Here is a 70,026-nt window from a genome sequence, read left to right on the forward strand (position 1 = left end):
GACCGTTGAAGACTCGCACACTGCTCGTCTTACGTGGATAGCAAGGAAGACATTTGTTATTTTTATTTCGGTTTTGTTTTATTAAAGATAAGGATAGTTATTTCAGTTACGATTGGGAGTTATCTGTATCTATTTAGTTGGTGTATATATTACCCTAGGGATCTATTGTAATCATCACGTTGAATTAATCTATTGCTTTTGCAACCTGAGCTTCTTTGAGCTTGAAGAGGAGAACTCTTAAACCCCTTTGTTTTGTCGACTGTTTCGTCAAGAACAAGATCCGGCTTTGAATTCGAATTCTCCTGGAGAGTTTGAGTTTGATTTCGTTATTAAGCTTCCGCATCTCTATCAGTTGGTATCAGATACAATACGTTCTGGGAATCCAATTCATCTCGTGACAATGCCTCCGAAGAAGACAAACGATGCTGCAATCCCTAACCGTGAAATTGCAGACTGGACGGAGCTTCGCCAAACCCTCGTGGCGATGCAAGAAAGCATTCACGCCACCATTCATGCGTCTATGATGGAGATGGGTGATATGCTCGCACAGAGACTTACGGGTCAACTTCCTCGCCTTCGAGAAGGTGATGCTGAAGAGGAGGATAGGGTCAACCCGTTTGCTGGGTTTGGACCTGTTGATAATCAGCGACGACACAGGCCCGATGAGGCTTTTGATCGTGGGCGTCAACGATGGGAGTCGGGCTTCAAAGTAGAGATTCCGGAGTTTCATGGTGGCACTCGCGGGGACGCACTGTTGGATTGGATGGTCTCTGTTGAGGAAATCCTTGACTTTAAGCAAGTACCAGAAGATCGCAGAGTTCCATTGGTAGCTATGCGTTTCCGTGGTCATGCGGCATCGTGGTGGAAGCAACTGAAGGTTACTCGCCTGCGCAACGGTCGCAATCCCATTCAGACTTGGGAAAAACTGAAGAAACACCTCCGCTCTGCGTTCCTTCCCCACAATTACGATCGGCTTACTTACAACAGACTGCAAAATTTGAAGCAAGGATCGCGATCAGTAGAGGAGTACGCTGAGGAGTTTGCTCTGTTATTGACTCGGACAGAGATATTTGATACTGAGGAACAACTGGTGTCACGGTTCATTGGTGGTCTTAGGACCCAATTGCAGAATGCCATGGCTCAATTCGACCCAACAACGATTGCTGAGGCTCAGCGACGAGCTATGTCTTTTGAACAACAGGCGAAGTCTTCGACTTCCAATTGGTCTTCTTCTGCGGCACGCAATCGGACGTCTGAAGTGGGGTCATCCTCTGCTCCTGCGCAGAATAAGGAACTTGAGCAAGGAGCTGCTGCAAATCCTAAGCAACCTCAACAGGAGGATCAACTGCGACGATCGGCTCGTCTTCCAGCAATCAAGTGCTTCGGTTGCGGTGAACAGGGTCATCGCCATGCTGTTTGCCCTCATCAAAACCGCCGTGGTTTGGTTACCGATGAGAAACCAGACGACAATGGTGTTGTGTATGATTCTTACGGAGAAGATGACAGACGCAGAGGACACAGCCTTACCTGTCAAAGGTGACACTGGGAAGCTGCTTGTTGTTAGGCGCTCTTGTACGGCTCCTCGTCGTCAAGATAACCTATGGCTTCGAACGAATATATTTCGTTCCACTTGCACTATTAATGGTCGTGTTTGCACATTTGTCATCGATTCAGGAAGTTGCCGCAATGTTATGTCTGAAGATGCAGTGGACAAACTCGGTTTAGTTCGCGAGCCACATCCAGCACCGTACACGCTAGGATGGCTTGACGAGAGAGTGAACATTCGTATCACTCACCGCGTCTTGGTTTCCTTCTCGATTGGAGACTTCTACAAGGATCGTACGTATTGTGACATAGCGCCTATGGATGTGAGCCACCTTCTGTTGGGACGTCCTTGGGAGTTCGACAGAAAGATCATTCATGATGGTGCTTTGAACACATATAGCTTCTACTGGGAAACTCACAAGATCGTTCTGTTACCATCTCGTGATGATGCTCTGCCAGCACCTCCGTCACCACCTCCACAAGTGCAGCACCATCACCAGCCTCGCAACACGACGATGCTTTGTTCTTATGGAGCGTTTGTTTCAGAACTTAAACAGGAAGGCATTGCTTTCGCCATTTTTCCTGCATCATCTTCACGCTCCCTTGCGTCTGTCACCGCCTCACCGTTGGATCAGGTTCTCTCAGAGTTTACCGATGTCTTTCCTGCGGATCTGCCTACGGGATTGCCTCCACTTCGTGACATACAGCATCAGATCGATCTTGCCCCCGGGGCATCATTGCCTAATCGTCCTCATTATCGAATGAGCCCGACAGAACATGAGGAATTGCGACGACAGGTAGAGGATCTGTTACAAAAGGGATATGTTCGCGAAAGTCTCAGTCCCTGTGCTGTTCCGGCTCTTCTCATCCCTAAGAAAGATGGTACGTGGAGGATGTGTGTTGACAGCCGCGCGATCAACAAGATAACTGTCAGATACCGCTTCCCGATTCCTCGTCTTGATGATCTACTTGATCAAATCGGTTCTGCTACAATTTTCTCGAAGATTGATTTGAAAAGCGGCTACCACCAGATTCGTATCAGACCTGGAGATGAGTGGAAGACAGCTTTCAAAACCAGGGAAGGGCTATTCGAGTGGCTTGTCATGCCTTTTGGATTGTCCAACGCCCCTAGCACATTTATGAGAATCATGAATCAGGCTCTACGTCCTTTTATAGGAAAGTTTGTCGTCGTTTACTTTGATGACATTTTGATTTTCAGTGCTTCTGCTTCGGACCATGAAGAGCATCTACGCCAGGTACTTTTGGTCTTACGCAAAGAGAAATTTTTTGCAGCTCGTCACAAGTGTGAGTTTGGCGTCGAGAAAGTCCTTTTCTTAGGATATGTGGTGTCTTCGCAAGGACTGTCGGTTGACGAGTCCAAGATAGAGGCCGTACGGTCTTGGCCGATCCCAAAAACAGTGTCTGAGGTACGCAGTTTCCACGGATTAGCTTCCTTCTACCGCCGCTTCGTGAGCCATTTCAGTACGATCATGTCTCCTATTACTAGTTGTATGCGCGATGGCAAGTTCGAGTGGACTCAGGAGGCTTCAGACGCCTTTGAGTTAATAAAGGAGAAGCTCACGACTGCTCCTATCTTGATTCTTCCTGACTTTGAGACGACCTTCGAGTTGCACTGCGATGCATCAAAACTAGGCATCGGTGCCGTGTTGAGCCAGAAAGGGAGACCGATCGCGTATTACAGTGAAAAGCTCGCTGGGGCTCGTGGTCGCTATTCTACTTATGATGTAGAATTCTATGCTATTGTGCAAGCCGTGAAGCACTGGCGTCACTATTTGGTGCATCGCGAGTTTATTCTGTTCACCGATCATGATGCTCTGCGCCATCTTGATAGCCAAGCCAAGGTTTCATCTCGACATGCTTCTTGGATTGCTTATTTGCAGCAGTTTACGTTCTCTATTTGTCACCAGCCAGGGAAGTTCAATAGAGTTGCAGATGCATTAAGTCGGCGTCACACATTGTTGTCTACAATGCATGCTTCTGTTGTCGGCTTTGCTTCTTTTGCTGAGTTATATCCGACTGATCCATTCTTCTCTCGGATCTTAGCGGATGTTACTGCTGGGATTACTTCTGACTATACATTGGACGATGGCTTTTTGTTTAAGGATTTGCGTATTTGCGTTCCTGACTGCAGTCTGAGGCTTCAGATTGTGAGCGAGCTTCATAATGAGGGCCATGTGGGGCGAGATCGCACACTTCAGTTGGTTTCGCACTCTTATTTCTGGCCATCCTTGCGTAGGGACGTCGAGCGTTTTGTGTCCCGTTGTCGTGTGTGTCAGCAGGGTAAGGGTAAAGCAACTAATGCAGGTCTTTACTTACCATTACCCATTCCTACTCAGCCTTGGACTGACGTGAGTATGGATTTTGTCCTTGGCTTACCTCGTACTCAGCGAGGTTTTGATTCGATCTTTGTCGTGGTGGATCGTTTTTCGAAAATGGCTCATTTTATACCTTGTAAAACGACCACTGATGCAGTCAATGTTGCTACGTTGTTCTTCCGTGAGATTTACAGGCTCCATGGTCTTCCCCTTTCTATAGTCTCGGACAGGGATACTAGATTTCTCAGTCATTTTTGGAGATCTCTATGGAAGCAACTTGGCACAAGTTTGGATATGAGCACTGCGTATCACCCGCAGACGGATGGGCAGACTGAGGTTACTAATCGTGCGTTGGGTGATCTCTTACGTTGCCTTGTGGGCGATAACATCAAGTCGTGGGACTCTCATCTTGGCAAGGCTGAGTTTGCTCACAACCATGCTGTGAATAGGACGTTGGGCTATAGTCCTTTTCAGGTGATTTATGGAACAGTACCTCGCTGTCCTTTAGACTTGTCAGTCCTGCCAGATAAGTCTCGACATCATGGTACAGCGGTTGATTTCATTTCTGAGCTCGAGTCCATACATCGTCGTGCTAAGGAGAATTTGGAGCAGGCGACTGTGAAGTACAAGGAAGCTGCAGATGTCAAGAGACGTGAAGTACTTTTTCAGGTGGGAGATTTGGTTTGGGTGTATTTGACCAAGGACAGGTTGCCTATTCGTGAGTATAACAAACTTCGTTCCCGCAAGATTGGTCCAGTGGAGATTTTGGAACGCATCAACCCCAATGCCTATCGTGTTCGTCTTCCTCCTCACCTGCGCACACATAACGTCTTTAATGTGAAACATTTGTCCCGTTTCCATGGTGATAATGACCCTGTAGCTTCTGGGACGAAGCTTTCCTCACCGGGGGCGACCTGATGCAGCGCATCTTATGACCGTTGAAGACTCGCACACTGCTCGTCTTACGTGGATAGCAAGGAAGACATTTGTTATTTTTATTTCGGTTTTGTTTTATTAAAGATAAGGATAGTTATTTCAGTTACGATTGGGAGTTATCTGTATCTATTTAGTTGGTGTATATATTACCCTAGGGATCTATTGTAATCATCACGTTGAATTAATCTATTGCTTTTGCAACCTGAGCTTCTTTGAGCTTGAAGAGGAGAACTCTTAAACCCCTTTGTTTTGTCGACTGTTTCGTCAAGAACAAGATCCGGCTTTGAATTCGAATTCTCCTGGAGAGTTTGAGTTTGATTTCGTTATTAAGCTTCCGCATCTCTATCATACCTTCTATTTCTAAGAACAATCTTTCTACATATAAATATATTTTTAGTTTTTCACGTGCTTTAACTTTTATGCAAAGTTCTGTATTGCTCATGTCCTATTGAATAATCTGCATATACTACCATAATAGATTTTTACAGAACACATGAGCAAAAATATTCCAACATAGATATACGTGTATATTCGGAGCTATCTGTATCTATAATATACATCAATTATATTGCCTCCGGTTCATCTCTTAGACTGTTCTTCTTTGTAATAGAAGTTGCATTTCTTTTTAGGTGCTCTATTTAGTTTCAATTTCTGCAATTCCGTTTCTTGTCCTCTTCGTAATTCTGTAAAAAATGAAAATTTGGTAATAATAATTTAACATTTTACCAAAAAATATACATCAATTATAAAAATATTTTTTTTGGATGCGTAGTTTCGAGTTTCAGATTAGTATAAGGACTAATAAAGCATGTAATAACAGCGAAATCAATATTTGATTATTGTTGGTAAGTTAAGGCATTTTAAAGACAGAATCAGTTGACAATGAATATATTGAGTGATGATTTATATAGTATTATATACTTATGTCATATATATTCTGGCATATAACATAGTATTTGACATGTCTTTTCTAAATGTAGGTTTTTTCCCACCAATCTCGAACCAAATATTATTATTTGATATTTATTAGTTTATATTTATTAATTAAAATGCTTTGAAATTTTTTAAATCAAACATAAAATTATTTATATATAAGAAAAAAAAATTCATCAATATATATGTGTGTTTATTATTGAGTCAAAAAGTCTAAAGCATTCACATATTGAAATATTTTAGAAATATTTGTATACAATTTTATGTCTAATTAGTATTTAATTATAAATTATATTTATCTTACTTTTTAACCTTTATAATACATATTTTCTAAATAATGACACAACATATGTAAGATTTATTTTAACATAATTTACAATAAACAAATAAATATACCAATGTTTTGAAAAATTTAGGAGATCTCTTATGTTTTAAAATATTCATCTTTTTCTTTGCAAGTTTTTTTTGTATGTTTTTCATACGACATGTAACCGGATACTATATTGGTATCAGTAAAACATAAACATGAACTTTTGTGGTAATACATATAAGCAAAATTTATAAGTATTAAGTATTTATTTAAACTAAACACTGATAAATAAAAATAATAAACTATATACGCTATCAATGCATTTATACTAGTAAAATCCAAAATTATATAACCTTTAAACACCAAAAATATAAATATAATCTTTTCATGACATATAAGACCAGAAGAATATTTTTTATATAATATTAATAAGATAGTTTAAAATATTTGTGTAGATGATAATTATCATATTTTTCTTTAAATAGTTTATTATCTAATATTTAAATATTATTAAAATTATTTATTAAAATCATTGAATCACTTAAAATCATGAAAATTCCCTTTTATATAATAATAAATAAGATAATATCAAATATTTGTAAAAATGAAATATTGCAATTATCATGTTTCCAAAACTATTTATTATTAAAATATTTATAAAAATTATTGACTAAGCGTAAAATTATGGAGAAGATGACAACTCAGTATATATATACTAGCTGTTTTGTTCGTACATGTAGTCATAATCGTTTTACGAATATTTATTAGTTAATATCTTATTAGTTCAAATGTTTTCAAAAATTTTAAATTAAACATCAAAGTATTTATACATATCAAAAACAATTCATCAAAATATCCTAGAGTCGAAATTAAAAGTATTCACATATTAAAAATATTTTAGAAATTATTTTTATACAATTTTTTTGTTTAATTAGTATTTAACTATAAATTATTTTTATCTTATTTTTAAAATTTTATAATGAAATTATTATTTCTAAATAAAAACAACATATATAGGAATTATCATTTTTAAAAAAAAATATGATTTACAATAAACAAATAAATCTACTCAGTTTTTGAAAATGTTTAGGATGTCTCTTCTGTTTTAAAATATTTATCTTTTCCTTGCAAATTTGTTTTCGTATGTTTGTCATACAACACGTAATTGAATACTGTTTTGGTATCCATAGAACCTAAACATGAATTTTTATGGTAATACATATTAGCAAAATTTACAAGTTTTAGTGAAAAATTTTAAACTAAACACTAATAAATAAAAATAATAAACTGTATATGCTATCAGTGAGCTTTATATTAACAAACTCCAAAACTGTTTATTATTAAAACTGCAGATGATAATTATCATATTTTTCTTAAAACTATTTATTATCTAATAGCTAAATATTATTAAAATTATTTATTAAAGTAATTGACTCATTTAAAATCATGGAAAAAAACTATTTATATAACAATAAATAAGATAATCTATACTATTATTTGCGAAGTAATTTTTTTGCAACCGAACTCTCACATTAAAAGTTAGAGTGGTTAACATCGATGATATCCTTAATGAATTAATATTTTATTCATTATATAATTGATCATAAAATATAAATGAAATAGTTATAATAAAAATTGTCAAAATAAAAATAGAAATGTGCAATGTTCTTAAAGTTTTGTTTGAAATACAGATTTAATTACCTAATGATAATCATTATTATTTTATAGAAAAATAAAATTTATGAATTAGTAAGATAAGTCTTTGTATACATCTGTCGAGTAAACATGTATGCTGATTTTGTAAATTAGTAATGAATTTTATGATATTCACTTTGATCTTTCATGTGTTCAAAGATAAATGAATTTTTGTACCAAAAATAATGGGTGTGTGTTTTTACAGAGAAAACACATAATTTTCGTGAATAAATAGATTCTTAGACATTGAAATATTTATATTGATGGAACAAAATCATAGATTTAGTTATCTAATTATATAAAGATATAAACATCCACATATAATATCAATAATTTAGTAGTTACAATTTATGCTGGTTTTTAAATTAGTAAAACATAAACTAATAAATGTTCGTAAGATAATTATGCATGCATGTGTGGGAAAAACACCAAGTAATATCAAACACCACAAAAATATCAAATAAACATTATTATCATACATATTTCCATTTTTCGTTTGAATTTTTTTTAATTTTACTATTAATTTATTGTTAAAATATAATAATTCATTAAGGGTATTAAAAACATTAACAGTTCTAACTTTTAAGGTTTTGATATATTATAACTTGTTAATATTAGATAATAAAATATAATTACAAAATGTATGTTAGATATATCCAAATATTGGCTAAATATATAGTGTAACAAAGTCATTACTTAATATAATTTTTGGCCAATCTACAAACAATTAAAACATCACTTGTAAATATAAAGAGGAATATCAGTTAAGATTAAAGTATTAGTTTACAGTTTATTAGTGTTATAAACGTTTCTAATCTATTAACAAGTTTATTATCGTTAATCAACAATGAATAAATTTTAATAAACAATAAAAATTAAATATGAACTATTCATTAAGAATAACATAGACTTTAACCACTTCAATTTTTAACATAAGTACTCGAATACGAAAAAATCAACTCGTAAATAGTAGCATAGATTAAATAATTTATTATTAATCTTCATATATATTCAAATCTAATGTACACAAGTTTATAGTTATAAAATTGTTTTAAAAATAGTTTGAAAGCATTTTATTAATTTGAAAATGCCTTTTCAAACTATTTAAAAACAATTATTTTCAAATTTTTAATATTTATAAATATAATTATATATTCAAAATTGATAAAGGTATATAAAATGTAATAAATTATAGTTTTGGATATATAATTTGGATTCACGGTGGAATAGATATTTGGTAGGAATTATCACATGGATTTTGAAAATCACATGGTTACATATGATATTTTGAAAGTTGAGTATTATGAATAAAAAATGAAAGAATCCATCTACTAGTAACACTAGATTTGGTTAGAATTAAAGAATCAATAATAATAAAAAAGGATTTGAATGGATTTTGAAAATTCTTAAATCAATGACAATGGATTCTATTAAGATTTTGGAAATCTAACAACCAATAACAATGACAATGGATTCACTTACCAATAACCTCTCCTTAATCTATTGAATGTTTAATGTGTAGCTTTTTCACAATCTTACAGATTTAATGATATTTTAAAAATGAAGATAAAATACAAAAATAATTTCAGAGAAAATTAAATTGACTAAAAACATAAAAAATTATTAATATAATGATCTTTAAATTTTAGAATTAATACACTAATAAATAATTATAAATTATTAAGCCTGCATTGCGGGCAAAACAACTAGTACCGGATATTTTAAAAATATGAAAATATTGTAATTATCATGTTTCCAAGACTATTTATTATTAAATATATAATTAAAATTCTAAGATACTCGTAGTTGAAGCTAAATATATGATTTTTTTTGGAAAACAGCTATATATATCTGGTATGAATGTTAAATTTTATATCATTTTAATATTTGACAGAAGTTACAATATTTATATATCTGGTAACTGATGTTAAATTTTACACCATTTTAATTTTTGACAGAAGTTACAATGGAAACAAGTAGCAGAAAGAAAAACAACTTAAGATAAATATTTTTATAAGCAATATCCTACGTACTATATAAATTAATCAATATATTTAAACACATATGAATATCTGAATTTCCAAATAAATATTTGTATTATCAAATTTCATTTATGATGTCGAACCAATATTCTATTCTAATGGACAATGACTACAAACTCACAGTAATGTAAAATCTTGAAGACACATGTCTTCAGAACGTCGTGCTTTATGACGAATGATTTGCAAAAACATTTGGATGTTATTGTCGTGCTTTATGACGAATGATTTGCAAAAACATTTGGACGTCAATAACATGTTCATACAGTATAACCTTTTTAAATTAATAATCTATAAATTAATATTTCTATAAATTAATATAATTTCATAATTCTAAATTGAGTTTTTAGTTCAATTAGTATTTCGATAAATTAATAATTTCTATAAATTAATAAAAATTTATAGTTTTGGTGTAGTCCCAACATTATTAATTTATAAAGGTTCACTGTGTTACAGATTTTGGATTGAAGAACTTAATTAGACACTAACACTTAATAGCAGATATATAATGGACCATATTGTTCAAATCTTAAAGATGCTTATGATTTTTTTTTAAAGAGATCCTTTTATTTGTTATTGAGTAAGGCTTCTTATATTTTTTTTTTTGTTCAAACGGGCCTTCATATTAATTAAAGAGTGTTAAGGGCCCAAAGGGCTTCTTATGCTTCTTATGTATTTACTGAAATTCTTCCCTTCATGTTTATTGAAAATATATCAAGTTAGTAAATGAACAGAGTTTAAGACAAAGAATGCCAAACGAATGAAATATTTATATAATGATATAAAGTTCCATCAAACATATTAAGCAGTTGGGGATGTAGCTCAAATGGTAGAGCGCTCGCTTTGCATGCGAGAGGCACGGGGTTCGATCCCCCGCATCTCCATAAACATATTTTTCATTTTTATACATTTTTGAATACATTCATTACCATCTTATCTCACTTCTAAATTTGCTTTTTCACACAGATACAAATACAAAAACATTCCCCTGGGAGAAGTTTAAGGGGTTAACAGATTCAAACTTCTTAATAATCTGTAAACAACTCATTTACTTTCATCTTAGGCCTTACAAAACAATACAATTTCGAAAATAAATTTAAACAAAAAGAGGTGTATCTTGTTTTCAAAATTAAAGCAAACAAAAATTGGGGTGAATAAAAACATATATATAGCTACAGTAATGTTTCAGATCAAAAATTACAAAGATAAATGAAAGAATATTGAATCTTTTAACTCTTTTCTTCTACTCATACCTACAGCTTCCATAAACATATTTTTCATTTTTATACATTTTTGAATACATTCATTACCATCTTATCTCACTTCTAAATTTGCTTTTTCACACAGATACAAATACAAAAACATTCCCCTGGGAGAAGTTTAAGGGTTAACAGATTCAAACTTCTTAATAATCTGTAAACAACTCATTTACTTTCATCTTAGGCCTTACAAAACAATACAATTTCGAAAATAAATTTAAACAAAAAGAGGTGTATCTTGTTTTCAAAATTAAAGCAAACAAAAATTGGGGTGAATAAAAACATATATATAGCTACAGTAATGTTTCAGATCAAAAATTACAAAGATAAATGAAAGAATATTGAATCTTTTAACTCTTTTCTTCTACTCATACCTACAGCTTCCACTCTTACAAAACCTTCTCCAACTGTTCTTCTTCTGTCCCAGAAAAACAAATAATTTCTCCCAGAATTTGGCATAACTTGGATCTGTTATCGACAAATAAATCTATACAAACATCAGATTGATTTACATTTTTACTGAAGCTCAGGATTTGATTTTAGAGTAGACACACAAGTAAAGAATAGAGAACTTACAAGTGAAAAAACTTGTGTAGTAGTGACTAGTGATGAGTGCTGTTTATGGTGTGTGTGTGAAAGAAGAATATACTCGGCAGCAAGTTATCTTTTGAGAATTGGTTTTTGACAGACAAGAAGTCTTTGGTCGCTACCGTCTTGAAGATCAATGACACGTGCTTCCCAACGCACTCTAAATGCTAGTCCACGTGCCATCTCTATTACTCCCAACTTGTCACTTATAACAACCCATCCCTAATCACAAAAAGGTCAAGTTTATTACTATTATACTATTACTATATATGTAAGATTAAAACAAAAACAAGAATATTGAATCTTTTAACTCTTTTCTTCTACTCATACCTACAGCTTCCACTCTTACAAAACCTTCTCCAACTGTTCTTCTTCTGTCCCAGAAAAACAAATAATTTCTCTCCAGACTTTGCAGGAGGCATAACTTGGATCTGTTAAGAGCAGACAAATAAATCTATACAAACATCAGATTGATTTACATTTTTACTGAAGCTCAGGATTTGATTTTAGAGTAGACACACAAGTAAAAGAGGAGAGAACTTACACGTGAAAAAACTTGTGTAGTAGTGACTAGTGAGTGTTGTTTACTTGTTTATGCTGTGTGTGAAAGAAGAATATACTCGGCAGCAAGTTATCTTTTGAGAAATGGTTTTTGACAGACAAGAAGTCTTTGGTCACTACCGTCTTGAAGATCAGTGACACGTGCTTCCCAACGCACTCTAGTTGCTAGTCCACGTGCCATCTCTATTACTCCCAACTTGTCACTTATAACAACCCATCCCTAATCACACAAAGGTCAAGTTTTGTTACTACTATTATAAATGTAAGATTAAAACAAAAACAAGAATGATGTTTCACTAAAATGAACCTCAGGGCGAAGAATCCGATCCATATCCAAGAACAAGTCCATCAAGCTGCACCGTTCTGAGCTAAGATGAGTGAGTAGTTCATTAGCATGAAGCATGTCATATGTTCTTGGATATGTTGGGAATGGTTCACACCTGCGCAGTCAACAAAGAAGATAATTCAAGAAGGGCTTTTCATAAGGTTCTGCTTTAACCAATCTACACACTCACCAGTCATGTAGAACACCAGCAAAGCCACGGTCAAGTATGAGAGGGAGAGTGTTACGTTCATTCACCGGGACAACGTTCATCACCCAAGCAGACTTTCCTTGGTCGAGTAAGGCAGAGTTCAAGCGTCACAATTTTGAGTTATGTGCTGATGTGATGAAACTCAGTGACACTGAGTTTGCTCAAGCTGACAACGTTCATCACCCAAGCTGAGTAAGGCAGAGTTATCTATCTACATCATTCTCTCCGGGTTGGAGAAGATTCGTCTTGTTCGTAGTCTTTGAATCCATCTTGTTTTCCAAGAAAAACTCTTCCTCGAATCTTCAATAGCATGTTTTGCACGACTTTTGCACGGATCTGTTTATAACATGAATATTCACAAATCCGTTTTTGCACAAACTTTGCACGCAGTAGATCATGCACGAAATCTTCATCAACACAATTTCGCCCTATTTTTGCACGGCTCTGATTTTCAAAAGATCCCTCTTTGAAGACAAACTCAATAACTTGAACATCATCTTCATACACGTCGTAGATCGGATCACCATAAATCTCTCTATACATCTCATGTTCTCTTTTCTCTCAACAAAAGGACTTTCGCCCCGGATATGATAGATGCTAATACTCACCATGACATCCGGAATCGTTCTTCGATTGAGAAACCAAAGAAACGCGGCTCTGATACCACCTGATGTAGCGGAAGCTTTATAAGATAGAACTAGAGATCCGTTGATTCTGAGAATATCCAGAAAACTAGGATAATCACAAAGATCTTATTTAGTCTAAGAATGCCTAAGATCAATGTCTTCTTAAATTCGTTGAGATCACCAATGATCTACCGAAAACAAGGAACAACAAAGAGAAAACTCTTAACTTTTATTAATCAAATCATAACTCATAAACTGAATACAACCATAAGCCAAGACGCCTATATATATAAAACCATAAACCCTAAAATATTAAAAATAATTATCTAAAATAATTAATAAAAACGATAATAAGATATTTGGAATATTTCCAAATATCTATCTACATCAATAAGGAAGCTTTTTTGAGAAGAAACTGCCAATCATTGCTGGAAGACCTCTCTCTAAAGCTAACTGGACTTGGCTCCCAGTTGCCTCATACTCAGCTATACATATAGGCATCATCTTCAAAGACACTAGATGTGCTCCAAAGCTTCCAAATCCGCAACCAATGTCTAGCACAGTTCGTATCTGCAAGCATCACCAAAAACCCTCCGTTTCATATTAAGTATCGTTTTACATTTTCGTTTCATATTAAGTATCGTTTTACATTTTCAATGCATATAACTAGACAAATTTTCTAGTTTTGTGTCCTTATTTTCAGCTCATTAATTAATAAGATAATGTATTAAAATAAGATTAACAATTTTCTTAATTTGTAATGAAACAGAGGACTTACACCAGCTTGAGCAAACTCAGTGTCACTTTCTAGGCCAATCATCTCAGCAATCTGACGAGCGTAGTCTTTGACTCCATCAAAGATCAGCCCATCTTCCGAGTGAAAGGTGATTTGATTCTCTTCAAGCAACATTAACCTCGTTGTGACCGTTCCTGAAGAAAGAAACTGGTCTTTGGTTATCTTGACGTTCCCATTCCATATGATATCTCTACCAAGTGGCCACCTAAGCGGTATCTTATAGTCTCTCGGAGGACGAACTAAACATCTCTCCTTCTCTCTCTCAAACTCGCAGTGTCGGTCCAACACGTCACCCTCTTGATTCCCTGTTGAGTTATAACAAGGCACATAGCTCTCTCTTTCTTTACTACACAGAGGAAACTCTTGTAGAGTAGTTCCTAAGGAGAGAGACCTCAGATCGAGGTAATCAACAGCAGCTTGCTCCTTGATCCTCCTGTAGTTGCTGTAAACGTTGGGAACAAGTGTTGAAGAAGTAGAATCATCGTAGGAAGTGGATGAGAACGGTGATAAGATGGTGACTAGAGTCACACCACCGAGTATAAAGAAAAGCAAGGCTTTGATCCGTGGTCTGAGACCAAACACAGAGGAAAGACTCTTGAACCAAGGACTTGTCATGTCGGAAACAAAAACTTTCCTCTTGCTGTCCTAAGAATCTTTGTCCCAATCTTGAAGTAGTACATAGTCTCATCACCACCTGATCAAGCCCATTTTTGGAAAGCTTTCTAAGAGCAACAAGACTAAGTCGTTTCCACTCTTATGATCCAAATGAGGAAATGGGCACTAGTAGAGAGATGTAATATAGACAAATTGAAGATACACAACTCAAGGATGATGCCAATTTAAACCCACCTGCAAACAAATATTTTGCAGATATAAATCTCCCAAAGCAGAAACATTACTTAAAAGTAGTAGTTAGTGAGGAAACATAAGCCAATTTTGAATTTTTTTGTCATTAGAAAATTTACGTAACAAACTCAATCTTGAAACTTTAGATCTCGAGAATGACTAAGAAGGTTATAGATCAGATCAGAGAACATTAAATGTAGGAAACAAAAAATCCACTACAAGTACTGTAATGAATTTTAGGGTTTATGAGATGCGTACCTCTGTAATAGATTAGATTTAGCAAAAGTTAAGAGACAAAGAGACCAGAGACAAGAGTCAGAGAATGAGAGAGAGAGAGAGAGAGAGAGAGAGAGAGAGAGAGAGAGAGAGAGAGAGAGACTCCAATTATACTGGCTTTAGCTCTGTAACCTTTTCTTTTCTGCTGTGCTTTGAGTTCGTTTATGGTTTTTTTTTCTGAATAAAGTACTGTTAAATGAGATGATTAAGAGAATTAATTAAAGGGGTTAAATTCTAATTAGATCTTGAAAAGTGTGTGTAAGTGACTTTTTGAAAAAACAAGGAAAATCATTTTGTTAACTTTATTCCAGCAATGACAATAGTCATGAAAGAAACCAGCGGAGGCGAATAATTGCAGTTTACTTTTTTTTTTGCAGGCATTTAATAAAGAGTGATTTAGTTGAATATACATGGAAAACATGGTAATTAAGTGTATGACCAAAATGTTTCTGTATTTAGGTGATATGGAATGCGTGCCAACTAGAGAGACATTTATACCCCTACGTGTAGTCGACATTCGCGCAAAAAATAGATTTTTGTTGGTCCTCGGAAGTGCGTTTTGGCAAATACATATCCAAACAATTGTTGTTTATTCGGTTAACAATTGTTTTGGCTTCTTCTTCTTTATGAATCTTTTTTTTTATCTTTATTTCTTCAGACTGCTTCTTCTTCTACCTGAATCTTCTTCACAGATCTTCTTTTTCTTTAACAGTTAAAGCTTCCGTTTCTCAATTAAAATCAGAGAAGGAATATTTTTTTAATTAAAAAAAAGAACTAGGGCTTTGCTGGTAAGTGTTACTCTTAAAAGCCCCACCCAAAACACACAGAGACATTCTCCCTTCTTCTATCGTCTTCTTCGTCACTTTGCTTTTGATCCTACAATCATTTGTTCTGTTACTGATCCAATTGAATTTGATTAAACGCTATCTGATCATGGCGGAGACTGAGAGATCATTGGCTGATGATCGAGAAGTGATCAGCCACGTCGGTAATGGCGAGACCAAGTCTCCTGGAAAACATCGGCTTCTCCTGCCGAGACACCGGTAATGGGTGCTCACTCGTGTCCTGCGCTCGCCGACGCGCAACAACCGCGTCCTAAGAATCCTCCGGCGGCGCCGCCGTCGTCTAAAGCCATCCCAACTCCCGCTCAGGTTAGCCAATGTTAATGTCAACTGGATTATTAATACGTTTTGTGAATCGGAAACAGGGCAAAGTTCTAGGCTTCGAAACTTGATTGGTTGAATTAGGTTTTATTGAATTTGGTGTTTATGAACCCAGAAGGACGTTTTGTTGTTAAAGTGATTTTACATGTAATTGGATTGAAAAGTTCAAACTCTTTATCAATACACTCGACAACTATCAGCTATCTATTAATAGATGTAGCTATAGGGTCTGATTTGGAATATTGAATTGTGAACAGTATGTATAGTTAGTTTTCTAAATAGTTAAAACAATGTGTATATGAGACGCAAATACTCTTTAATAAATTGGTCTCTTTGTCCCTCTCATTTTTTTATTTTCTTGAAATTCATTCACCCGGGAAAAAGGTTTTAAAAAATAATAATTTCATGCTGGTGTTGGTGAGCAATAACAATCCACTATAAGAACATTCCTGTTTTTGATTTTAACTATCTTTTATTGGTGTTAGGTTAAAGTTCTTATATGTTCCGAGTGAACATAAATATATGTTGCAAGAGAGAATAATGACATAACAGACTTCGATCATCAATTTAAACTTTGATTAAAAAAATATTTGCTTAACTCACTTAAAATAGCTTTCTATCCTTTAATAAACCAATATATTATTTTCTTTTATTTATTACTTCTATGAATTACATTTTTATTAAATTTTCAGAAATAAAATGTTACTTGTCCCTTGTCAACAAAAAGGCTACATGGCATATGCTCTATGTTTTAGTTCAACTAATACAAATTTGGGTTGTCTAAATTTAATTTTAATTTTTTTTTTGCAAAACGATAAGTCAAAATTCTATATATTAACACACAATTGTGTTTTTACTCTTAAAATGACTAAATGTTTCATATTAAAATTATGACAGTTATTATATCATAGTGACCAATGAAATAAAAGATAATTCAAAAACAAAACTTCAAAGCAATCCTTTTCATATGTCCCAAGGATAAAGACAAAATTATGTGTATTCACTTTCTCATTAAAAATATTATTACAAACAACAACTATTTGATTTTAATTGAAAAATAATAAACATATGTATAAACAATACACTATCACATTATCATACATTTAGATAAAAAATAATGTGTGTCGACAAATAAAAAAGATAAAAATAATGTGTTGAAACCCTTACAATCTATATGAATTAAAATATATATATTTAAATTAATATGTTTTATGTTGTTAACACCACAAATAAAAGTTTGATATTAGAAAACATAGTGTTGAAATCGACTTCTCTAAGAGTTTTGTCGATGTCAAATTCTAAACATCTTGGATAGAAAGAAGAATTTCACAATTTTTCTCATGCAAAAAAAATCCGCTTCATCGATTTCACTCTTCCCCAATGAAGCAATTAGGGTTAGCTTTTATGGTATTATTGAGATGTTATTTTTAAATTCTAAGAGCACTTACATCAATGAGTTTTCAAAGGTGTTCTCAACTTAAAAGAAAAAAAAAAAGTAGGAGAGAGAAAGAGTTCTCATATAGATGAGAACATTTGGCCGTCTCCACAGCGCTTACCTTGATAGCCTCTTCTATCTCTCTTTCGGATTACTTTCCTATTTTCTCCTACGACTCTTCGATCTCTCTGATTCTATTCTAGTCTATCTTCTTTCTTTTTTTTATGGCGAGGCTAAATAAACTTTACGAAGTCGATTGCTTTCTCGATGGTTAGAATTGTCGGATTCGTGAAGCAACCGATCCAGCAGATTTGGTAAGTTACTTGAACAGCGCTGTGCAAGAAATTGATAAGATGTTTAGTATTTCTAGTACGAGGATCATATGTGGTAGAGATGGGATTGTCAGCCGAAGACATGAACAAAAGCTGGAGGAGTATGGAAGCTTCACGTTTGAGAAGAATCCTTCTAGGTTCCAGTTCTGCTATCTGTGCTCGGAAGGAGAAATAAGTCTTTTTCACCTGCCAGCGACGTCCGTTTTAGACATCATGAGCGACAACTAGATTTGGCTGATTCTATTTCAATCACGCACTTGCTGGGTAGGGCAGTAGAAGGAGAGTTGAGTAAAAATGTTTTAATCATCTCAAGCGACCATGACTTCACCTTGGCTTACAATTATCTAGTGGATGGAGGCCACAATGTTCTTTTAGCCAAAGAAGCACCACCGAAGTTGGCATCACAACGCAATCTGTCGGATCCCATTTGCTCTTACCCTAGAAATACAGGGATATGGGACTGGCCTACACTTGAGGATGGTACATGCTTCAGACCCATATGGAAAGCACATAGAAGTTATCAGGAAAGACTGAAGAAGTTTGTGTAGAGGTGTTACTTTTTTTTATTGTCTGAATAAATGGTTCTAGAGGTGTTAGTCTTTTTATTGTCTTTACGATGTCTGAGTTGAGTTTTTTTATGTATCTGGTCTTTGAAGTAAAGATTTTCTTGAGTTAAAAAAAAGATGAGAACACTTCATTATATTTTGAGAACACCATGAGATACATGTCTAATTACTAAGTGATCTTTTGTTATAAAAAAATTAAAATAGAATTTAAATATATATTAATATTTTGATTTTGTTGAAAACACTTTGTGGAGCTTGTTGATGTTGATGCTTTAAGTATTACATTATTATTAAAATTTCACAAATAAATATGTTGCTTGTCTCTTGCCGACAAAAATGCTATGGTGTATTCAACTAGGAGTTTAAGATAATTTGTATTAAAATAAAAAATCCACTGTTAATCAAATAGATTTTAAAAAAACAAGTCATGCTTTTACTCTTAAAATGACTAAATGTTTGTTATTAAGATTAGACCAGTTATTATATCACGGTGACCAAAAGAAAATAAAAACAATTCAGCAAACAAAACGTCAAAGCAAATCTTTATCATATGTCCCACTGATAAAAACAAAATTTGTGCATTCACTTTCTCATTAAGCAAATATTATTACAAAAAAATTATTGGAAAAATGATAAAGCATCTGTACAAACAATACACAGCCACATTATCATACATCTAGATTAAAAATAATGTATTGAAAACCATACAAACTAGATGTATTACAAGCACCTTTGAACTAATATGTTTTATGTTGTTGACACTACAAATATAATTCTGATATTAGAAAATTTTGATATTAGAAGAATTTGATCATAACTCAAATTCTGTACAAACAATACACAGCCACATTATCATACATCTAGATTAAAAATAATGTATTGAAAACCATACAAACTAGATGTATTACAAGCACCTTTGAACTAATATGTTTTATGTTGTTGACACTACAAATATAATTCTGATATTAGAAAATTTTGATATTAGAAGAATTTGATCATAACTCAGCCAAAGTTTAATAAATCATAACACATATCGAAATGATCAAAAATAAAATAAACACACATAGATCAAACAGTCAAAATATATTGTTATAACAAATGTTGTCCCACATACAACTTCTAAAAGATCAAAACAAAAGCTACACCGAAGAATCCAGGTTCTTTATGGGGAAGCACAAAACATGCAATATATGTCGATCTTGTCTTGTTTCTAAGTTTCAGAGTCAAACATTTTATTGGCAAGGAACATCTCAACATCCAATCATCTATTAAGAAGAAGTCTTTAATTTTTAAAATTATTTTTAAACTAATAAATTCACATTTTCTCAATACATAAAACTTGACATAATAAAGATAACAAAAAAACAACCGCACTAAAATACTTTGCATTCCCATGATACATTTTCATTCCTTTCCATACCGGTTAGAGTGATGAACCTTCTTTGATGTGCTGCTGATTCCATATCAATGTATTTTCAGCAAAACTACAACCGATGAGTTCTTAATCCATGAGTTTTTGTCCATAAGCATTTATCTTTTGTTTTTGGTTCTCGAACTAGAAAGACTTTATGGCCTGGTTTATATAATCTCAGTCGGTGGTAATGTTCAGCACATTTTTCTCAGAGTGCTTTCCTCTGCCCTACCGAGCATATTACTCACTAGAATCGAATTGGCGAAATCTAATTCTCACTCGTGATGTATTTTACTGGAACATGTAAAGCTAGAACTACTTTCCGATATACTGAGCAAAATTGATATCTAAGAGGTTCTTTTCAAACTTGAATTTTACAAGACTCAAGAGCTAGTTCTTGTGTTATAGTAAAAACCTTATCTCTACCACATGTAATTCTTGTATCAGACAGTGTATACCTGCGATTGACTTCTTTAAGAGCTTTGTCGATGTTAAATTCTAAACATTTTGGATCCATTGAAAGAAGAATCCCACAATCTTCTCCATCCCAAAAGCAATTCAATTCATCAATTTCACCCACAACTTTCTCCATCCCAAAAGCAATTCAATTCATCAATTTCACCCATCGCTGCCGAAAAAGAGTCTGGTATGGAACAACTAGGTTAGCTTTCATGGTGTTGTGGAATTGTTATTTTAAAAATCTAAGTATTACATTATTATTAAATTTTCAGAAAAAATATGTTACTTGTAGCTTTATTAACTTTACACGGTTATTGTAGCTTTATTAGTTTAAGGTCATTAGGGAGAGAGTGATGATAACTCGAAGGTTATTGTAGTTTTATTACTTTACACGGTCGTCTATGTTTACTGCAAATAAAAATTACATAGCCTCTCTCGTAAACCAACCCTTCAATACCTTGAAGAGGCTAATAAGTACCTTTCTATAATAAGAATGCTACACACATAACTTGTGTGACAAGTAAACAAAAACAAGTTGAGTTGAATCATGTTTCCTCCTGGTTCTTCACTTGGATCCAACGGCCAGGATTAGATGATCCAGTTCCTTCTTTCTTTCGACGACTAAAGAAACCGATAAGATACCCCAAAACCACTCCCAAAACCATCATACTTGCTCCTTCAACATACCACAACACAGTAAACTCAGATTTAGATTCAAACCTAGAGTCTTCACCATCATCACTACTACTACCGCTAATAACTTCCCCTGAAGCCAAAATCTCAACCACATCATAAACTTCTCCGTCGTGGTTCCCCACATAAGAAATCGTAAGTCTTTCCTTATCAGCAACCAAACGAGTGTACCCAAACTCCCCTCCACGGTACATAGACCTAGCAGGCTGAGGAAATATCGGTACATCAGGATGATTAGCCCTCGGTTCCCAAATCGGTTGCGTCTCTTTCCCAGCCATACCGATCACAAGATGAACAGGGCTCCCACGCCAACTCTCACCACAAGTGTTATTACTAATCGGACAAAACCTCTCGTATCTATGAACATGTCCCCACAAAGCAACCGTCACGTTGTTCTTCACAAACAACGGTTCCAAATGCTCAACCATCTTGGCTCGTACCGCAACGTCGCTGCCTTTCGTACTCGTGGTGTACATCGGTCTATGCCCTTGCACAACAACAAACGGCGTCTTGCTCCTATTCACAGACTCTAAATCACTCTTGATAAAACCATACTGCTTCCCTCCTTCGAGAAAATCCGTCTCGGTCGAAATATAAACGAAATGGACCGAACCCATGTCGTAAGAATAGTAAAGGTTCCGAACCTCAGCTTCGGACGAGTTCCCAGGCATGTTGAACTTAACACTATACGGCACACCACACTCACCACCACTATCTTTACCGTAAACATAAGCAGCCCAATCCGGCTTCCACGGCTGCATAGGCCAATCGTACTCGTGGTTACCGATGCAAACATGGTACGGGACTTCCGAAGCTATAGGCTCGATCTGAGCGAAGAACTCGTCCCATATCCACGAGTAGCCTTTAGCATAGCTTATATCACCAATGTGTGACACTATCGCAGCTTTATCTCCACCCAAAGATTCAATGTCGCGTAAGATCCACTTCACGGTCGATAAACTCTCGTCTTCTCCGCGGATGAATGTTCTGTAAGGCGTGGAGCATCCCATGTCTCCGAACATGAACGCTAAGGTTCGGTCTGAGTCCTCGTCTCGAGAAACGAAGCTGTGGATCTCGCTCCATCCTCTTGTATCGCTCCCGACCTGGTAATAGTACTTAACTCCTGGTTTCAAGCTTTTCATGACGGCGTCGAATGTCCAGCCTGGATCTCTCCACCCGATCGTTGTATTCGCGGGCGCGTGGCACATACGCTCCCTCTCGTAACTAACCCCACGCGCTATAACCGTGCTGTTCAGTTTCTCTTTGACCTCACCGTAACGAGCTAACCGCTCTTCGCTGTCTCCCGTAACGAACATAACTCGCATTTCGTTAACCGTATCGGTGTAGCTTAAATGAATCTGTTCCGGTTGGTTAGCGGATAACCGAAATTTTAACCGGTTTGATTCGGTTAAGAGATGGCGAGTTCCGGGTAAAGGGTTGTGGTCGTGGTCCTTGTGTTTGGGGTTGATTTCGGATTGGGTCCAGCGGAAGATCCGGAAGGAGTAATCGGATCGGAGGTTGGTTAAAGGAAGGGAGATGGAGCCCGACCCGGATTGATAGTCGGGCGAATTGGAGAGGAACTTGTAGCCTATGAAGTGGTCGTGGGGAGATTCGGGTGGAGAGTAGATTCCAAGCCAGTCGAGATCGGTGGGTGATTCGACGCCGGTCCATTGGATCGTCACGGTGTCGCCGGATCGGTTTAGGGTTTGTGGGGTGAATGAGATCGTTGGTGTGGAGTGAACGGTGGAGATCAAGAGGAAGAAGGAGAAGAAGGAAGAGTAAACGGCGATCATCGTGACGGTGGAGAGGGTGGTTAGTCAAAAAGTCAACGTTTTTTAGTTTGTTGGTTTTGTGTTTGGGGTTTTGGTGATAAATACTTTTAGCTTTTAAGGAGTGATTATGAAGTCATTTTTGGAACCAAACTTGATTTGTGACTTGGCACCTTCTAAAGACTTTGATATTGTTGACAGGAAAAAAAAGAGCGATATTTTTATTTTATTTTCTACTACCTTATTAGACCAAACTTCTTTTGTCGCAGGATTTTAATAAAGCAAACTAGTCATGAACTTGGCATTGGATTGTCTCTGTTTCAGACACAAAACAGAGGATACCCGCGTACATACACATTTATATATATATAAAATTAAAGATTGGGATTGGGGTATGAATAAAAGATTTAAAACATTTAGTAAGGTGAAATGATGGAACAGGGGAGATTCAAAGGGGTGACCTGAGAACACAAAACTCAATGGTTTCAGTGGAAATCTTAAAGAAACAAGAGGATCTGTGTTCTCATGACACTCCTTTGAGATTTCATCTGTTGTTCTTCGCTTCTCCATGCATTACGTAAAGGGAAGTTTTTCCTTTTATATTATTTACATAGTTTCATCTTCTTGGTATCCGTTTTTGTCATAGTTTCATCTTCTTGGTATCCGTTTTTGTTCACTTCTGTTTATGTCATGATAATGTCGTCATCTTGTTGACACCAACAAATTTTGTAGAATTAGTGTGGTCATCTTCACAACATCTTAACGTTCATGAAATGACATAACCAAAGTTGGGCTCGGACATATATCAACACTTGGGTTTACACGAGCCCACCTGAAACCCATTGAAAGCCTTCTACTATTTCAAAGTTTACTTTACTCTACCGACAAAGTCAATGGTCAGAGTTGGATAGCCACTATCGTGGCCACCGGTTATATTTTCCCGTGCCACCCATCAAATCTTCAACCAACTAATCTATACATATTGAATGTTTTCAAGTAAATATGTGGTGCAAGAAGTAGTGGATAATAAAGAATAAAGGCAAATTAGAACAGTAGACAAAGAAAAAATAAGTAAATTTTCCGCCTTTCAATAAATATCTTGCTATTGTACATTTCCACATTCAAGATTTTGACAAGACAAACAATAAAAATGGATTTTCTCTCCGATCAACTAAAAAAGAAGTTCTCCGACAAGAAGCCCGAAAGTTCTAACCCTGAGCCGAACCACAACAAAAACAAACCCGGTCATGCTGATCCAACAACTCATAGCGGACATAGGCCAGCTACCAACGCCGAGCTCATGGCTAGTGCCAAGATTGTAGCCGAAGCTGCTCAAGCCGCTGCTCGCAATGAAACTGCCAAGCTTGACAAAGCTAAAGTCGCCGGAGCCACGGCAGATATTCTTGACGCCGCTTCTAGATACGGCAAGTTCGATGAAAAAAGCGGTGTGGGTCAGTACCTCGAAAAGGCTGAAAATTATCTCTACAAGTATGAATCTTCACACTCTCACTCCTCCGGCGGTGGCAGTCACGGCGGTGTCGGCGGTGGTGGCAGCCACGGTGGAGGAGCTGGAGAACCAGCGGGTAAGAAAGGGGATGAGAAATCAGGAGGTGGTAGCCATGGGTTTGGAGACTATGCTAAGATGGCTCAAGGTTTCATGAAATGATTAATGTTTTAATTAGTACATTAAAAATAATGATGTTAGTAACTAAGTATCCTTGCATAATTACGTTTAGTAAGTTGTCGCTTTCTGAATTATTAACCTTGGATCTGTGTATGGTGTTGAAACTTGCTGATGTAGAATAAAATGTTTCTGTTTTCTTTCTTTGGAAAAATGTTAATGATCAATTCATGTTTTTCTCTATACATGAAGAAGTTATGTGCTATGGACACAATCTTCAAATAAAGCTCTAATTAATTGCACTTCTCCTTCCATTCACAAGTCCTAGAAACTTGAAAACAAGTGAGATTTTTTTTTTTTAAAGTTTATCATATAAAAAGGGATATACATTTCTGAAATAAAGCGTTTATATTATCACATATAAATAGTTATTAGCGTTTCCATCATTTTTTTCTTTTTGAAAGAAGCATTTCCATCTTATCCCCTCCTAAGAAGTCATATCCTCAAAAAAAATCTAGAGGCACTAAATTTACGGGACTCTAAATTTATCATCCAATCATTTGGTATAGCCCCACAATAAATTTCCCTATTCGAAGATATATCCAACGATGGACATCTCCACCACTGAACAAATCTCCCAAGAGTTTTTTTTTTTTTTTTTTTTTTTTTGTAAAATGTTAAGTATTATACCAGATTTTTCAATTTGTTACAGAAGTTACAGAGAGAAGACAAGTAGCAGAAAACTTAATGAAACCTAAACAAATAGTCTAAGCAGCGAAAAGTACTAGCATGAAAGAGATGAGACCAAAACAATGAACTGGACAGCAACGAAGCAGTGATGGACCTGAAGAAGAGGCATGAGCGGAACGAGCATCCGGTTGCCGCGAGCTACCGAGAGAAAGGCGTCCTCAGACTTTGAAGCTACGAAGTAGCCTCCTCTCTCCAGAGAGTTTCGAAGCTTTTCTCTTTGTAAAGTAGCCTCCTCTCTCCAGCAACCTCATGTTGTACTCGATCGGCGAAAAACCACTCGTTGTTCTTTGAAAGATACTCGGATACTCGGCAAAGAAATCTGCATGTCAACGTAAGTATTCACGAACACAGACTCGAGCTTAGACCACATAACAAACAAGAATCTTAGCACAGCTAAGCGCTGTACTGTTCTTGCGCTTTACACTCAAATAATTCGACTTTTTCGAAGAATGCTTGTGTATATATGCTTTCTATGTTCATTCAGAAAAGCTATGCAAATTTACAGCTAACCAACTGCTCAGAACTTGGTTTCCATTATATAATTATTCATTTATTTGATGGTTAGTTTGAATGTATTTACGAAAGTGAATCAAAACTAAACCGGAATTCAGATTGAGATGATGTCCCCGGTACAAACATGAAGTTGGTTTGTGAAATGATTTGTAACTAGATGATTCAATGATTAATGAAAGAATAATTGCATCATACCGTAGTGTTGAGTAAAATTATTGTTAGCTTCAGTGCTGGAATAGAGGAATTATTGTTGTGGGCCCATCGCTTTAGTTTAGTTGCTTTAAAATAAATTTTACACACTTTTAAGTTTGAGTAAATTCCAAATTGAATTTTCAAGTAATTAATTTTCAGAAAAAGGAAACTTTTGTTGTTGCAATTTCAATTTTAGACGGTTAGAGAGTCTTCTTCCTCGTTTAAAGTATATCTAAAAAGTATTTGCAATTTGAAATTTAAGCCAAAAGTAGCGAAAATTAATTAAACTGAAAAAAGTAGATTGGAAACGCCGTCGTAGCGACATATCTTTCGAACAAATGGCCAAATGGAAACATGTGAGTCGCCGTTTTCATTCTGTTGTGTCACACTTTTAAAAGCTGTCTTTACTCTCTCAGAGAATCTCTCGAGAGAGGAGAAGAAAATGGAGAAAGCGTTAACGAAAGTGACGAGCTTCAAAGTGGGAGGCTCATGGATCTCGAAGAAAGCCAAAGAAGAGCTCTCTAACATCACCACTGACCTCACTGTGAGTGCTCTCCTTTATGAATCTTGAATCTTTTCTTGCTTCTTTATTTTTTTGTCTGGGGGTTTTGCATGTATTCGTGAAACTGATGGGTTTTTTGTCACATTTGGGTGTACAGTTTTGCGTTTGGTTAAAAAGGGATTCTATTGTTCAAAATTTTGTCCTGGTCAATGTTACAAAACTGTGGAAGAAATAAGAATCATAGATCTAAGAAGATCTGATTAGTTGTTTACTAGAAAAGTTCAACACTTTTAGCAATGATGAGTTATTGTTAATCGTTTTGTCCTAAGCTAAGAGCCTACACTAAGTTGATGTCAATTCTGTAACCATTCTTACAATTCTCATCAAGTAACATGATCTATAGTCTTATTATAGGCTTGGCTATTTATTTTTGAGAAATGGTTGATTTTGCACTTATTTGTATTGTTATATCACCTCAACATAGAAACGTGATGTTTATATTTGATTCAGTACTTAAGTGTAAGTATCATAGTCAATTTGCACATTTTTCTCTTGTACCATTGCCTCAAAAAGGAATCATAATGTTCATAATTATTTTCTTTTCCCCAGACGACATTCTCTAGTACCGTTGAAGAAAAAGCCAAATGGGTTTTCAACAAACTTAAAGGTAATGTTCATGTTTCTGTTTTTTTAGTTCTCATTGATAATCAATTCGATGATTCCAACAATTCTCAATCTCTCTTTTAAAAACAGGAAAACCACTCAAAAGCTTACCAGATCTTCTCAGAGAATACAACTTACCACCGGGACTCTTCCCACAAAACATAATCTGCTACGAATTCGATGATACAAAGAACAAACTCACCGTCTTCTTCTCTACACCATGTGAAGTCACATTCAAAGATGGATCAGCCATAAGATACGCGACACGCGTGAAAGGGATTTTGCTTAGAGGGAAACTGATGGGTGTTGAAGGAATGAAGACCAAAGTGTTGGTTTGGGTTAAAGTCACGACAATCTCAGTCGAGAGCTCGAAATCAGACAAGCTATGGTTCACTGCCGGTGTCAAGAAGTCTCGATCTAAGAGTGTTTATGATATCCCTCATGACGCTATCAAAGTCGTTGGGGAGTTCTAAAGAAGGGTTATTTGATTCATGAATTTTATATTGGTTATTTGGTTATTATTTGCATCTTGGGAAGAGGTATATATATAACGCTCATTTTTCTTACATTTTGCAAGAAATTAAAAATGTTCGCCAAAATATAGTTAACATAGAAACTTGAAAGTAGCCAACGGTTACCATTCAAAGTTTCTAATAAGCTCTCAAATGACAATATTTTCTACATATACAGGAAGGCAAGCGTTTGGATCACAAGCTAAAAACAAAGCCAAATTAGCAAATCATTCTGTATTTCTCTGTTTTAATCTTTCAGTATATACAAACTTCACCAAAAAGATCTAACTCACTATGATATGTGCGGCTCATTCAAGGCACCTTCTCTTATCTACACTGACACTACATACTTGAAGGCAGACACGGAGGATCAAAGAAAACAATGCTTTACCTAGAAAATTGACACATGCAGGTTTTGACTCAATGCTAACCTCCAAAACAAGACCAACTTACCTCTGAAAATTGATCGTTTACCTGTAACCTCTGATTACACTTTTAAGAATTTTGTAGACGGAGAAGAATGTATAGCATATAAGTTGACAAATTTCAAATGTTTTCGCTATAAGATGTTTCATCATTTACTTATGATCATGACATTGCAGAGAGGGAAGAAGAATGAAACCACCTCATGATAGTAATTTTTATATTCAAATAAAAAAGAAGAAGAATGAAACCATCTCACAATTATCAAATGCTCTGTAACTTAATGATGTCTATAAGATTAAGAAGTAGGGATACAATCGCCACTTGATTCATTACGATAACAATCACGACATGTGTATCCAATACGATGAACATCCTCTCAACATGCTACATTGTGATGCACCGACATAATTTATAGAAAAATATGCAAACTCACACATATTGTATTATTTTATAATTCGGGTAAAATATATTAGTAAAATATATAATAATGTATAAATATATTTATAATCAGTGAGGTCTTTTATTCCAAATTAATCTTAATTTTTAAAATCATGAAAACAACATACAAAATAATTTAGCTGATAAAATATTTAATAAATTTTTGGTTATACTAAATAATAATATTTTAATATTTTCAATATATTATAAATCCTTAAGTTATTCTACTATTAAATATTAATAATTTGAAGTTGTGTATATTATATAGTTTGAAATAAATGTACAATACAAATATACATGAGAGGTTTTAAAAGATTACAAAAATTCATTTGTCACTTTTATATTATAAATCTAAAAAATCATTGATTAAGTTATATAAATATATTTATACTCGATTTGAATTTCCTGTTTAAGAGAAATAAATTTAATGATTAAATGTTACTTAAATTTGTTATTATAAAAATAAAATTTAAATGAAATATACATTACTCCCATTGGAACTTTCTTATACAGAAGATATGGAAAAATAATCAACCGCTTTAGATGATGATTCCATTAATCAAATAACCATTAATCAAAGTAAATGTATTATAATAGTTAAATGAGAATATGCAAAATATTTAAATAAAAACCGATCTTTAGATATAAAAGTAACTACCAATCAGAAACTTGAAAATTGAAAACTTATAAGACAAAAAGATTTAGATTTTTGTTATTTAAAAAATATAATCTCTATCTAATTTAAACACTATATATTTTATAAATGGAAACGTCCAAGAGGGAAACCAAACTAAGACTTATCATTGGAAGAGTTACCATTGGACTTAGTCAGGTCATGCCCTCAGCTAAAGCTCATGAAACTTGTGCATAAACACTAAAACATATTGGATATTTAGAAGACATTCAACTTGTTTAATTGATTGTGGTACAATGATCTATTCTTCACAATTACTATCTAAATGAATGATTCAGTATAGAGTAAATTTATTTTCTACTCTATTATAGAATTAAATCAGAGTTGGAACAGTTTTAGTTCAAATTCTATTGTAAGATGAAAATAGAATGAGGCTAGAGATGCTCTAAATCTCTCTCATACTTTTAATCATTTTGTTTGCATAATGTATATTAAACAACCAAAACTCATTTCAGTTCAAAAAAAAAAACAACCAAAACTCATGGATTATAAAATATGAATTATGGAAATCATATATTTAAAGAGTTTCTCTAAAAATATAGACAAATTTTATTATGAAAAATACATTGAATTAAATTCACATTTAAAATAGAGTTTTATATTTTAAAGAAAAATATAAAAATAAATATAGAAAAGAGCTGAAAATGGTCTTAGACCATCCACATTGATGGACTTAATTGAGTTTCTTGATATTGAGTAATTGATTATTTTTTAAAAATAAATTATTGTTTTTGTGAACTTTAAATAAATTAATTATTAAGAAAGAACTATGTGGTAAAGAGTTCATAATGAAAAAATAAAACAACTGGTTCTTGTTTTCACCCCTACTATATCGTTATCTTTGACGGATGTGGCCTTTAGATCATTATCTTTTTGGTTTTCTTTAAACTAATTTTAGACATGAATATGTACCATGAATATGTTTTGTATACACCTATTAAATCCTTAAAATGTTTGTCCCAAATAAATTGTGAATATATAATTCAAAAATTCCTGGCTATTAAAAATAGAATTCCGCATCAGTCTTTGTGTTTCTAATGTTTGAGTTGTGTCGTTCACTCGCTCTTGTTGAGCACAAACCATTCAACACAGTTTTGATAGGCAAAGTTCCTTTAAGCTTATCTTGGAGAACTCAATTAATAGATGGTAACAAAGGATTAATATCGTTAAATTTTCTTTAGCATAGTCTAGAATGTAAAAATCACACATCTAATTTTATAAGATCCAAGAAAAATACAACGAAAGATTGAATACCTTTATGTGTGATTAGCAATCAAACTTTATGAAGTCACTCATCAAAGCGTTTAAAATCGTAGTTCGTTCCTAGTTTTTTTGAACACATTCGTTCCTAGTTTTCTTGATGGGATAAGTGAAGACACGATTCGATGTGGCAATGAATGAAAAGGGCCCCAACGTGGTTCCCACAGATATTAAGGATGGTGGCCTGTTTTCAAAAGTTGATTGGGCCCTCCAAAAGTCAAGTTGATTTTACTCACTCTCTCACTCTTTATCTAACCCACACGTTTCCTCTTTCACCATTTGATGATGATGCCAACAAAATGGTAAGGAACATTTTTATTGATTTGGAAAATAATATTCATGGCAGGAGTGAACTTCGTGTGTGTTTTGTTTTAACAAAACAGGTATTATGAATACGCTTATTCCGACCATACCTTCCGGTCCATTTTGTGCATACGTGGCGGCTTTCTATTTGTAGGACGTGGTGAGGACAAACTATTACAAAACCATCTGAGTCGTGCTTTGGAGCTGCTGTTGACTTGCGAGGCACAAACCCTCGCCTTTTTAGGGACGAGGCACATACCACTCATATACCGACGCTTTTATAAACTTCCTTTCCCTTATTAGTCAATCATAACCCAATTATAACGAATAAACATGATATATTAAATTTAAAAATATGTTAGATGTTTTTCTCCAATAAACTAATATTTAACTCCAATAAACGAATTTATTAACATAGTAGTTTAATTCAAATTTTGTGTTATAAACAATAAATAAAATTTCGTTGATAAAAAAATAATTAATAAAACATTTTTTCTCATGAGCTACTTCTTTTTCCAATAGTTCAAATAAGTTCGGATTTTCACTTTCCATGACCACCTTTAATATATCTCTTTAGCATTCAAAATGAAAGATATGTCATTTTGTATCTAAAAATAAAATAAACGAGAAAATAAAAGTAATGTAAAAATGAAGGGAGAAAAAGACAAGAGAGATTACTCGTTCATGTCTGCACCGCAGACATTGTACTGCAAAGGCAAATTTAATATTTTAAAGTTTTTAGATCTGCTTGAAATGAAATATATTAAAAAAATCTCTCCATTAAAGGTTCCAGAAGAAATATATTAAAAAGGAAAAAAAGGCGAAGTGAAACTGAAACACGACACGAATTGTGTTAAAAGAAACAAAAAGAAAGAGTTTTGAAAGAGAGGAAAGTAAAAGATCTTTCTTCTGTGAGTTGGGTTTGTTAGATTTTATCCTCTTTTTTGTCTGAATCGATGGCGGGGAAGGAAGAAGAAGAACAACAAAAACAGCAAAAATCATCCACCGGAGTAGCTTCACGGCCGACGATTTCACTTCCGCCTCGACCGTTTGGAGAAATGTTTTATAGCGGTGGCGTTGGATTTAGTGGATTCAGTCCTGGTCCCATGACTCTCGTCTCCAATATGTTCTCTGATCCTAATGAATTCAAATCCTTCTCTCAGCTCCTCGCCGGAGCTATGGCTTCTCCGGCTGCCGCTGCTGCTGTCGGAGCTGGTGCTCATCAGACACCTGTGAGCTCTGTCGGCGGTGGCGGTGATAGTCTTCTTGACCCGAGGTTCAAGCAAAACAGACCAACGGGATTGATGACTACACAGCCACCGGCGATGTTCCAGGTGCCTCCGGGCTTAAGCCCGGCGACTCTTCTGGATTCTCCAAGCTTCTTTGGTCTTTTTTCACCCATTCAGGTGTGGCTTTCATTTCACCTTTTTGTTTTTTTTTGTGGTTACTTTGAAATTCTATTTTTGGTAACTAAAAGTTTAGGGCTTTTGACTTTCATATGGTATTCATATAATTTTGTCTGTTCTATATATGGAAAGTATGAAACTTTCAGACAAAAGAGTATCTTCAATGTCAAAAGAGAGAACCATAATCAAACTATTAATGATCATTAGTCTTGTTTCTAGCGTTAATATTTGACATAATCTTGATTATTTATTTAATCTCCTGAGGATGTCATAGTTAGCTTAATACAAAATGTTAATTTTTACGTGTAGGGATCATTTGGTATGATGACACACCAACAAGCTTTAGCACAAGTCACTGCACAAGCAGTTCAAGGCAATAATAGTGCGCAGATTCAGTCAGAATCATCTACCCAACAACAGCAAACTTCAATGACCGAGGTTCCATCGTTACCAGCGCCTGCTCAGAGAGATGACTCTGAAGTATCCGTCTATGAGCATCGGCCGCAGCCTCAGCATGCTGATAAACCAGCTGACGATGGATACAACTGGCGGAAATACGGGCAGAAGCAAGTCAAAGGTAGCGATTTTCCTCGGAGTTATTACAAGTGTACGAATCCCGCGTGCCCTGTCAAGAAGAAAGTCGAGAGGTCGGTCGATGGACAAGTAACGGAGATCATTTACAAGGGTCAGCACAGTCACGAGCCTCCACAAAACAGTAAGCGCGGCAGGGACATTAACGGGAGTTGTAACAGTCTCAACAAGAGTAAGAGAGACCAGGAGACAAGTCAGGTGACAACGACAGAGCAGATATCTGAAGCAAGTGATAGCGAGGAAGTCGGTAATGTAGAGACTAGTTTGGGAGGAACACACGAGGAGGACGAGCCTGATCCCAAGAGAAGGTTACAAAAACTTAATGTGACAGTTTCTCTTACATTAGTCTCTTATATGGTTTTGTTTTTTTTTCTGACAAGTTCAAAAAAATCTTTTGAATGTTGCAGAAACACAGAAGTTCGGGTTTCGGAACCAGTTTCTTCAACCAATAGGACCGTGACAGAGCCTAGAATTATAGTCCAAACGAGGAGTGAAGTTGATCTCTTAGATGATGGGTATAGATGGCGCAAGTATGGTCAGAAAGTAGTCAAAGGGAATCCTTATCCAAGGTGAGACAGAAACCCAAACCAAACCGGTTATCCTCGAGTTCTTACATTATTCTTTTTCTCCTTAAACGGTCTTTGGTTTATTTACAGGAGCTACTATAAGTGTACAACAGCGGGATGCGGAGTAAGGAAACATGTAGAAAGAGCAGCTAATGACCCGAAAGCCGTTGTAACAACATATGAAGGGAAACATAACCACGACGTTCCAGCTGGTAGAACCAGCAGCCATCAGTTAAGACCGAACAACAATCCCTCGACGGTTAACTTGAACCAACAACAGACCGTTGCGCGTTTAAGGCTCAAAGAAGAGCAAATCACTTGAGAAAAGAAGAATACTTTTATTTTGGTTAATGAACTTGTTTCACATTACCACATGTTTCAACAAAAGAAACTTTCATAATAGGTTACATTTTGTGAAGTAAGTTTCTTCTTGTTATAACTATGTTTGTAAGTTCATGGAAGATGAATAAATCTTTACCAAAAAAATTCAATCACCACACGTTTACATCATTCACACACGTTATTACAAAAAGCTTGGAACATGTCAAAAGAAAACACAAAGGCAAAGCCACTGTCCGATTCAGTCAAAACACTTAAAAACAAGACTGACCATTAACTCTTTCATCATCAAATATCATCATCCGTTGTAAGCTACAGACACCACGTGAGGAACTTTACAATCATCAAAGGGCAAACTCACATACTCTCTCGCAAACTCCTCAGCTATCTCCCAAGCAAGCTCGCCCTGAACAGCTTTACAGTACATATACATCACGGTGGTCCCCGCAAGATTGTACAACATCAAACCCGTTAGCAACGCAGACGTGATCACGATCTGGACCACGAAGAAGAAAACGTTAGTCCACAGTTTCCCGCCATTTCCAATTTCGGAAGCTGCTACGACGGTGCTGATCCAGACCATACTCGACTGGGCTATACTGAAGACAACGATCATGGAAAGAGAAACGCTTTCCATGCCTTTGACCAAGCATCTGCTTCTCTTCAACGGCGTCAACCCATAAGACGATTCAACAACAACGACGACCCACGCGAGGATCCAATTCACGTAGAGCTTGGTCACGATGGCGACGAAGATGAGTATTACAACGGCGGAGAGAGCTTGGAAGTAATCGTAATCGACTTCAAGACTCGGGACGATGAGCTCGATGATGACGCGAGTCAACGAGAAGGCTGCGAGACCTAGAATGAGTAAGATGGCGAAGACGATGGAGTTGGAGGAGACGAGGGTAGCGAGGAGAGGTAAGAAGGAGGTGAAGCTTGACTTGACGGCGGAGATGAGTTTCACGGGCCTTCCGTAGAAGCCTTGGAAGATACTGTAGGTGATTGATCCGATGGATAAGAGGTTGAAGACGGTGACGAAGATTATGTAAGTGATCAGAAGGAGGAGGACGGTCTTGGGGTTTGGTGGTTGATGGATGCGGAGGAGAGAGAGGGTGGTGTGAGAAGGGGAGGATTGGTTGATGATGAGGAGGGAGATGGATGGGTAGACGGTTATGGAGAAGGAGATGGGGAGGAGGAAGAGGACGGAGAGAGCGAGGAAGTGGCGGGAGTGGGCGTTGATTATCCGTTTTGATTCTGTTAAGACTACCCAGAGATTCACCGTTGGAGGGGGAGGAGATGGTGTCGCCATTGAAGCGCGTGGAAGACACGACGTTGGAGGTAACTAGTGAAACACTGGTAATGAGTAATGACCAAGACTACTTATGGGTAGTGCCGGGTCAAGTTGGAATCGGTCGGATCGGGTCAAACATCTTTTTCTCCAATCAAGGCTTTGACTTTTAGAATAAGGCATGAAGTCATTCTTTTTTTTTCTTTTTTGCTTAAAAATTGAATGGTTAACGGACATAAGATGCGAACCCGAAGTCACTTTTTGTCTTTCTTTATATGTTAGCGCACACCATATCCGCTCCAAATGATGCACTCTAAATATCTAATGATATTTGGCCTAGCACTATATGTGTGTGTCTACCATGTAACGAAACTACGCCACTTGTAGATCCAATCAGTTCTTGCATTTCTTCTTCCCTGATGCCACCCAACAAATAGAAGCTGAGGTAACCAATGAGTTGTTCTTTGTTTATTAATTTACCTAATCACACCGATATCAAGCAGCTCTTCGTGGATGTAAGTAACAATGTCGAATACTTATCAGTTGCTCACTCAGCGTTATAATAATCATTGACTCATTGCCTTTCCCCTTACTGCAGATCTCATCAGTTTTGGGTTTTACATGGACCAAGTAATAATATTGGGCTTAGTTTCGTAAAGAACTTCTACTTCGTCCCAATACTCTTTCTTAAAGAGTTTAGATGCACTGAAGGACCCATATTGCTGATTTATCTTTTCTCATCATGCCTTCTTTAGCAATGAACATTCTAAAAACTCAATTTTGGCACCTCTAAAACACTACTGCTCTACATCATTTTTAGTTATTAACAATATGCAGAGTATGCTGAATTTGACTTACGTGGTGAAACAACCACACTAACATAAATCCCCTTTTTGTTGTTAATTAACTTTCTAGTCACCATTTTATAAATCAATCAGAATCGTTACGGCTACAATATGAACAACACTTATTGTAAGGTTGTGCCTTCTCTTCTCACCGCATATGAATGCAACTCGCTTATAGGTTAGCTGATTTCTAATCCAGAAATTACCAGTAACTTTCTCTTCTAAATCGATATTTGATAAAGAATGAATGAATAGAGTAATCTTGACAAAACCAATAGAAGAATGATTAAATATTGACAAAACCGGAAAAAGTGACTAGTTTTTCCAGTATATCATCGTAGAAAGTGGGAACAAATATGATTTTCGAAGTATCAAAAGAAAGTAAAGAAAACATAATATAATATTTCTAAAGTAGTTAATTTGTCCCCCATCCCCATGTGATGTGACTGTTGTGAGTCGTTTTTGTGTAAAGTTAGAGATGGTCTAACTATTCATTAACTTTGGAATGAACTTTTTGGTTAGAATTAATTACTAGCTCGGTTATTATATAATTATTTTGTATTTAACAAAAACTTTGTTAGAGCACTATTATCCGGTGCATCTTAGATTTGTCCTAAGCCATTATTTGGCAAAAAAATAAATCAAAAATGTGCAATTAACCGAAGGACGTCCTTAGCTTAGAAGTTTTGTTTCTCGTCCTTAAGAGCACGTGTCAGCCTCTCTCTCTCTCTCTCTCTCTCTCTCTCTCTCTCTCTCTCTCTCTCTTCTCTCTCTCTCTCTCTCTCTCTCTCTCTCTCTCTCTCTCTCTTCTCTCTCTCTCTCTCTCTCTCTCTCTTCTCTCTCTCTCTCTCTCTCTCTCTCTCTCTCTCTCTCTCTCTCTCTCTCTCTCTCTCTCTCTCTCTCTCTCTCTCTTCTCTCTCTCTCTCTCTCTCTCTCTCTCTCTCTCTCTCTCTCTCTCTCTCTCTCTCTCTCTCTCTCTCTCTCTCTCTCTCTCTCTCTCTCTCTCTCTCTCTCTCCTCTCTCTCTCTCTCTCTCTCTCTCTCTCTCTCTCTTCTTCAAATCTTTTCTTCTTCTTCTTCGTTACCAAGCACCACCATCACATGCGCAGTGATCATTTGCAGTGTTTGTCTGTGATCATTTGCAGTGTGTTGTCTTGTCGCCTCTCTCTCTCTCTTTCCTAGACGACGATGATTCCTCTCTCTCTCTCTCTCTCTCTCTCTCTCTCTCTCGTGATCTCTCCTGATGATCTCTCCTCGAAATCAATCTATCTCGTCCAAGTCGAAATCAAAGGTTCGTTCTTTGTAACATCCTCTGTTTCCTTTCTCGACATTTTGTAATTTTTTTCTCGAGATCCGGTTGAAGGCAGAGGAATCAAATGTAGTGTTAGGCATCATTATCTGTTCGTAAACTTGGGGATGACGTTGGGGTTGATTTGAAGTTATCTCTGGATTGATGTTGTTTACAGGGAATTGGAGAATTTGGAAGATCTGAAAATCATGGCGGAGGAGTGGTTGAATCGAGGAATTGAGTATCTTCAGAAGATACCACCGACTCAGCTCTATGCCACCGTTGGTGTTCTCTTGTTCACTACCATTTTGCTCCTCTTATCAAGTATGTAGCTGCAGAGTCATTATAATTGTTTTTATTTTCTTAGGGGTCTCATGCAACGAATAACGTTGATTCTTTTGTTGTTTAACTTGTCGTTGTTGCTGGTTTATGCAGTTCGATTGGACAAGCATACTAAATCCAACACTGTGCTGCTTTTTGGGCTGAGTGGAAATGGAAAGACTGTGCTCTTCTATCAAGTGAGTGTTTTGGCTTCACGTTCCGTATGAGATGACTAGGTGATTGTTTTGGCAGTTATAACATGATAATTGTTTGATTGGCAGCTCCTTGATGGATCATCGCATCAGGGCACTGTAAAATGTAGGTGTGTATTCTCTGTGTGACAGAAAGGAAAAATCAAGCATGTTCATCTTGTTGATGTTCCTGGGCACTCTCGGCTTCGACCCAAGCTTGAAGAGTTCTTGCCCCAAGCAGCTGCTATTGTCTTTGTTGTAGACGCCTTGGAGTTCCTCCCAAACTGTCATGCAGCTTCAGAGTAACTTCAAACTCTTCGAGGAGTGCAGTATCTGCAGCTGAAATAGCCAATGACTTCGCCATTGGATCGAAGGAGAAGTGTTCTCCTTCTCGCATTGCTGTAAGAAAGTCACTGTCGCTGAAGCATCTGGACTCAATGGAGAAACTGTTCAGGTCCAAGACATCATTCGAGAACACATCAAGCCCTGAGTGAGAGCCCACACTCGACATCCGTAGATTGAATCCTTATCATTAGGCTTCTTATGCACTTGGTCTGTGATTGTAATTTTAATGTTAAACTTTGTAATTTTATTATTTGTAATTTTTTTTAAAACTTTGTAATTTACTGTTATTTATGTTTTCAATTTAAATGTTAAACTTCTATTTTATGTGTTTTATTTACAAGTTATCATTTACATCTCATTACACATTTAAATAAATATTTAATTTACTAAGATACATAATAAGTCCTACCAATAATCTGAAAAAATTAAAAAGTCCTTAAGTTTTGTCCTTACCTTAAAAAAACTAATAAACTATTCCAAAGACATGATTTTTGTCCCACTGATGTGGTTGCTCTTAATTCTTTTATGATAAGATCAAACTCAGTTAAATGCGCGGAAATTACGTGTCGGTTTCCCCTGTTATATGGTAGAATTGCCTGATTTGTCATCTTACCAAACAAAAAGAGGACGAGTTATGTGGATAACCCTAAAAGTGAGAGAAAGAAAAGGTTAATCTCGATGGTTGTCTACCTTTGACGCCAACCTTAGACGCAGGTTAAAAATGTTTGCCAAAACCTTACCAAAAAGGAATAGATAGCATATATTTACGAATGTTAGTGTTATCTGAATGTTAGTGATAGTTATCAGTCACTATTTATGTAGATATTGTGAGATATCTAAGTTTCACATTGGAGAATTAGAAAAGAAGTATCTAATATATATAGAGAAATCCAACTCTGATTAGTACGAGACCTTTTGAGATGGAAACCAAAAATAAATCCATGCGGGTTTTGCCATTAAGGCCCAAAATGGACAATATCGTACTAATCAAATAATAGAGAGTTGGACACGGGGTTTCACAATCCCAACAATTGGTATCAGAGCCAGGTTGACAAGAAATCTGTAAGAAGACCTAAATACCCTTCAAGAGATGAATGGTAAATCTGTAAGATATTTAACTTTACTATTTGTTTTTTATTTTTCATTTTTATATAACAGTTACCATTTATTAGATAATATAAATTTTTTATTAAACATATTTTTGGAAATATTGATATTTTTAAAAATATTAAAATAAAATGCTGATTTGTCATAATATTTTTTAGTTTAAGTTATATATAATATTAATTTCGTTTTATTTAATTGTAAATGTTTTCAGATTTTTTTTGTTAACTTAACTATTTTCTTTTTATTTTCCATTTTTCTAGAATAGTTACCATTAATTTAAGTAAGTTGTCAAATGTTAATATTTATTTTTTTAGGTTAAATTATATATATAATATTACTTTCATTTTATAAAAGAATTTGTAAATATTAACATTTTTAAAAAAATTAGAAATCTGATTTGTCGTATTTTGGTTAGTCGTTTTAAATCCTATGTGGACGTTCTCAATGGCTTATAGTCTCAACTTTTATATAGTATAGATTGAGACAATAGTTTCATGCTTTCACTTTTATTAATGATAAGTTAAAATAATTTCATAGAGTTTACTGAGTATCAATATTTTATATTTTCTCAGACATTTGACTATATTCAATACTAATTTAATTAAACTCATTGGAAATACAACTTTTTCATAATACTTTCTCTGTTTTTAAAAAATAGTTTTTAGTGTTTTCACATATATTAAAAAATGCATTAAATTATCATAATAAATTTATCATTTTTCTGTAATTTTCAATTTCCAACAATTTTTAACTAATAGTAATCTAATAAAACCGATTATTTTTAAAAAAAATTATAATTTTTTCATAGAAGACACAAAATATATATTTTTTGAAATAAAATATTTTTTTAAAACATGAATCTTTTAAGAACGGAAGGAATATATTATTTCTCTACAATGTACTGACTTTTCTTTTTTTGACAAACACAATGTACTGACTTGATATATTTAATAAGAAAAATTTCATAGTAACGTTAAACTCTTTTGTGAATATCTTTAAAGTATAAATTTTATTTGTATATAATATTAACAAAATTTTAATATAAAAAAAGTTGGATATCCTAAGAGCATCATTAACCCTACAACCCCATTTGAAGTGCTTAATGAGTTTTTTAGTAATATTTGGTAGTTAAAAGCTTTAGTTAAAAAACCCTTGAATTTTGTGCTCCAATGGAAGTTGCTTAATTAGGAGTTCTTTGAAAAAAATTATGAAACATTTTGATGAGAAGATAAAAATTATGATGAAAAAATAAACATTATGAAGAAAACAAAACAAAACAGATAAAACACTACTGGAACAGAAATAAAGCACAGTTTATAGGTCTCTCTTTGAAACATCTTTCCTTTAACGAATAATGTTCCGAGACTTGTTGAGAATGAGTCCTTCCTTCTATCCATCTGTTTTAGAAAGAGCGAGACACTCTCAAGGTGCTGCATTGCCTTGTCTCCCTTGACAGTAACGTAGCAAGCAATCTTCTCGTTACGTCTGGTACCGAAAGAAAGAACGAACAGTGTACTTTGCTGCAAAAGAAAGAGCCAACAACAAACTCAAAACTCTTTATCCGACAGAAAACAAGTAACTTGAACAAAACCCATCATCATCATCATCAGCATTATACAATCATATCAAAACCAAAAATACCATCCTACACAAAATTCACTGATGAACCAAAAATCACTAGTCATTGTTAAAAGCAACAAACTTTAAACTGGAAAACAAACACTTCATCGTTTCTTCACAATTACAATGGCATGATGAGAGCTGCAAAGATCATGACCATAAAGAAACTAGACCCCATCATCATCATCTGCAGCATTATACAGTTATATCAAATCCAAACACATCATCATCATAGCAAAAATTTGCTGTGAAAAGAGATAAAATTAGAGCTATAAATTTGGATCCTTTACATTGGAGCAAGAAACCCTTTTGAGATTTGCTAACAGCACGAAGTTTTTTTCTCATTTACAATCTCCGGCCAAAAACAGAGCTGTACAATAAGAAAATAAAAATGATTACCTAGTCTTTCATGGCTGATCTGAAGACTAACGATGAGAGGGTTTGGTTGGGTAGAAGAAGGAGAAGGAATCAAGGTTTCGAAATAAGAACAATTACCTCGTCCTCCATGGCTGATCTGAAGACGAAAGATGAGAGGGTTCGGGTTGGTGTCGCCGTCGAGAGAGATGTGGAGAGAAGCAGGGGAAAAGTGACACGTGTCTTATAAGCACCCTTTCCTCTGATGCTTAATTAAGCTGCGCTGCTTGTCTAATTACTTATTTTTTTTTTCTTTTAAAACAAAAAATCAGTAAGCACCCCATTAAGCATCTGCGTTAATGATGCTCTAAGTAAGCGCTTGAGTCGCTTGTCCTCTGAACCAGTCATGAATAATAAATATGCACGACCCAAAAGAATATGCATGAGCACGACCACAATAAAGATTAATAAAATTAAGGAGAAAAAGGGAAGAAAGACAAATCATATACTTCGGTGTGTGAAAGAGAGATCCAGACTGTGAATGAATGTTGTTGGGGATAAGAAAATGTGACATCATCCAAGGACACATTTAACTTCTATTTATTTTAAAGTTTCACCTGGTCTGCTTTTGCTTTTGCATGTGATGACTTTTATCTTTTTCCACCGATATTTTCTCTTTTCTTCCCACCGATATTTTTATTTTTTTTATTTTTTAACCATGGATTTTCCAAAAGCTTTTTAGACACAAAAACTAATCCCATAAAATCCACGGAATTCCGCGTATTCTTGCCATTGCCATTTAAGGCGAGTAATTCTTGGGTTCACATTCTAGGGTGAAACTTTACGTTCATCCACCAATAAAAATCCACCATTTTGTATTCAATATTTTTTAAAAAAAGAAACAAAATATTGTCATATTTTTAAAATTAAAAGATAAGAATAAATAAAAGATAATATTAGTTGAAAACAAAAAGAACTTAAACAAAAAAAATTTAACACCATCGACAAAATACTAAACCTTAAATACTAAACCCTAAACCCTAAATGATATATCCTAAACCCTTGGATAAATCTTAAACCCTTGGATAAATTTTAAATTCTAGGGTTTATTATTTATCCAATGATTTAAAATTTACTCAGGGGTTTAGGGTATAGTATTTAGGGTTTAGGGTTTAGTGTTTTGTTGACGGTACTAAAATTACTTTAAAAAAATCAAGAATTTAGAATTTGTCCAAGAGTTTAAGATTTACCTAATGGTTTAGGATTTAGGATTTCGGGTTTAGGATTTAGCATTTTGCTGATGGTATTAAAAGTTTTTTTTTAAAATATTTTTGTTTCAACTACTATTATTTTTTATTTTGATTCTTGAGCTTTTATCTTTTAATTTAATAAAACATAATATAACTTGATAATATTTTTTTCTTTTAATAATATTTTATTTTCTTTTCCAAAAGATATAAAATATAAAATAGTGAATTTCTGTTAGTGGGTGAACTAAATGAACCCAAGAATTACTCATTTAAGGCAGTCCGAATGGCAAAAAAAACTCGAATCTAGGAGGGTACTCACAACCGTGAACTTTTTACCATTAGACTAAGACAACTTGGTTCCAATGGATATTTTTATCTCAAACACTTCTTAATAAATTAATATTTTTACGATCCACGAAATTTCCATGATAAGTGCATTGATGTAATCATGCCACGATCCAAAGTTTTAAACTACAATTTTATGGCGGTTTGTTAAATAAAAAGCAATCATATTGTTAGTTTTATTTGCTAGGTTGGCCGAAACTGAATCAATATCAACTTCTAATCGAAGAAACGCATACTTTGACAATATTCAATCACATCTATACTATTATTTGCGAAGTGATTTTTCGCGACGAAACTTTCACATTAAAAATTAGATTGGTTAATATCGTTTATACCTTTAATGAATAAACATATAAATTATCTATAATTAAAAACAAATTTTAATTTTATGGTTAAATAACTGTTTAAAATTAATAATGATAAGAATTATCCAAAATTTAAAAATATATTTAAAAAAAATTAGAGTGATTAATATTGTTTATATTCTTAATGGATAAATATATAAATTACCTACAAAATAAAATAAATTTTTTTTTTGATTATTAATTAAATAAAATTAATAATGATAAGAATTATCCAAAATCTACAAATATATTGTAAAATAAAAAAATTAGAGTGATCGATATCATTTATACCCCTGATGAATAAAATATAAATTAACCACAAAATTAAAAAATTAATTTTTTTGATTAGATAAATTATTAAAATTAATATTAATAATAACTATACAAAATCTAAAAAAAATATTAAAATAAAACGAACTTATATTAATCATATTATTTTAATTAAAATATATATTATTTTTATTTCAATCTAACAATAAATATATTGATCCAACTATTACTTTTTGTTAAGTATTTTTTTTTATTGTTTATGTTTAAATAGTATAGATGAGCAAAACATATTTAATGGAAAATATAAATAATGAAAAATAAATGGAAAATATGAACAAAATATAAGTAAAAGTAAGTGTACAAAAAGTGATAACAAAAGTATAAAATTTCAAAATCAAAAATATTTTTAATATGTTAGTGTTTTCAAAAATTTAATACAATAATAAGCATACATATTTTGATAAAATATAGAAACTAATAAATATTCGTAAGAAAATTGTGCCCGCATGTGCGGGCAACACACCTAGTTTGTTAATAACTTAATATTACTAGGAAAATACTATATATATATGAGGTCTAATAGACTTACTTACCAATCTGAGTATCTGACTATCACATTTGTTCTTTGCTATATATAAATTCATACTAACGTACTTAGCAGGATAGCAACTCTGGTCGATCGATGCGAGTATTCTCTACCACTGATGTTCATCAAGTGTTCTTCAATTACCGAGGAGAGGAACTGCGTTACAGCTTCGTGAGTCATCTCATTGATGCTTTTGAAAGGCATGGAATCGATTTCTTCGTTGACAAATACGAGCAGAGAGGCAAAGATCTCAAAGATCTCTTTGCAAGAATCGAAGAGTCGAAGATCGCCCTGGCCATCTTATCTGTCAGGTACGCGGAATCTAGCTGGTGCATGGACGAGCTTGTGAAGATGAAGAAGCTTGCGGATCAAAGAAAGCTCCAAATCATCCCAATCTTCTACAAAGTGAGTGCAAGAGACGTTAGGAAACAGACAGGTGAGTTTGGTGAAAACTTCTGGACGCTCGCCAAAGCTTCTAGTGGAGATCAGATCAAGGAGTGGAAGGAAGCCTTGGAGTGTGTCTCCGACAAGATGGGTTTGTCGTTGAAAGACAAGAGGTATTTACTACTCACATTCATACTCACGTACTCACACTTAAAATGTGAAGAATTGTATGAAATAAGGTATACCTTTTTTGGCAGCTCTGAAGCAGATTTTGTGAAAGAGATTGTTAAGGAGGTCAAGAGAGTTATAGCAGCAATTAAATTAGAGGAAGAAGAAAATAATTTAGAGGAAAAAGGAGAAAGCTTGAGAATTGCATTCTCCATGCATGATTTTTTCAGCATTGTTATCAACTGTTAGGACGTAGACATGGTCCAAAGGCTCTCTTTCCTGGATACCCTCAAGAGAATTTAGAATATCAAAAAAACTTTAGTTTCAGATCGTAGCAACACGAATCTCAATTTTGTTTTAACCAGAGATAACCAATAAACATACTTTTTTGTCTTGAATAAAATGAATTCAGTTGTATACTGAAAGATTTAGCTTATTTATAATGGTATTTAGTCTCAACAGTCAACACAATGTGAGTGTGTGAGTTTATTTTTTCTGGAAGAAAGTTAACAAGTGACAAAATTGCATACCAGCCATCTTTGAGTTTGTGTATCTATCAAGTTCTTGCATTTTTTCTTCCCTAGTTCCATCAAACCAGAAGATAGAAGGTTAAAGAGTCATCAAATGTCTTTCAAACGCTACTGTAAAAGAGTTTGCTACTCAAGTCTGGGATCATATTGCTAAAGGGATAATGGGTAATACTTTCACCAACATTTGGTCTGAGATAATACTGCTAATCAGGGATACATCGTGGGAGAAGAACCTGTTTTGTATCCGCTATGCATTTCAAGCAGTGACTTATGCAGTATGGAGAGAAAGGAATAAGATCAGACAAGGTGAAAAGTTGTTACCTATGCTGGTGCTTCAAAAATGATTGATAAAAGGATTAGGAATAAAATCAGTTTGATGCGTATGAAGAAGGTCAAAGGCATGGAGGAGCTAATGCAATTTTGGTTCAATTCTAGATTGTAAATGAGTTTCTTTTCTTTATTTGGTGTTGCTTGATATTGTTGCTTGTTTTACAAGTAAACTGGAAGCACTAGTTGTATAAAAGCTTTTTTGAAAAATAAATTTAACATTCATTCAAAAAAAAGTTTGCTCTTAACATCATCTGCCAGAAACAACATCAAGATCCAACAACAACAATCACAAGAAGGTTAGTAAAACATATCCAATAATACAAGTTATTGCGCGATTCTCACATAAATGAAGAAAAAATAGATTGATGTTACATAGATCCTATCATCCTTAGCACAAAAAAATAGCTATTAAAAAGTGAGAATTTATAAGTGGTGTGTACCTTAGCGTTTGCCGATTTTCTGAGCCGAAGCTGTTGCATAATCTGAATGGTGAGTTTATGAGGTCTAATATTTCGAATCTATAGTATGACTTGAATTAAGTCACTTGCCTAACCAAAACACGTTGATCAATTTGAACGGTGACATATAATTGAAAGGGAACATGTCGAAGAGAAATGTAGAGAATTTTAATATATAATTTTTAAAAGAAATCCAAAACCTTCTGATATAGCATAACTGCATATATCATACTTCTCATACGAAGTTGCACCAATGACCTTAAAAATTCGCATAAACCACTAGAACATGTTCTTGGCCACATATGCATTTGTTTACTCAAGAGAGTACATTAATAGAATTTCTGTATGTTCCTGTTATTTTACTTTCTAGTTTTCCAACTGTTTAGAATGAGAAGGCAAATGAAAGATAATCATTTATGGAACAAAGGAGAAAGCTTGAGAACTGCATTCTCATATATATGTATGATGGTTTCAGTATTATCATCAAATGTTTTCAGTTATATACTCAAAAACTTAAAAGTTAATAGATTTTTATATAGTGATATTTAGTCTTAACACAATACGAGTATGTAGTAAGTACTACTTAGATCAGTTTCTTTTTCTCGAAGAAAGATTTCAAGTGCCAAAACTGTAAACCAGCTACCGATAAACAAATCCCTAGTGACAAGAAACTAAACCACGCCATTTTCGAATTTGTAGATCTATTCAACTCTTGCATTTCTGCTTCCCTGATCATGCCACCAAACAATAAGATATTCAATAAAATAAATATTAATCTCATCATCCCTAACGCACCAAAAAAAACTTTATAATAACTTTGTGTATTTACCTATCACGAAGATAATACATCTCATCGTGGATGGACTCAACAGTGTCGAATAACCTCTTAACCGACAACTCCATCATCTGCCAGAACAACGTATCAAGATCCATAACTAAATTAAAGTAGCATATATTCACTCTGAAACCAAGATCAAAAGAGTCATTGATCAATACCACAGAATGTGTATCCTATTTTTTTTTGTTGACTAACTTAAGACTAAAAGATTAAAAGACAAAGGTACGTACTTTCACTTGACTCCTCTTCGGCACTTTAGACCAATCCTTGGAAGCAGCGGAGTGAACACCCGACATCCAAACAAAATCAATGGTCAACGTCGTCTCGGGCTTATGATCGACGGCGGAGATGCACGTAAAGTAATCACCGGTTTCAGACGCAGTAAACGAGAACTCTCCAGCCTCCACCTTAACCGCTTCGTGCAGCGTATTCCATTTTGGCGATAACATCTAAAAAAATCACAAGAAACCAAAATATTAAAGTCGATAAAACATAGCCGGATATAAGAACTAGAGAACAATAAACATTTTAAGTTTAATTTAACATAAAGAATTCCGACAATTTAGGAGCATTCGACATATATATATATATATAATAGTTTCAAAGAATTTGGGGATAAAAACAATTATTTCATCAGGCTATGTTTGAAACCATTGAGGGAGATCGAGGTGAAACGTTAACAGAGAGTACTACCTTGGCGGTGATTTTGTGAGAATCAGGAAGAGGATGATCTTCGTTAGGGTTTACAATGAAGTATTTGCCAACGCTGATGGATTTTTCGTGAATATCTTCCGATATGCATTTCATCTGGCCAGAATGAAGCTCGAACCGCATTGATAGTGTTGTAGGAGATAACAAAGTAAGGATCAAAAGGAAAACAGAGCTCCGACGAAGAAGATCCATGGCGAGACAAGACAGGTGAATCTTTGCAGTATTTCACGCTGGTTAGGGTATGATGCACAGAGACAACGAGAGTCAAAAACATTTAATGCCACGTGTAAAACTTTGACTCGTTGAAACACGTGAACACATTCTTGTTCAACGACACTTGTCTTTCCCATTTTTGCCGCGAGTTTTCAATGGGCTTTTGATTTGTAGGTTTGGACCCAAAGACTTTCTAACGTTAATTTGTTAAAGCCCACTTTAGATTTTACTTAAATATTGTACATGCTTCTATAAAGCAAGATCCGCTGTAGAACAAAGGTTATTTCTTGAAAATTAAGATCTTACAGGGTTTCCCCTCTTGATCACCCCCCCCTCTTGAGATCTGGGTTTGATTCCTGGCAGCGGAAATATTTTTTATAATAAACTATAAGATCGATTAATTACACTAGACTTTAAATAAGGTGTTTTGAGAGCCCATATAAGTGATACCTCCGCTGTAGAACAAAGGTTATTTCTTGAAAATTAAGATCTTACAGGGTTTCCCCTCTTGATCACCCCCCCCCCCCCCCCTCTTGAGATCTGGGTTCGATTCCTGGCAGCGGAAATATTTTTTTTAATAAACTATAAGATCGATTAATTACACTAGACTTTAAATAAGGTGTTTTGAGAGCCCATATAAGTGATACCTCTGCTTGTAGAGTCTTTGGAGTCTGCAATTTGCATAACAAACAAAACGCTCTCTTGGGATAAATTTGCAGTATCTGTCAAAGAAGCACAAAAGACACAGGATGGGAGAAGCAACGCATAGCAAAGTAGTTTCTGTCTCTCTGATAAACTAAAGAAATAAGATTGCTTGTATGCTAGTAATCCTCAAGAGTGTAACTATGAAAATTTATCCACTTCAACGGAGAGGAAAGTTCCATATAACCACTTGAGCAGGATCTGAGTAGATTTTTCCTTTTTTTTTTGTTTACATACCTGTTTCAGTTTTTGTATAGTAGGAGATGTAACTAAAGGAATTGATATTCAAATCACGTTTAGCTAGATTGTCACTTGGTTTCCTAATCGATATCTCTGAATCTGAAACTCGTCTCTTATGTTATCCCTAACCTTTGCTTTTATTTCTGTCATGTATGATCATATAACAGACCCATCATTAGTTTTCTCATTCATTAAGCGATGCATATGTTTAGGAAAAGCACCACTGCGCACTGTCTTCTAGAGCGAGCGAGTAACTCTTGGCATGTTTTTTCCCTTCCATGTCAGAACTAGGGGATCTTATTAATATTTGAGCTTTTACATATAAATAAATATAAATAAGTTTGCTTCTAAACAACAAGATCCGCTGTAGCACAAAGGTTAATTTCAAATTGATTCTACAACAAAAGGTTTACCCTAAGTTCAACCCTCCTCCTTGAAATCCGGGTTCGATTTCCGGCAGTGGAATTTTTTTACTTCATTAGGTTTATTTATAAATCTATCAGTTATACTAGGCTTTTTAAAGGCCCAATTATCAAAACACGTTTCCGTAAAACTCTTTACGTGGGACGGTCTGAAACTATGCTTGCGAACACGATTTGGTTCTGTACAGATGGCCTGACACGGAAAGGTGTCATTATGCTCAGGTGTGTGAGGAGGAGAGGTGAAATGTGATATCCCGTTAGCTGCTAAAAACTGTCGGAGAGCCACAAATTCACCCCCATTATCCGAGTAGAGATTGCGTATGGGTAGGCCGAAATGTTTCTCAACAATGGCCTTAAACAAGGGAAAAATTTCTCGCACTTGGGATTTTCTTTTGAGAGGATATAGTCATGTGTACCGGGTAAAATGATCAACAAAAATAAAGTAATATTTGTAGTGATCAAAAGAAAGTATGGGAGAGGTCTAGACATCCGTATAAATAAATTCAAGAGGTTGGGTTGAGGAAATTGTATTTGAATGAAAAGGAAGTTTGTGACTTTTATTGATAAGACAATGAGAACAAGGCAAAGGTTTTTGAGAAGAAGCAGAAACTGGTAAAGAAAATTGAGAAACAACAGAGTTTAAAATAGTAGAAGAGGGGTGTCCCAAGCGCGAGTGCCAGTAGGTGAGAGACGTTTTGGGTGTGGGTGAGGCGAAGAGGGTAATGGTGTTTTGGTTGGTAACTGGCCACTCGTACAACTCATCTTTAGTCTTGCCTTGGAGCAATCGGACCCCCGTGCTGAGATCCTTCACCTGGAAATGGGCAGGGAAAAATTCAACGGACACATTGTTAGTATTGCAAAACCGATAAACAAAGATGAGATTCTTCTGTAAATTGGGTACATAAAAAACATCATTCAATGAATAAGAGCGAGTAGGGGTAGAAAGAGATGTAGAACCAGTATGCGAGATGGGAATGGAGGAACCATCAGCGATGGTAACTGCTTCTCCGCCCGAGTACGGTTGATGCAGAGCAAGATAGCTCAAGTCAGTGGTGAGATGGTGGGTTGCGCCACTGTCAAGAATCCAATTGTTAGGATTGTACTGTTGCGCCATAGCCATGTTGACTCGTGGCTGCCATGAGGTTGGCGAGGGTGCATTGTAGCGAGGACCGGAGGCTGATGCATTAGCAGTTCCCTGCATCTGTGAGCAACGACGCGCGTTGTGTCCATGAGCACCACACAATTGACAACGACCTTGATATCCTCGAGCTTGATTGTAGGAGCGAGGCGTGAACTGTTGCTGTTGTTGCCAAGTCTGGTGACCTCTGTTATTGCCGCGGTTCTGAGTTTGGTAGTGACCACAATTGGAGTTGCTGTTGTTATCCTTGAACTGAGCCGCATTGGCTGTAACTGGAACTGCTGAAGGAACAGGGTTCTTCGTCTGCAACTTTACTTCATGATTGAGAAGTTTCTCGTGAATCTCAGTAAGAGATGGCGGAGTTTCACGACTCTCAATCTGATCAACAATCTGTTTGTAATCCTCCGGTAAGCCCTCAAGAACGTACTCAATCTGATCCTCCAGATCAAATGGTTTACCAAGCAACGCCAGCTGATCGAAACGAGTAGTTAAGCCTTGTACGTATGCGTCAATCGTCATAGTACCTTTCGTCCATGCTTTAACTTGCTGACGAAGCTGCTGGATGTGTGCGCGACTCGGCTTCGCGTATGTGGCATACAAGGTATCCCAGATCTGCATCGATGTAGTGGTGGTGGACAGGATTGGTTGAATCGTTACTGTGATCGCACCAAGAAGCGAGCTGTATATCAGCTTATCTTGTCTCTTCCATACGGTGTAGGCAGGGTTGGTGGAGAGAATACCATCGTGAGTGACAGTCGGAGGAGGAGCGACGACCGAACCGTCGACGTAACCAGCAAGGTCATAACCTTCGAGCAACGCGAGAACTTGACGACTCCACATCAGAAAATTGGACGCCGTGAGTTTTGTAACATTGTTCATGTTAACATTAAGGATACTTTGAGTATCAGAGACCATGACTGTCTCGGCAGCAGAGTTTGAAGAACCAGACATGGTGGTGATGAAGAAGACGAAGAAGAAAGCGTTGAAAGCTTTTGAAAAATGTTTGGCGGCGTTAAAAATTTGAGATCCCTAGGAAAGCAGTTCTGATACCATATAGAATATATTGGCTAAATTAACTTTATTAGATTGTATAATACATAATATATACTGAGTACTAGAGGTATTCTAGGTATTAGACAAAGACATAAGTACCCTTATATATAACTACTCTACACACGGCAACTTAGGAATTCTTTTTCAGTCCAATTCCAAAACCCTAATGGATTGTAACACTTTTTCCTTTAATTTTGTAAAAGGTTATTCTAGTTTTTGTTAATTTTCGGTTTTGCAATTATTAGTTGTCGGGTAGATTGTAGTTATAGTCACCCACCCCCCCCCCCCCCCCCAAAATTTGTTTCCACGAAGAGAAAAAGTAACTGATATAAACTAATTTTGATCAAACAGACTATATACATTATAAAGAGAATTATGTTTGCTACTACTAACAAGATCCGCTGTAGCACAAAGGCAATTTCATCAAATTAGAGCGTTGGGGCTTCCAGGGTCCCCTTGTTCACCCTTGAAATCCGGATTCGATTCCCGGCAGTCGAATTTATTTTTGCGTTTTAACAGAAAACGTAATTTGCAGTTTTCTTAAAAAAATATATGATTTTACAGATTTGGTAATAAAACATGAGAAAAAATAGATTTTGAAATTTTGACAGAAAAATGTGAATTTACTATTTTGAAGTCTTTACGATTTTAGCTGAACCATTTCTAGTTGTTTGTCGACAAGGAAAACATAAATCTACAAAATTATTTCAATAGTAGGGAAAAGATGATGTTGTTTTAGTAAGAAAAAGGTGATTTTTCTGTTTTATCGAGAAAACATAATATTTTTTTGGCGGAAAATACATGATTTTGAAATTTTGACCAAAAAACGTAATTTTGCAGATTTAGTGAAAAAATATGATTTTCAGGTTGTGTGATTAAAAAAAATCAAAAGTTTTAAAGTTTTTGGGTTTTCCAATGACCATGTGGTCCAACCCATTTTTTGCCGACAAAGTTGGATTTGTCCATTTTAACCACATTTAAATAGGCATATGCCGCATATCCATAGCTTAAAGCGTTATGATTTGAACACGGTTCCACCCATGGACAGTCCATTCGTTTGACATCCCTAGTAATTCAGAAGAAGGAACTCTTAACATGACTGAAAATCAACAACCTGACAATACAAACTTGCAAGTAATCAGAAGTAAATGAAGTCTTTTCTTGGCGATGGAGCCCTCGAAAAAAATTTCGGTATGAAGCCATTAAAACTTTACCTGGAAATTAACGTTTAACCCAAATAATTTGGCAGCAACAGTGATATAAGGGTTCCCTGCCCATTTCATTGGCAACTCTGATCTATTTTTTTTGTTTGTCATCAGTTGCATTAACTTTCATTCCTGCAAGCATCTAAATTATACAGCAGAATCAAGGGATGGAGAATAGGCCTCTAAGATATCAAAGCTTGGTATGGAGCTCAATCCCAAAATTCCAATGTCGTAATGTTTTGCTAGGTTTCATTACGACATTACGACATTGCTCAATCCCAAAATTCCAACAGTTGGTCACCTCCGAGCATTCCAGACTGCCTTGAACGCGAATATATAGGTTTATATGTATGAAGCTTGATCCGGCAGGCTTTTAATAATATGCACATATTTTTAATTCGGACTAACAAAAAAAATAAAGAAGGCACAATGGAAAGTATATTTGTTAATGAATGTAATTATATACTTTTGTTTGATTAACTGCCGAGTAAGTGGTGTAAGTCTAAATGTAAAATGACCATATTACCATTAATGAAGAGTAAAACTTTGTTTGAAAACATGATTGTATCATTTTAAATAATATATTCTGAGATTGAAAAAGGGCAAAAAATAGTAATGATTTTTGTTTTAATATATTAGATGTTTTTCAACAAAAAAAAACATATTATTTAAGTATTTTTAATGACAGTGTTTTCAGTTAGTAATTGTCTTGTCCATTTTTACCGTGCGTATGTGATGCGCTTTGTGCAAACACCAATCTGCCTAGTCTTGAAAAAAACATATTTGAGCTTTCACATAACATTTGCTTTTAAACAATAAGATCCGCTATAGCACATTGGTTAATTTTGATTGCAATGAGCAAGAATGAAGAGTACTAAAGTGCCTCCCCTCGTTAATTTTTGAAATCCGGGTTTGACTCCCAGCGAATTTCTTTTAGTCAATAGGATGCTTATTATAAGTCTCTTGACATGTGCCTTTACAACCTCTGCTATATGTGCTCCTATGTTGCGGAAGCTTTTGCTACGTTATCTCTCCTCGTCTTTCTTCTCTGTGATTTATCGAGATTCTTGTAAAAAAGAGTAAACTAAACTTCCTTAGACATGGTAGGTTGTCTCTCACCAAACAATATGAGGACTAATAGATCAGAGGAGATGAGACAAGATCATCTTTAATCAGCGTCAGAACAACCACGTCATGGTTACTGATCGAATTGTAAGCAGGACGAACATCTCCTTTGTTGGATTAACATTCAAGAAGAGATCTGCTCACTAGACCCGTCTGTGTACATCAACATATTTCAAGTTGAGGATGGTTGTGCCTTTCTTCTGGCAGTTTCATTGTCTCTTGGAGCACCTGTGGTTAAATACATGGATATCTCAGTTTCTTTCTCCATGTCTATAAGTGGAGACACTGTTGACGAGACAGTTTCAAAACTATCAGTTGACATGAAAGAAATGGTCTACCTACTAGGAGAAATATATATTTGGTCTTCGTTTAAGATGAAACAGAAACCCTAGTTAGAAAAAGGAGACGATTGATCTGAGTATGGTGGAAGATAGTTGTGAAAGATTGTTTCTTCTTAATTTTAATGGGCTTAGATTTTTTGACATATTGACTTTTTCTGGTTCATTAGATCTATCGCAATGTGGAATTACAGATAGTAGTAAATATACTGGTGTTTTTGAAAAATAATGGTAGTTGTACAAACAAAAACATCGGGTACTGTTTGTTAACCACATATCTATACAAAAACAATTTTATTAAAATTATACAAACAATATAATTACATAGCAATATTATAACATCCTGAGTTGTGATATATAGAAAAACTCAAGAGATTTGATTTGGTTATCTATGTCATCAAAATTGACTTATATTTTCCGTCACACATCAGTTTAGAACTCCAGATTTAAGTGTTCTTAAACTTGAGTAGTGAAAGGATGGGTTACCTATCAGGAAGTGATATGCGATAGTGCGAGTGAGGCCAAAGAACGAAAAAAGTTTTGTGGTGATTGAATGGTCAATAAACAATGATTTCGAGCCTTGGGACTTATATGCCGAGAGAGCGGGCATGGAACGCCCATTAGCCATAGACGGTCTAGACGTTACAATTTGGTATCAGAGCTGGTTAGTCATCTCGATTCTGATCCGAGAGGCGTCTTGAGACCTGTCATGGGCGCAACGAGGTTATTGCATTCTTTAAGAGGGGATGAATTGTAACATTCCGAGTTGTGATATATGGAAAAGCTTAAGAGAATTGATTGGCTACCTATGCCACTAAAGTTGACTTACTTTTTCGGTCATATATCCGTTTAGAACTCCAGAATTAAGCGTAGTTGGGCTAGAGTAGTGAAATGATGGATGACTTATCGGAAAGTGATTTGCGATACTGTGCGAATGAAGCCAAAGCACTGAAAAAGATCATGTGGTGATTGCAGAATCAGAAAATAATTATTTCGAACCTTAAAAATAATTAACGGACCGACTGTCAAATAGGATGATATCTACAGACCGAGAGAGCGGATGCGAATGATTCATTAACCGTAGACGATCCGGGCATTACAATTATTTGGGTGGTCCTGTTTCGGATTATATTTTCTCTGAGGCCCCCTTTAACATGTTTTTAATGGTGTAGCTTAAGTTATAAATCCTTTATTCATGGCTATATGGTGATCAAATAACAAAATCTAATTAAGAAAACGTATATTGTATAAGATAATAAATTCTAGTCACGATTATTTTTGTCAAGCTTCATATATATTTCTTAACAATATAGCAACATTTTTTGGTGGCTATAGAAAATATTTTTACTCAAACTTTTTCAGCCGTTTCCTAACTTTTTTCTTGCAGTTTCTCCAGTGACTGGCGATCATCGTCGGCTCCGGAGAAAACGGAGAAACTCTTCTTCTTTCTTCGTCATTAGCTTGCTCACTTATTTTTCTTTCTTAGTTCTCAGTGTTTTGTGGTGTGGTTTCATGATAGCCCTTGTCTCCATCATCTCCGATGGTGTGGGTGGCTCACTTTCTTCAGTGAGGCGTGTTCATGTGGCCTTTGTACAAGGATTCAAGGCAAATCTAAGGGTTTGGTTGATTCGTGTGGCCTAGTCTGAGGTTCTGGTCTCCTCATAGCAGTGATATTGAAGTGTGTGTCGTTTAGCAACGGGTTCGTTTTTGACTAGTGCACCAGCTTTAGTTTACGTATTGGATTTTGTCCTTATGATAAGTTACGTATTAGTATTCTAGTGCTTTCGTCTTTTTTCTCTTGTGAGAAATTTGATTTAATTTCAATTTGGGATTGTTTTGATCTCCATTTACCTCTTTCGGATCTGTGCTTTTGAAGCAGTGCGAGTAGATCTAAACGATCAATCCATATTATCCATCTGATTTTTATTTTGCATTTTAAGCTTGTTCAATATTTTAGCTGAAGCTAATTTGGACAAACTTGATAAAAGTAATGAAGAAAAAGACTTATTTAGACGATGTTTTCGCTAAAAGTATTGGAAGTCCGTCTGCTATTGTGGGATCGGGAACACATAATCTACCTTAACTTGAAATAAGACCAGTTTGTGATGGCTAATGTAGCTGTGATGTTTGTGCTCGCCGGTTTTCGGTATGGAAAAACCATTAGTTTCTCTTTATCGTTTAGTCATTTTTCTTTGATGTAATATGTTGAATCAGATTCAATAAAATAAAGTGTTAGAGAAAAAAAAAGTATATATATATACATACATATATATATATATATATTATACTGGATCTTTCCAAGTTCCATTTGAATTATATGACTGGCATACACATACCGTATTCATCGCAATAGATATTTGTTTGGAACATTTTAATTATGTCAACGGATATTTAAAAACAACTGATTCTTAAACTAAACGTAGATCTCGAATGTGGTGCTGAGATTTGCGTGGATGCAGACAGAGCTAGATTTCCCATTTGGGTCAATTCACTCACGAAAACGATGATTGCCTTTGTTGCAAGTACTAAGATCATTCTTTGTGGGATATGGAATTTCGACTACACTTTGAATTTAGATGGGTTTACGTTCGTTAAAAACAAACATTTAAACAATGTCGGGAAGTTTCGAGATATTCAAGACTGTTTTCATTACCATTTAACTACTACTCGGACCAATTAATGTTTGTTGAAGACATCGTAAGCAATCTTACGTATTAGTGGCGGCTTTCGATGATGTAGTCCATGTGTATTACTAGTACATATGAAAACGACACTAGTCAAATTATTGTCAACTCTACGTATGCCCAAAGTCTGCCAAAAATATGTCTCATGAGATTTGTCAACAAAACATAACCCTGGTACTCGTATAAATATTTATAGTCTTATTTTTTCTTTTTCTTTTGAACACAAGTCTTTTATTTATGAGTAATTCTTACAATCACTCAATGGTCTTTTTTCATTTCAAGTACAACCCTGGTACTCGTATAAATACTTATAGTCTTTTATGTATTATTTTTCTTTTTCTTTTGAATACAACTACACAAGTCTTTTATTTATTCATATAATCACTCGGTATTTTTCATTCCAAGTATCTATCGAGTCCCACTGTGTGTACTGACTCTATTAATTTTTGTCATCGATCGTATAGTACACACTTCTTCGTTATCGGCAGAATTTTTGTTTTCTATCAACTTTGGGTCTGTTCGATCCATTTATATGGCCCATCCACATGATCCATTCAAATTTTATGGAATGTTTGTTTGTTCATTCAAGTGACTCATCTAGATGAATCATTTAAATGAATCTTATGTTTGTTTGTCCATCCAAATAATTCATCTAGATGAATCATCCAAACAAATTACCAAAATGTCCTTGTTTTTATTTAACTATTACTTGATATTAATTTCAACTATAATAACTTTAATTATTTAATCTGATATATTTATAAAAAAAATATTTTAAAATTAGTTGCGGTTTAATCATCCAAAATGCGTTTTTGCGGTTTTAACGGGAAAAATACGTTTTTGCGGTTTTTTGCGGGAACCCACGGTTTTTGCGGAAAACCGCGGTTTTGCAGTTTTGGTGGAAAACCGCGTTTTTGCGGTTTTTACGGGAAACCGCGTATTACGTTTTGGCGAGAAAACGCGTTTTGATGAAAAAACACATTTTGCCATTTTGGCGGAAAAATGCATTTTTGGGTTTTAGCGCAAAAAATTATTCATAGTTTTGATGAGAAAATATGTCTTGTAGTTTTGTCATTTTTCGTGAGTGATAAAATAATATTAAGTTAAATTTTAGTTTTGTAAATTATATAAGGAGTATAATAGACCTTATGTTATTTTAAAATGGACCATCTCCATTCAAATGGTCCAATTTGGATCATTTGAATGGACCATCTTCATTCTAAAAATTAAGTCTAGATTTTTAAAACTCATTCAGACGAACCATTCAAATAATTTGTACTTTTAATGTCTAAACGAACAAAACTCTCATTTTCATCCAGATGACTCATTTAGATGGATAAACGAACAGGCCCTTTATGTTTTGATTGAAAAATAAAACCTAACGCGGGGCAGGCATGTCGTTTGAAAGGTCTTTTTTAATAAGCGCTCTTTAAAGGATAGCCCGATAATTTATGAAGAAAAAGATAACAAAGACCCATACGAAGCTTTTGGATTAAACTTTTTCCCTTACATATTAAAGAATGGAGAAAGCTTATAAAAGATTGAATTGAAAAAACATACAAAAGTTAACTCAAAAGAAACATAATAATAATACAAAAAGTAGACGCGTAAAGAGAAATGCATACACGCAAAGCTACCAAAGTAATAATAATTATAAACGCACTGGAATAACTTCTTCTTTCTTTTATTCAACACGTACTGGAATAACTTTATGATGATAAAAATATGATTGGACAAAGTGAAGTTGTAATAAATTATAGGGTGCATGAAATACATGTTATCAAAATAGTTTCAAATAAGTATTGTTACATCTTTAGATACAAATTAAAATGTATGGAAATGCATATTCAACAAAAATTCCTTTCAAATTCTTTTCACACACATACAAATAAATTTTCTTTACTAAACAAATTACACAATAATTTTGAAAAATACTAGCTTTTTATGTTAATCTTTTTTGCTAGCTGATAAACATATTTTGTATAAAAAGATCTCACATACTTATATTGTATTTTCTAGTTTTATCTTCATAAATCAAGGGTTTCTCATATGCTTGCATGATGAAAATTAAGATTTCATCTCTGAGCGTCTCTTCATCATCCAGTCACTTCCCTTTAACATCCAGTCACTGCCCTTTAAGATAAAATACAAAGAATGTATACGTCGTCGAGTTTCAGATTGGCGACTACTCATGAGAACTGAAAATGTAATTACTTTGAACTCGCAACCTAAGTTGCATAGAATCACAGACACATTTCCATTGCATTTTCAAAAATGAGACTATCATAGTGTATTTGAATGTGTTTGCATACGTTTCTAAAAGATTTCGGTTTCGAAACGTTTCTAAGAAAAAACAATCCTTCAATGGAGTTTCTATGTAACATCGCTCACAACGTAGATGGAACTTTTTACGAGACAAAAAAAAACTACACTATAAATTAACTTATTTGAAAAGATCACATAGTTTTGTTTCAAAGGATCCGATGGTTTGTTCCCACCTTGTAGTGATATTTCATATTGTTAATGCTACGAGATACAGTGTTAGATATCACGAATTACATCAATCTAAGCATTACTAATAGTTTTTATATGGAAACTGATGACTCCTAAAAGTAACAGAGTACTCCTAAAAGTACTCGTAATAGACTTGAAGTAACATCAATCAAATATAATATACAGTATATCTGAACATCTGTCCACCTAAAATCTAACATTGATAATTGTATCGCTTCCCCCACATAATAATCAGGAGGTCCAAATTGATGGCTGTGTAATCACTGATACAAACAAAAAAGCTTCGAGAACTAGACTTGTCAACAATTTGTTAATATGTAAATCATTCTAATAATTGTGATTTAACAGACAATGTTAACATCACATTCAATTTAGCATTTATGATGCAACTGGATAACTGATTATTTTTTCTCTGTCAAATTGGCTCAACCCAATAAATAGGTCACGATGTCTCAGATTTTTATACCTTTAAGACAATGGTTGTTCTATTGGTGCGATGAGGTAAAACATCAACGCAGTTCTAACTTCGTAACTGTACAAAACAACAGAAAAGTGACTATCATGTTTGTACCCCATCTACATTGCAACTTTGCATTGTATAAAAAAATACATTTTGTTATTATTTTTAGTTTTCAAGTTTGCGAACAGCTGTACATGAAAAAGCACGGGTGATTCGTAAACATAAAATAACCACTTTTCTCAACAAAAAAAAAACATAAAATAACCAGTTTTTTTTTCTTACTAATTTCATTGAATATTATATATCTAAGTTTGGAGTTAATACTTTTAACGTTTAAATTTACACTGGTACTCATTAAAGAATTTAGAGAGCAATCATAATTAGTAAATGTCTATTTTGTAGCAAGCTTTCTAGAGTAAATATTTTTCTGTTTTCAAATGTTTTGTTTTTCCTTCTCTTTACATAAAAGAAATGGTAAAGATTAAACTGATTATGTATTATGGTAAAATCATACATTTTTAAACTTACTACTCTTAAAGAAATGGTATTAAACTGATTATGGATTATGGTAAACTCATTCGTTTTTAACTTATTACTCTTAAAGTATTTATCGGACTATCAGTTAAAGTCATTGTATATATATACTTTGTACCTTGCCCAAACATAAAGATATGTGAACTTAACGCAGTGGATCGTTCTTGTCAGACAGTAGATCGAATCGAAATTTGTGAATACTTAAAACTTGATTATCTTCGGTAAATGCAAATGTCCCCTTTTTGTTTGTTTAGTAGAAGTAAAAAAACGTGTTATATAGACTAGGAGACGACTTTTCACCATTACTCAGAGATCCACGTACGCAAGTTCAATATCTGGTCAAACGAAGACCAGAATATTCATATTTTACGTTTTATGAATAATTACCGTTAAGATCGAAGTTTGAGATCTTCAAAATAAAGATTTTATAGGAATACAGAATCAAGATATAAATACAAGTAGCTAGTTTCTTTTTTTTTTTTTTTGGTCAAATAAGTAGCTAGTTTCTTAACTTGAGAAAAGCAAGTGGGAACTTTACACTTATTTATTTATATATATCAACTAATGAGTATAATTAATTAGTTGGTATAGCCGTATAGGTACGGCGAAATAAACCAAGAACCGTGTGTGTAAGGTAGACGAGATAATATAAATATGAAAATTAGTGGATGATAAAATTAGCCAATATTGATTCAATACTCTTTAGGGATTATGTGCCTAGATAACATTTCAGATAATTAATTTGTTGAAATCGCACGTTAAGTAGAGTAGCATGTACATAAACTTGATTGATTTAACCATTGTAGTGGTCTAGTGGTTTTAATTAAAAGAGGAATTATCATGTTAGTCTAGGTCAGGGATATCAAATTTTTCTAGTGCGAAAATATTAATTTCGAGGACGTATATATGGATTCATTGTTTACTGTTTACGGCATCTGAAAAAATGATCCATTTATGAATTTCACTTTTCTTGAGGATTAATTTGTGTTCTTCCATTTATCTGAGATACTCTCAATTAATTAAGAAATTTTTTGATTGATTTTGAAGATATATTTTTTGTCACCGAATTATAGATTTATTAAATTATAAAGAGCTTTATGTATTTAGTTATATCAACTTTTAGACATGGATTTTTTTTACCACAAAAAACTTGGGAAATTTGTTTTTAGGCCAAAAAAATTATAAATATATCCTATTAGGCTAATCTCATATACTTTATGTCATGTTAGGCTAATTATTTTTAAAATTGTAATATTACCCTTAATTTCAATGATAAATTTGAAATTACAATTAACAAAGTAATTATTAAATATTAAAATATAATTTTTAGTTAAATTAATTTAAATTAAGAAACATTAAAATTCCCAAATAAAAAAAATCTAAACGTCGAAGGTGCTCGATCCAGTGGGATCGATCGATCTGTTATCACCCGATCGATCTACTTGCTCGATCTTGATAAATATGCTGAAAAAAAAAAACACAGAGCATATACTGACCAAACCCAGTTCACTCGATCGTCGAAGCTTGATCCCATTCCGACCCACCGATCACTTCGGCTAGAACGATCGATCATGTGCCCATATAAGTCTCCTATATCGATTTCCTGGTTTTGTCGGGTAGAATAGAACCAACTCCCAAACACCATAAAAATCATATATACAAATCATGGTAGAAACAATGTGAAATTTTTGTGAACAATCAATGGAATATAAAAGATGGCATGAGAAGAAATTTAGCACAATTTTTAATTTTTTGTGAATTTTTTTAATATATAAAAACTGAATATTTTTAAATATTTTCTTTTTATATTTCCGGAACTGATATTCTTTACCCGTAGAATTATTCTACTATATGTAAAATACAATAAACATGTTTGAAATAGATTTCTACTGATTTTAGATTTATAGTAATGTGTTGATTCCAAGTTCTAACGATTTTATATTTATAGTAATGTGTATATTCTGATTTCTACAGATTTTAGAGCGATATATTAAATGCGGAATGTGTATTCCAAATATTTTTAGATTACTATTATTTATGACGTATTTTAAACATAGTAGATTCACTGAAAAAAGTAGATTTCATTTTCTACGTAGTAGAATGTCAATTTTACTTTTTGTATAACAAAATATGAATTTATGATTTAAATATTTTTAAAACTAGAAACAAATATCACTAAGTTGATATAAATATTTCATGAGCAGTTATTATTTTTGAATTTTTTATTTGTAAAACTATTTATTTAATTTATTTTTGGAAATACTAAAGGACATTAGAATAAAAATAGTACAAAATAAAAATTATCCCAATGAGACATAAACTTTGCAGGGGTGTAAATCAAGGAGAGGGAAACTATCACTATCAAATTTTGATTAGTCATTTTTAATTTTTTTAAAGACTGTTTTTCGCCTCGTTAAGAAAATTTCGCCCCTACTAATTAGATTTTGTTGAACGACCATCATGGTAAGTTATTCATCGTCGTCCCATGTATATACATGCTACAATAAATAGTGTATGTGAGGTCAAAAAATGCTTATGTATTCCGTCAAAATTTTCCTTAGGTTTATAATACTTTCACAAGTTATAGAAAAACAGTTTAAAGCGTAATTGGAGTGTTACATGTGATCAGGGCTGCTCCTGAAATTTTAGGGATGAAGACGAACTAAAAAAAATTCAATTATTTTGGGATAATTCTTTTTTCTTTTGCAAATTTAAGAACTTATGTCTATACAAATTTATTCAAAAAATTTGAGAGATTGAAACAAATTTTTCGTTAGGCTTGGTCCATGATCAAACATGCATGTGATATAATAGAAATGTCTAGCGATAGCCTGTCAAACTTTATATCTATTGAGCTTTTAAAAAAAAAAAAAGAAGCATTTTGGAAGTTAAATAAACATTTAAATCTAAAGAAAATAAAAAAATGAGAAAAGGATATATCAAAGTTTACATCTTTTGGAAAACGGTCAACATTTCGTTTGCAAGACTTACAAATCTTTGAACTATTATTCTCAAAAAAAAAAAAATCTTTGAACTATTTCCCCGAAGCCTCCGCCATCAATTTTCTTTCCTATCATCGATGACCAACTTAATATATACTACTAGGATCGACCCGCCCTACGGGCGGGATATAATTTATCTATGATCTATGTTAATATTTTTTGTATAATTTCTTGAGTTATGTGTGAAATATTAATCAAGTGTTAATATTAATTAGTAATACAACTTTAACTATATTATAAAATAAAAATGTTTTGCATAATGTTACAGTCTTTTTTTTGTTCAACTCATAATGTTACATTCTAAATCAAATTTAGTGGGGGTAGTGTCATTTTTAGTGTTCCATTTGAGATAAAATTACAAAAAATTACATTAAAAAAACAATTGTTCGTAATTGCACCATAGCTGTTTGTTACTTGGGGATATTAAGGGATTTTTTCCTAATAAATATTTAATAGAATTTCATGAATATACTCTCTGCTTTTAACGATATGAGTCTATTCACCGAGCTGCCTTGTATTTTAATCGTTCTAAACCTTAGCAAAAATGCATGTCACCACGAACTTGTGGCTTTGTTTCGTTGAAGTAGAGAATGTGAATGTTTTAGCAATAAAAAAAAGTAGAGAATGTGGCAAGAGAACACTGTTGTAACTTGTAATACTCCTATAACAGTAATAGAAACCTGAAACCAAAAGGTAATGCACCAAACCAAGCTTTTGGGAAGACTCCAATTTCAACGAAATTAGTAATGTGTTTCATTTTCTTGGAAAGATACCCGAGGAGAAGGATATATGGTGGATCCAAGTTTAGACTTATTTCCAGCATAGCTCCCAAACCAGAACCAGTTAATCCACCAACAGCATTAAAGACCAATTACCCTCGTAAGCATGTACAGTTGTCAGAAAGTTCTCACACTGTCAAGTCTAAGGTCCACAATCTCCATTCCAACTGCAACTATGTAACTTCTAATCACCATTTGAAGAAGCAGTAAGGAGAAAGAGAGAAGGAAATTGTTTTCTCACCATTGACAAAATTGTTTCCGAAACTATTCAGGATGGAAAAGCTGCCAGTAAATTTTGGTACAGACTTCATCAATAACAATGGGCTCAAGATCAACAAAGAGAGCTCCAAGAATATGGTTTCCGGCTCCAGTTTCGCTGACGAAAGTGCTGAGAGCGTAAATCGCCGAATCACTGCTAAGGAACCAAAAAAAGCTACGATCAGGTTCTTGGCTTTACAAAAAAAAAAAAAAATTTGAATCCACAGATAAAAAAAAAAGAGAAATTATGTACAGAAGTGAATCATACCAATGAGTTGCATTGTGTATTTTTCTTTTTCTTGAGAGCTTAGTTCAAAAAGATAAATTTTGCAGGGGAAAGTGTATTCTCACTGAGTGTAGATGGTGCAATGGGAGCTAGATGTTCCCACCTCAGCGTTCTTTCTACAAAAGTTTCTATAAATCTGAAAAATGCCACAAATAAGGTTTTAGCTCAGAAAAAGGCAGAGGTTGAAAGAATAAGAATAGTTTGGTTCAAGGAATCACAAATAACCAAATTACAAATCAATAGTTTGGTGTTGATGCTTGAGGCCACACAACCTAAAGCTCGTTTACACCTGAAAATCAACCAAATTTAATAAATTAAATATCTTTGTACCAGATCTGTTAGCTTTTACGACATCTATTAGTTTGTTCATAATCTCACAAACGAAATGTCTTTTCAATAATTAAAAGAACCTGCATTTTGGATCTGCCTCCTCCTCTCCTTATATCCAGACCAATAAGCATGCATCTTCTCGATGTGTTCCAGTAAGAGCATAACTGAAGAACAGAGCGTAGTGGATCATGGAGGATGATATTGCTTTTTTATTGGCCATGGAGGTGAAGGACTTTTCTAGACTGTGTTTGGAGGGAATAGTGAAGCGTTATATCAGAGTGATAGATATAGTGTGAAGGCAGGGAAATTGTATCGGCAAGTAGGTTCTGATTGTAAAAGCCATTAACATAAATTTGATGAAGCATAATTATTCAGACAGGCCGTTACACCAGAGATCCTGAGCGGCAGGAAATTTTGGGTTTCGTTAGTAGGAGGAAGATGATAGGACGTGGCTGCACAGGTTAATGGTTTCGAGAAACGTTTCAGTCAGTTAAAGGGCTTTTGCAAGTTGTAAATAACTCATCCGAACTAAATCCCATAACATAAAATATACGCGTAACTTTTAAAAGCCCAAATGATCTCCAGATTATGAATCGCTGCGTTTTATTAGGTTGACACGTGGCAGGACGATAGAAGAGGAATTATTGACGTGGACGCCTAGTTGGACACTCCAGGAGAGATTGAAACTCTCTTTTATATATAAAGATTGTAAGATCATCGATGACCAACTTAATATATACTATTGTAAGATCTAGACGTATCATATAGCTTGTTAATGTCATAAGATTCATTAACTCAAATTAAGACGATTTTCTATAAAAAGAAACACGTATTACAACGAATTACGAAAAGCAACTAAAAGCCTTCATGCAAACTAAAAACACGTCACTATGAAAACGACTACTCGCTCAAAATTTTTATAATTTTAAATTTGAATACTCAGATTGGTATCAATATATATATATTTTTAAAATATCAGTATATGATGCTCGAGGGGAAGTCCACACGCGCTTTAGGGGGTGTATTGAATCTGAAATTTGAAGTGATTTGATTTTTAATGAGTTTTGAAATGATTGTAGGAGAATTAGGGAATTTGATGTGATTTTTGTTAAAACACTCTAAAATCTCATCTAAAATAGTGGGATTTGGATTTTTATTTTTATAACTAAGGAACTCCCCTCAAACATTCTAGAAACACTTAAAGTACTCTAAAATCTTCAACTTAAATTTTGTTCAATAACAGTGGATTTCAGAGAGTTTTATAAAATGTTAAGTTCAATAACACTGGATTTTAAAGTGTTTTTTTAAATCCACGTTTGAATAACAGTGGATTTGTCATTTTAATACAAATCACTTAAAACTCTTAGTTGAATACACCCCTTAGTTACTATTTCTGAAAACATTGGTAAATGAAAAGGGGTTTCATTTTTTTTTCTACAAGACTGAAAAGGAAACAATTTAAATTATTCAAAAAATACACATGATTTTTATTTATTCTAAATTTCTGCTACTTGTCACTGTTTAATACATCCCTATAAGTTATCTTGTCACTGTTTAATACATCCCTATAAATAATACACATATACATTATCTTGTCTTCTCCACTATTCTTCAGACAAACAAACAAACAAACAGCAGAGAAAAACCAGAAGCTTATCTTTCAAACAAGAACAGAAGAGGAAGAGGAAGAAGAATGAAGTTCGGGAAAGAGTTCTCGTCGCAGATGGTGCCTGAATGGCATGAAACCTACATGGATTACAATTACCTCAAAACCCTTTTAAAAGACATCATCAACTTCAAACACAAAAAGAACCCTCACCACGGTCACGGCCACCATCCCCACCGGAAGTTCACACTCTACCGAACATTCAGCGGTTTACTCTCAAAGTCTAGACTAAAGAGACACCACCACGGACACGTACATGGACACGGTGGTGGTCATTTTTCAGATTCAGACGACGACATCGAGGAAGGACTGAAGTCAGCTCCGATTCTGGTTCACTCGGCGAGTCACGGATACGAGACGACGTTTCTCATGACGGCCGAGGAAGGAGGAGAGTACGAGATGGTGTTTTTCCGGCGGCTAGACGACGAGTTCAACAAAGTGGAGAGATTCTATAAAGAGAAAGTTGAAGAAGTGATGAAAGAAGCTGTGATGCTCAACAAGCAGATGGATGCTTTAATAGCTTTTCGGGTTAAAGTGGAGCATCCTGATGGTTGGCCTTGGGAAGAACGGACGGTGGAGATGACTCAGTTAGCTTCTGATGTCGAGAATTTCGCGGCGGCCGTCGCAGCTTCTACTCCCGCCGGAGCTAGATCCAGTAAGTGATATTCTCTATTTCACGAATATAAAATTTTGTTTTCATACTTTTAACAGTAAATTTACGGTCCAAAAGCAATCCTTTTTAATATCATAATTTTTAAAAGTTCGGTTTATTTAAATAGTAGTTATCTTAGTTAATATGAGGAAAAATCATAAAAAGTCTCAAAGTTACATTGAAAAAAATAAAACTGTAATATTTGTGAAATAAATAAAAAATCTCAAAATATCTATTTTTGTGGACGGGAGGGAGTCTAACTCAGTGAGTGATACTGATGACTATGTGCATTCTCCGGTTTACTCAATGGTTAAAGTATGGTTTGACTAATAATTGATTCCGGTTTTATCGGACCGGAACTCTGAATAGCCAAATTGAAATTAATCTGTTTGGTTATATTATATTTGCTGCAATGAATCATCCGGTTTAATGATTAATTCTGGTTCTACCAAATCATTAATGAAATTTGATGATTTAAAATTCCGGTTTGCTTGCAGTGAAACTTGGAGGTCAAGCTCACATGGAGGCAATACAGGAAGGAGGTTCTAGCAAAGCTGGTAAGTCTGACGAAGAAGACGATGAAGATGATGTGGAGAAAGAAGAAGAAGATAAAGTCGTTTCTGACTCGGTGGCCGGTGACATAAGTAGGTTAAAAGCTGCGAGGCCATCTCCAATAGAGGTTCTTGATCGCGTCAAGATGAACCATACGAAGGAAACGCCACGGTCCACCATTAAAAGCGTTCTACAGGTCTCGAATACAGAGCTTAAATTCAGCAGAGATAATCTGAGGAGAGTGGAAGAGAAGCTCAGACGCGCTTTCGTCGAGTTCTACCAGAAGCTTAGGCTGCTCAAGAGCTACAGCTTCTTGAATGTGTTGGCGTTTTCGAAGATATTGAAGAAGTACGATAAGGTAAGAGATTGAGATTTTTAGTTTAGGGTTTACTGAAACGTGTTGACTAAGTTACTCTTTTAACAGATAACTTCGAGGCATGCTACACAGTCTTACATGAAGATGGTTGATAACTCTCACTTTGGAAGCTCTGATGATGTAAATAGACTCATAGAGCGTGTTGAAGCTACCTTCATAAAGCATTTCACCAATGCCAACAGAACAAAGGGAATGAACATCTTGAGACCTAAACCTAAAAGAGAGAGACATCGTATTACATTCTCCACAGGTGCAATGATTTTTCATTATACTTTCCTCTTTCAGTCTTTCAGGTTTCTTTGCGTGTGGAGGAAGTTTCTAATTTTGGAAAGTATACCTTTTCAGGCTTCTTGGGTGGATGTGTGTTTTCTCTAGTAGTGGCTCTATTCGCCATCATACGCACCCGGAACATTCTGCAAGAAGAAGGCCAAAAACAGTACATGGACATCATGTTCCCTCTTTACAGGTAAAACCTAATTTGCTTCTATTTTTATACTGACCATTTGCTTGTCTTTTACACTTTCTTTCTTCTTCTTGTTGCAGCTTGTTTGGGTTCATTGTGCTACACATACTAATGTATGCTGGTAACATTTACTATTGGAGGCGGTATCGAGTGAACTACTCTTTCATATTTGGGTTCAAGCAAGGATCTGAGCTTGGCTATAGACAAGTTCTACTTGTTGGTTTCAGCATTGGAGTTTTGGCTCTTCTTTGTGTTATTGCCAATCTTGACATGGAGGTTGACCCTGAAACTCAAGAATACACACTATTCACCGAGCTTCTTCCCCTTCTCCTGCTCATTGTAAGTCCCTAAAATCCAATAAACTCAGTTACATGAAGGGTAATGTTTTGTGGTGTAGGTTATGTTTATAGTTCTAGTCTTACCATTCAACTTCTTCTACCGCTCGAGTCGCCTGTTCTTCCTCACATGCCTCTTTCACTGCCTTGCTGCTCCACTTTACAAGGTAACATTACCTGACTTCTTGTTGGGAGATCAGTTAACTAGCCAGGTGCAAGCTCTTAGAAGCGTCCAGTTTTACATATGTCACTACGGCTGGGGAGATTTCAGACATAGAACAAACACATGCACAGACTCAGATGCCTTCAATGCTTTCTTATTCATTGTTGCTGCCTTCCCTTATGTATGTCGTCTCCTTCAGGTACAAAACACTCTTCAGAACCCTGTCTTTTCTTCTCATTCACATGTGCTTATAAACCGCGATACTTGTGCAGTGCTTGAGACGGCTATTTGAAGAGAACAACGCAGAACAAGGATACAATGGTCTCAAGTACTTCTTGACTATAATGGCGGTCTGCTTGAGGACAGCTTACAGTGTTGTCGACGAGGAACATAAGTTTGTCTGGAGAATGTTAGCTGGGGTTGTCTCAGCTATTGCTGCCATTTTCTGTACTTACTGGGACTTGGTGTTAGATTGGGGTCTTCTGAACAGGACTTCTAAGAACCGTTGGCTCAGAGACAAACTCCTTATCCCGCAGAAGAAAGTATACTTCATCGCAATGGTGAGCAACTAAATAAGCATTCATCATTTTGAATCTATCATAATAGCAAAACTGATTCCTAACTCTTGAGAAAAAAAAAACTTGTGCAGATATTGAACATCTTGCTTAGATTTGCGTGGCTGCAGACGGTGCTGGATTTCAACTTCTCATTTATGCACAGGAACACTATGGTTGCAGTTGTAGCCAGTTTAGAGATTATCCGACGTGGGATATGGAACTTTTTCAGGTTAGAGAACGAGCATTTGAACAATGTGGGGAAGTATAGAGCATTCAAGACGGTTCCATTACCGTTTAACTATGACGAGGATGACGACAAAGACAACTAGTTAGTTCCATCTCCTTGTCTTAGATTATGTAAAGGCAGATTTCAGTTTTGAGTTCTCTACTAATAATAACACATGTTTTTTTGAGGGGAAGAAGGTAGATAATCTGCTAAGCAATATATTCTGTATTTCCCGTTTTGAGTTCTCTAATATAACAAGTTTCTCTTTTAAAATGAGAGGAGAAAAAAGATGGAT

At 34.7% G+C, this 70,026-nt stretch overlaps 9 protein-coding genes, 1 long non-coding RNA gene, 1 other non-coding gene and 1 pseudogene across 14 annotated transcripts; 7 read left to right on the forward strand and 5 right to left on the reverse strand.

The window, feature by feature from the left end:
* The first annotated feature begins 10,605 nt into the window (after positions 1 to 10,605).
* On the forward strand, positions 10,606 to 10,678 carry TRNAA-UGC (transfer RNA alanine (anticodon UGC)). The gene has a single exon. It is a non-coding gene; the product is annotated as a tRNA-Ala (tRNA).
* A 1,557-nt stretch (positions 10,679 to 12,235) lies between these two features.
* LOC108807982 (probable methyltransferase PMT5) lies at positions 12,236 to 15,236 on the reverse strand. The gene is made up of 6 exons (XM_056987038.1): positions 14,140 to 15,236; positions 13,756 to 13,931; positions 13,344 to 13,449; positions 12,718 to 12,839; positions 12,510 to 12,642; positions 12,236 to 12,422 (listed from the first exon to the last, which is right to left on the reverse strand). The coding sequence occupies exons 1-6, from the start codon at positions 14,770 to 14,772 to the stop codon at positions 12,273 to 12,275; spliced, it is 1,320 nt and encodes a 439-aa protein (XP_056843018.1). The 5' UTR covers positions 14,773 to 15,236; the 3' UTR covers positions 12,236 to 12,272.
* Positions 15,237 to 20,999: 5,763 nt separating this feature from the next.
* Positions 21,000 to 23,696, reverse strand: LOC108807160 (probable inactive purple acid phosphatase 9). Its single transcript, XM_018579417.2, has one exon. The coding sequence runs from the start codon at positions 23,129 to 23,131 to the stop codon at positions 21,191 to 21,193; it is 1,941 nt and encodes a 646-aa protein (XP_018434919.2). The 5' UTR covers positions 23,132 to 23,696; the 3' UTR covers positions 21,000 to 21,190.
* A 438-nt stretch (positions 23,697 to 24,134) lies between these two features.
* On the forward strand, positions 24,135 to 24,932 carry LOC108806603 (nodulin-related protein 1). Its single transcript, XM_018578756.2, has one exon. The coding sequence runs from the start codon at positions 24,258 to 24,260 to the stop codon at positions 24,771 to 24,773; it is 516 nt and encodes a 171-aa protein (XP_018434258.1). The 5' UTR covers positions 24,135 to 24,257; the 3' UTR covers positions 24,774 to 24,932.
* A 140-nt stretch (positions 24,933 to 25,072) lies between these two features.
* LOC108806647 (uncharacterized protein At5g01610) lies at positions 25,073 to 27,916 on the forward strand. 4 transcript variants are annotated; one of them, XM_018578816.2, is made up of 4 exons: positions 25,073 to 25,809; positions 26,600 to 26,727; positions 27,295 to 27,352; positions 27,439 to 27,916. In XM_018578816.2, the coding sequence occupies exons 2-4, from the start codon at positions 26,626 to 26,628 to the stop codon at positions 27,819 to 27,821; spliced, it is 543 nt and encodes a 180-aa protein (XP_018434318.2). In that variant the 5' UTR covers positions 25,073 to 25,809; positions 26,600 to 26,625; the 3' UTR covers positions 27,822 to 27,916. The 4 variants fall into 4 exon arrangements, with proteins under 4 accessions (XP_018434318.2, XP_056845125.1, XP_018434316.1 ...); XM_056989145.1 differs by having other exon boundaries at positions 27,298 to 27,352; XM_018578814.2 differs by lacking the exon at positions 25,073 to 25,809 and having other exon boundaries at positions 25,816 to 26,727.
* A 3,851-nt stretch (positions 27,917 to 31,767) lies between these two features.
* LOC108813409 (probable WRKY transcription factor 3) lies at positions 31,768 to 34,058 on the forward strand. Its single transcript, XM_018585950.2, has 4 exons — positions 31,768 to 32,387; positions 32,697 to 33,286; positions 33,386 to 33,547; positions 33,635 to 34,058. Exons 1-4 carry the CDS (start codon positions 31,938 to 31,940, stop codon positions 33,864 to 33,866), a joined length of 1,434 nt encoding a protein of 477 aa, XP_018441452.1. The 5' UTR covers positions 31,768 to 31,937; the 3' UTR covers positions 33,867 to 34,058.
* LOC108813411 (uncharacterized) lies at positions 34,003 to 35,354 on the reverse strand. The gene has a single exon (XM_018585951.2). The coding sequence runs from the start codon at positions 35,193 to 35,195 to the stop codon at positions 34,182 to 34,184; it is 1,014 nt and encodes a 337-aa protein (XP_018441453.1). The 5' UTR covers positions 35,196 to 35,354; the 3' UTR covers positions 34,003 to 34,181.
* Positions 35,355 to 37,434: 2,080 nt separating this feature from the next.
* LOC108807451 (uncharacterized) lies at positions 37,435 to 38,363 on the forward strand (annotated as a pseudogene).
* Positions 38,364 to 40,427: 2,064 nt separating this feature from the next.
* On the reverse strand, positions 40,428 to 41,795 carry LOC108810132 (uncharacterized). Its single transcript, XR_008935710.1, has 3 exons — positions 41,386 to 41,795; positions 41,181 to 41,260; positions 40,428 to 41,077 (listed from the first exon to the last, which is right to left on the reverse strand). It is a non-coding gene; the product is annotated as an uncharacterized LOC108810132 (long non-coding RNA).
* Positions 41,796 to 44,135: 2,340 nt separating this feature from the next.
* Positions 44,136 to 44,840, forward strand: LOC108807983 (disease resistance protein RBA1-like). The gene is made up of 2 exons (XM_056987039.1): positions 44,136 to 44,596; positions 44,681 to 44,840. The coding sequence occupies exons 1-2, from the start codon at positions 44,136 to 44,138 to the stop codon at positions 44,838 to 44,840; spliced, it is 621 nt and encodes a 206-aa protein (XP_056843019.1).
* Positions 44,841 to 46,422: 1,582 nt separating this feature from the next.
* Positions 46,423 to 47,838, reverse strand: LOC108810762 (transmembrane emp24 domain-containing protein p24delta8-like). Its single transcript, XM_018582850.2, has 4 exons — positions 47,441 to 47,838; positions 46,978 to 47,196; positions 46,739 to 46,815; positions 46,423 to 46,637 (listed from the first exon to the last, which is right to left on the reverse strand). The coding sequence occupies exons 1-4, from the start codon at positions 47,648 to 47,650 to the stop codon at positions 46,493 to 46,495; spliced, it is 651 nt and encodes a 216-aa protein (XP_018438352.1). The 5' UTR covers positions 47,651 to 47,838; the 3' UTR covers positions 46,423 to 46,492.
* Positions 47,839 to 66,335: 18,497 nt separating this feature from the next.
* On the forward strand, positions 66,336 to 70,004 carry LOC108813548 (phosphate transporter PHO1 homolog 5). The gene is made up of 8 exons (XM_018586130.2): positions 66,336 to 67,062; positions 67,557 to 67,969; positions 68,036 to 68,237; positions 68,333 to 68,453; positions 68,531 to 68,789; positions 68,848 to 69,147; positions 69,221 to 69,508; positions 69,598 to 70,004. Exons 1-8 carry the CDS (start codon positions 66,435 to 66,437, stop codon positions 69,832 to 69,834), a joined length of 2,448 nt encoding a protein of 815 aa, XP_018441632.1. The 5' UTR covers positions 66,336 to 66,434; the 3' UTR covers positions 69,835 to 70,004.
* The last annotated feature ends 22 nt before the right edge of the window (positions 70,005 to 70,026 follow it).

Source organism: Raphanus sativus, chromosome 6 (genome assembly GCF_000801105.2).
Source record: "Raphanus sativus cultivar WK10039 chromosome 6, ASM80110v3, whole genome shotgun sequence".
NCBI classification, from domain to species: domain Eukaryota; kingdom Viridiplantae; phylum Streptophyta; class Magnoliopsida; order Brassicales; family Brassicaceae; genus Raphanus; species Raphanus sativus.

Excerpts from the sequence above, each read along its gene's own strand:
- LOC108807160 (XM_018579417.2), bottom strand. The coding sequence starts at position 23,131 with ATGATCGCCGTTTACTCTTCCTTCTTCTCCTTCTTCCTCTTGATCTCC.
- LOC108806647 (XM_018578814.2), top strand. The coding sequence starts at position 26,530 with ATGGAAACATGTGAGTCGCCGTTTTCATTCTGTTGTGTCACACTTTTA. Across the intron at positions 26,728-27,294 it reads ACATCACCACTGACCTCACT|ACGACATTCTCTAGTACCGT; the intron begins GTGAGTGCTCTC and ends TCTTTTCCCCAG. Across the intron at positions 27,353-27,438 it reads GGTTTTCAACAAACTTAAAG|GAAAACCACTCAAAAGCTTA; the intron begins GTAATGTTCATG and ends TTTTAAAAACAG.
- LOC108810762 (XM_018582850.2), bottom strand. The coding sequence starts at position 47,650 with ATGGATCTTCTTCGTCGGAGCTCTGTTTTCCTTTTGATCCTTACTTTG. Across the intron at positions 46,816-46,977 it reads CGAAGAGGAGTCAAGTGAAA|ATGATGGAGTTGTCGGTTAA; the intron begins GTACGTACCTTT and ends TTGTTCTGGCAG. Across the intron at positions 46,638-46,738 it reads ATGTATTATCTTCGTGATAG|GGAAGCAGAAATGCAAGAGT; the intron begins GTAAATACACAA and ends TGGCATGATCAG.
- LOC108813548 (XM_018586130.2), top strand. The coding sequence starts at position 66,435 with ATGAAGTTCGGGAAAGAGTTCTCGTCGCAGATGGTGCCTGAATGGCAT. Across the intron at positions 68,238-68,332 it reads TCGTATTACATTCTCCACAG|GCTTCTTGGGTGGATGTGTG; the intron begins GTGCAATGATTT and ends ATACCTTTTCAG. Across the intron at positions 69,148-69,220 it reads ATGTATGTCGTCTCCTTCAG|TGCTTGAGACGGCTATTTGA; the intron begins GTACAAAACACT and ends ATACTTGTGCAG.
- LOC108806603 (XM_018578756.2), top strand. The coding sequence starts at position 24,258 with ATGGATTTTCTCTCCGATCAACTAAAAAAGAAGTTCTCCGACAAGAAG.
- LOC108813409 (XM_018585950.2), top strand. The coding sequence starts at position 31,938 with ATGGCGGGGAAGGAAGAAGAAGAACAACAAAAACAGCAAAAATCATCC. Across the intron at positions 33,287-33,385 it reads GAGCCTGATCCCAAGAGAAG|AAACACAGAAGTTCGGGTTT; the intron begins GTTACAAAAACT and ends TGAATGTTGCAG. Across the intron at positions 33,548-33,634 it reads AAAGGGAATCCTTATCCAAG|GAGCTACTATAAGTGTACAA; the intron begins GTGAGACAGAAA and ends GTTTATTTACAG.
- LOC108807983 (XM_056987039.1), top strand. The coding sequence starts at position 44,136 with ATGCGAGTATTCTCTACCACTGATGTTCATCAAGTGTTCTTCAATTAC. Across the intron at positions 44,597-44,680 it reads TTGTCGTTGAAAGACAAGAG|CTCTGAAGCAGATTTTGTGA; the intron begins GTATTTACTACT and ends CTTTTTTGGCAG.
- LOC108807982 (XM_056987038.1), bottom strand. The coding sequence starts at position 14,772 with ATGACAAGTCCTTGGTTCAAGAGTCTTTCCTCTGTGTTTGGTCTCAGA. Across the intron at positions 13,450-13,755 it reads TTCTTCTCAAAAAAGCTTCC|AATCAACGGATCTCTAGTTC; the intron begins TTATTGATGTAG and ends GGATATTCTCAG. Across the intron at positions 12,423-12,509 it reads ATCGGATTCTTCGCCCTGAG|GGATGGGTTGTTATAAGTGA; the intron begins GTTCATTTTAGT and ends TTGTGTGATTAG.
- LOC108813411 (XM_018585951.2), bottom strand. The coding sequence starts at position 35,195 with ATGGCGACACCATCTCCTCCCCCTCCAACGGTGAATCTCTGGGTAGTC.